At 32.3% G+C, this 68357-nt stretch overlaps 5 protein-coding genes across 6 annotated transcripts; 2 read left to right on the forward strand and 3 right to left on the reverse strand.

Moving 5' to 3' along the window:
- The first annotated feature begins 1102 nt into the window (after positions 1-1102).
- LOC8276921 (protein trichome birefringence-like 43) lies at positions 1103-10427 on the forward strand. Its single transcript, XM_048373711.1, has 5 exons — positions 1103-1491; positions 4537-4708; positions 8730-8905; positions 9514-9672; positions 9926-10427. The coding sequence occupies exons 1-5, from the start codon at positions 1223-1225 to the stop codon at positions 10233-10235; spliced, it is 1086 nt and encodes a 361-aa protein (XP_048229668.1). The 5' UTR covers positions 1103-1222; the 3' UTR covers positions 10236-10427.
- A 1696-nt stretch (positions 10428-12123) lies between these two features.
- Positions 12124-13457, reverse strand: LOC125369992. Its single transcript, XM_048373536.1, has 2 exons — positions 12935-13457; positions 12124-12686 (listed from the first exon to the last, which is right to left on the reverse strand). The coding sequence occupies exons 1-2, from the start codon at positions 13455-13457 to the stop codon at positions 12124-12126; spliced, it is 1086 nt and encodes a 361-aa protein (XP_048229493.1).
- Positions 13458-15681: 2224 nt separating this feature from the next.
- Positions 15682-16277, forward strand: LOC125370186. The gene is made up of 2 exons (XM_048374894.1): positions 15682-15910; positions 16127-16277. The coding sequence occupies exons 1-2, from the start codon at positions 15683-15685 to the stop codon at positions 16199-16201; spliced, it is 303 nt and encodes a 100-aa protein (XP_048230851.1). The 5' UTR covers position 15682; the 3' UTR covers positions 16202-16277.
- Positions 16278-23500: 7223 nt separating this feature from the next.
- LOC8276922 (probable LRR receptor-like serine/threonine-protein kinase At3g47570) lies at positions 23501-27142 on the reverse strand. The gene is made up of 2 exons (XM_015723405.3): positions 24362-27142; positions 23501-24093 (listed from the first exon to the last, which is right to left on the reverse strand). Exons 1-2 carry the CDS (start codon positions 27093-27095, stop codon positions 23729-23731), a joined length of 3099 nt encoding a protein of 1032 aa, XP_015578891.3. The 5' UTR covers positions 27096-27142; the 3' UTR covers positions 23501-23728.
- An 8815-nt stretch (positions 27143-35957) lies between these two features.
- LOC8276923 (actin-related protein 2/3 complex subunit 1A) lies at positions 35958-45695 on the reverse strand. 2 transcript variants are annotated; one of them, XM_015723418.2, is made up of 15 exons: positions 45515-45695; positions 45305-45393; positions 44383-44459; positions 44119-44213; positions 43246-43315; positions 41218-41287; positions 40944-41017; positions 40794-40836; positions 39505-39586; positions 39090-39178; positions 38907-38992; positions 38227-38290; positions 36658-36764; positions 36378-36436; positions 35958-36282 (listed from the first exon to the last, which is right to left on the reverse strand). In XM_015723418.2, the coding sequence occupies exons 1-15, from the start codon at positions 45582-45584 to the stop codon at positions 36218-36220; spliced, it is 1140 nt and encodes a 379-aa protein (XP_015578904.1). In that variant the 5' UTR covers positions 45585-45695; the 3' UTR covers positions 35958-36217. The 2 variants fall into 2 exon arrangements, 1 of the variants encoding a protein (XP_015578904.1); XR_001535694.2 differs by lacking the exon at positions 38227-38290.
- Positions 45696-68357: the final 22662 nt, after the last annotated feature.

Here is a 68357-nt window from a genome sequence, read left to right on the forward strand (position 1 = left end):
TTGATATATGCCAAATAGCTGAAATGTGATTTGCCTAATTAAAACTATACATGTAGACTCTAGACCCTAAGAATTGGATCCAACATGAGAATTGTAGTCCATTAGGTTAATTAAATGGTAATTGGATTAAATCTAAAACTAACATAGACCTAGCGGGCCTTGCTATGTTTTTAAATAGATTAATTGGGTCACATTAAAATTTAAGAATACATAATTGGATCTCAACAAAAAAAGTAGTCCATCTAAATTTAAAAGGCTGAAATTAAAGCATAATTTGCAACTGGGCTAGACTAGAAAAAATATTATACATAATTAATTAGTAATAAAGGTTAATAAATTAAATATGAGTTGGGCTTAATAAAATAGACTAGACTTAAGAGAACCTTACATGCTGTAATGAATACTTATAAATATATATACATTGATGTAATGAATACTTATAAATATAAACTATCGCATTTATAGGAAATAGCTTCTTAAATAATAAGATTAAAGACTAAAATACACAAATAAGGAAGTTGGCTTTCGGATCCATTTCTAAATGTGGCGAAATTTTATAATGGAATCTAGTACGCCATTCAAATTAGTAAAAATGTCTCGAAAAATTATTCGATGGTGACTCCATCTCTGCGCTAGTTTCTGTGACTAGTTAATGTGTTCCTGATTAGGTTGAAAAATCTTACGGTGCTATAGTCACTAGAGACATTTGGATGCACGCCCAAAGCCGCCGCCCACACTCATCCAATAAAATAATGATATTCAATTCCATTTTTATATATCAACCTTATTTCTAAGATTAACAAGACAATTAAAAACTTAATAAAATAATTATTTTTAAAAATAAGACTGATATAAAAAAAATTGAACCAATTCTCATAATTTTATTTGATGAATGTTTAGATTAGTATTTTAATAGCACGGCGGATCAAGTTCATATATAGCTTCTCACTGTCTTTTACAACTGAATAGCCTCCCAAAGTTACCATTTTCATCCATTGATTCTTTATTATCACAACTAGGAAAATCTCAAATTCTCAATATTTATCTATTTTGAGAAGATTATTATATATCACATTTAAAGGCAAACCTTATAAGACCAAAAAGCCACCTGTCTATATATCTATATATCTATATATCTATATATAATTCTCTTCTTTATGCAGCATCATACTCATATTTGAGTTCAGCAACTCTTCCCCATCTTCTCTTCTCTCTCTCTCAAATGGGTTCTTTTACTACTGGTGCAATATTACTATTCTTTCTTGTGCTTTCTCTAGTGCACCATAGTTATGGATTCCTGAAGGTAGAAGTAACAGGAAATAAAGGGTGTGATATATTTGAAGGAAGTTGGGTTCGTGATGAGTCATATCCTCTCTATGATTCCTCTCAATGTCCATTCATTGAAAAGGAGTTTGATTGTCTGAAAAATGGTCGACCAGATAAAGACTTTCTAAAATACAGATGGCAACCTACTTCCTGCACCTTCCCAAGGTAATACATATATATTTATATATTCTTTCATAATCTTTTGTCTAATACTAACTTGAGAACTTTAGAATGCTTAATGGGTCGTCGTCAACATTTGCATTAGCTATTAGCAGCTTCATGTGCATTTTCTGTTGAACTTTATGGTTAGTGGGTAATCTTCATGTGATATAGGATATTGGGCAATAGATTGTGTGGTATATACATGTATGAATGAATGGGCTTATTGAATTGATCCTTTTACTTCACGTGAGAGGGACAATAGTATGCAAATGGTGACATAGGAATAGACAACTTTTAATTATGGGAAGGAAGAAGAGTAAGACCATCTATAGGTTTTATTTTGTTTTCTAGAGGAAATTATGAGCAAAAGGCGAAAAAGGCAAATTCGTTTTTGCACTTTTTACTACCTAAACTTGTGGGATATGATGTCTCTATGACTATGATAATATATAGGATCTTACCTTAGTGTCTTTTGTATGTGTTTATAAGTATGTATATTTATTTGTGTTTCCTTTATAAAATATTACTAATTTTGGTTGTACTTTATTTTATATATATTAGTTATCATCTATTGTTTATTAATTTTATAAATTAAGCATCCTTCATTAGACATATTTTCTTTGACTAATTATAGCTTCAAAAACTAGAGATGAATAAGCCGAATCAGTTGAGTAAAAATTTTTAATTTTTAATTTTTAAATTAAATAATAGATTTTATATCTTTAAAATAATTATTTTAAGAAAAACCATGTTTTCAATATATAGCAAAAAATAATTTATCTAGACTATAATAAGTAAATAAGATAAAATTCTCTTTGATATTTTATAGGAAATTTAAATTTTGGTGAAAATATTATAATATTAGTTTTATAAAACTCTATCTTTTACTCAAAACTAAGCCAAATTAAACCGAATTAAACCAATCGATGATTCAATTCAGTCTTCTATTTTTTATAAGTTTTGCTTACCCTTAAAAAAAATTACATAACGAGTTCACTAGAGCGGTGTCATTGGCTATTGAATCCATGCATTCTTATATTTTGAAAACTTAATTTTTTATTTTTAAAGATTTATATTTTTTATATATACCATAATAAATATAAAAATGATATATGTGTATTATGAGTATTTTATATTTTAATCTTGAATGCTTAACGCATATTATATTATATAAAATTAATAAAAATATAATTATTATTTATTATTTTGATAAATAAATAGGGATATATATAAAAAATAAATAAATATTTTCTTAAAAATATAAAAGTTAGATAGAATGAGAAGTATATAGTTGTGAATTTGCTAGCAGAATCATTATTATTATTATTATATATTTTCCTTAATTATAATTAATGTATTACAGATAATGAATAATTATTTATTAGGGGGTCCAGATTGACAGTTAAGTTGTCAATTGTCTAAATTGTTCTTTCACTTACTCTAATCCATCTGGTGAAGGAATTATTATACTTATATGATTTACAAATAATAATCATAAAACGACACATAACCATTAAGTAAGTGGTCCTCTCTTTGAAAAGGCTGTGTGAACTAATTTGTATTTGCTTCAGGAAGTGATCAATGTAAAATGTGCACGATTTGTTTAAATGGGATTATAGTGAGTGACTTTTTTAAACTATGTACTCTAAAAAAAGTGTTCCAATTTGTGCCTTTTTAAAATTAATTTTTAAATAAATTCTATCTAACATCTCATATGCAAACAAAACATATATTATTATTTGTTAAGTGTTATGAGTTGAATTTTAATTATCATGATTATACATTAACTAATATAATTATGTCATTAATAAAAATGGATGCATGCCACTATATAGTTAGCTTCTTTTTTTTTCATTTAAATATAATGTAGTAGATAAAGCTTATTTATAAATTTCTTCTCTATATTTCTTTCATCTAATGTTATCCCTTTGTTTATTAAATTGTTAATTGCTAACTTTATTTTAATAAACATTTTGGTCTATGCTTAAAAAAAATAGTATTATAGTCAATATGATTCTAATAGCAGTTTTATAGTTTAGTCATTACTTATAAACATATACCATTTTTATTGTACTTTAGCCCTTAACATCAAAATTTTAACTAAATACCTACTCTTAATTCCTTAAATAAAAGAAATGATTTCCCTGATTTTTAATGTTTTAAAACACTTTAGTCCTTCAAAATCAGACACTTTAATTTTAAGCATTAATATATATTGTTATTATTATTATTATTTTGGGGTCCAAACGCAAATGGGTTCTCATTATTATTATTATTATTATTTTGAGAAGAAATGGGCTCTCATTAATTATTTCTATTGACTTAATGCAAAACCACTCATCTTATTTTAAGAAGATAACACATATGTTGTTCATATCCTTTCATCTATCTATACATATACCAACTATCATCTTTTTTCTATCTAAAAGCTTAACTCCATGATAGGTGTATATGTCAGATTCAATAAAGTTTTATATTCGAATTCTAAAAGAAAAAATTATCATTATTAGGAAATATCATTTAATACATACTTCTATATATTAGAAATAGTAAATGAGTTATTTGATATTACATAAAGTGATATAATCTAGTAAAAAAATAAAATACCAAAGAATTACTAAATTAAAGATTTAATGTAAAATTTATATTTTCAATATTTTGAAAATATAACTCTAAATACAATATTATAACAACAAAAATTAGCAATAAAAATTATAAAACCTGAACCAATTCTATTCAAACTTTTATTTATTTATTTATTAGAGTTAATTAGATTGGTGGACTACATAATATAAAGCAATTATTTTGTATATATTGCTCACTATAAATATGACAAACTCTTATCAGTATTAGTAATTAATAACTAGAGGGCGAATCAAACCTGAAACTTAAAAAATAAAAATTCCATTCAAAGAATACAAAATAACTATGTATGTTAATGAGATAACTAAGACAAAATTCGGATAAATTTTCTATGTGTTACTTAAGAGCAAAATTCGGATCAGTTTCAATAGGTCCATCAATCTTTTTGAAGAATTGATGATGCAGGTTTAACGGTGGAGATCTGTTATCAAAACTTGAAGGGAAAAGCATAATGTTTGTGGGAGATTCACTAAGTTTGAACCAATGGCAATCTCTCACATGTATGCTTCATGTAGCTGTGCCTAATGCTAAATACACCAATATCAGAACTGGTGGCCTCTCCATCTTCTCTTTTCCGGTCAGTATATACTTTCTTTTTCTTATTTACTTGCACCACTCCTAATAATACTTTTTATATACGTTCTTATAAAATTATAAATAATTTATTATTTGAATAAAAAATATGTGTTTTTAACAACACTTTCTATTTTATTTTCTAATCAATTTCTTATTAATAAAAAAAATAATACATAAAGAAAAAAATAAATTTAAAGATAGAAGTTTAAAAAAATAATAAAATATACTTAAGAATCATTTTTTCCTCTTAAATTTAAAAAGAAAAATATGACTTTTAAATTATTTTAGATAAAAAAATGATGAATTAGACTCCTAAATATATCTCTATAAAAGAGAAAAAGCATGATTATTGGAATGATATGAAGCTCCTTTGTTTAGCAAAAAATAATATTTTTTTGTATTTTAGTGCATAAATTTAATTTATGAAAAATACTTATTTTAATATGAAAAAGAAATAATTTATTTTAAAGAAAATTACTCTTTATTTTAAAAATTTACGTCTTAATTAAAAAATAACTTGCAACTTTAAAAAGAGAAATTATTTTCTTAAGTTTTATAAATTCTTACAAAGTTATAAAACTCAAAGAGATTTATGTATAAATATTAAGTCAATTGATACAAAAATTATAAACAATCCCTTCTCATAAATCTTGACGACTACAATCGACAACAGACCATCATCAGAAATTTTTAACTTGGCTATTTTAGAAAAATATTTTTATGTTTAAATATAAATTTAAGATTTATAATTTTTATAAATTTTAAATACTGTATTATTTTATTGAGAAGAAAGTAATATTATCTATTCAGTTTAAATTCTAGAATATAATTTTTCTTTCTAATATTCTCTGTGTTACTAAACGACATAAAATAAATTTCTGACAGTCTTTCCAAGAAATGTTTTTGTAAAGTCATTTCCGCTTTTAATCTTCTTTTATGGGAAACAATAATAGTTCCATACCACTTGGGCATTAGGTCCAATGTGAATAGGATCACTTAGCCACAGGTAAATTTGGTTAAATTCTTTTTGCGCTGTATCCACGAAAATCTCATTTTTTCGATGGATAAGGCGATTTTTTTTCTATTTCTACAAAAAAATATTCATACAATAGAATATGGGATTAATTTGAATTCTTTCTGATACTTCTTCAGAAACTACCCAATAGAAGTTCAAATTTTTGCTCCAAGGCAATATTTAATTTGTAGCTTTATTAATATAGATAATATTTTAACAGTTATTATACTTATTTTTGAAATATAAAATTATTAATTAAATTCTTATATTTAAATTAAAAAAATAAAACTTTTTAATTGATTATACAACTAAGTTATTTCGTTCTTTTTAATATACTTAAATACAAATAAAATTATTAATTTAAATTTTATAACTTTTTCCAGTTAAAACTACCGTAATAAAAATAACTAATCATATTCTATAAATTATCTATAAATTTTGAAAAATTATGTCTTTTATATAAAATTTAATATTTCAATTGATGTTTTTATCTTTTACTTATAATTGTCTTTTGTAATTTTTTATTTTAAAAATAAATATAAATTATCAATATCCGAAAGCACTTCATATTTAAGAAAGATTACAAACATTTTTTCTTCAAATCATCATTTATAAAATAATTTTAATTTAGATAATAATATAATTAATATTTATTCTTTTCAGTTTAAATATTTTTAACAAGTTACTAACTAGATTATTGTTGTTAATTATTACTGTATACATTAAGTGTATTTAGAATTTTAACAAAATCAGAAGTATATAAAATTAACAATTTCAGAGTCAAAACTCAATCTTTTGATGCCACACGTTTCGAATATTTTACTATTTTTAGATTTTCCTTTTGGTTTTTCTTCCTTTTATGTGTTAGGATTACAAAGTATGATCTATTTTCGATTCGTTCGATAACGAGTTCAGTTTCTTCCCACTACACTAATTTAGTATATAATTTAATTTTCCAAGAGCCATTAATTTTCACCATATTATTCATAATCACTTTTAATGAATTTTATTAGTAAATTGAAGTATTAGTTTTCATTTTTCTTTTAAATCTTGCTGCATCAATTGAAGTATTTATATAAAATAAAATACTTTAGTTAAAAAATATCATTATATTGTCATTTTTTATTATATATTAAAGTTAAATTATATTAAATATAAAGATTAAGTTAAATAGTCATGTTTTAATATAATGAAATAATTTAGATTCCAATTAGTTTCATAAAAAAAAAAATCAAAATTGACAAGTTCATTGTCAATGAACAAGATCATATGATAATTTTGTAAGTTAAAATTGAAGCTTTTTATCCACTATTCAAATAAAATTAATACGAGTAAAATTTTTATTTTTAATATAGCTAATTTTAGCGTCTAATAAAAAAATAATTTTTATCTATTTATTTTATTTAGAAATTTAAAACTAAATTATATAGTGATTTATAACATTAAAAAAATATAAGTATTTTTAATATGTTTAAATTTTTTAGAATTAAATTATGCTAAAAATAAAAGAAACAAACAAGTAAAAAATATTAAATTTATTATTTTAATTAGATGTTAAAACTAACATTCGCTAAAAAGAAGATTTTATTCTAATTTGATAATAAATCCAATGATCAAATTATAATATTAAATTATCAGGTTAGTCTTTGATTGAAATGAAAAGAGAATGATAGTTAGTTTTATTAAAATTTAAAAAAGAATTTATTTAATAAAAGAAACACATGGAACTTGTGTATTAGACCAAATATTAGGAGGTAAATAGTATTTAACCTATAAAGAAAATAGGAAAAATTACTATTACCATCCTGAACTTTGTCAAAATTTATAAGTTCAACTATGCATTTTTAAAAGTGAATCTATATCCCACTGGATGTTTGTTTCCATCAACTGTTATCTTTTTCGGTCTATTTTTTCTATTAGTCAATTGATCAAAGAGTTTAATTAATTAAAAAAATTCAATTTAATTCTTGAACTTATTTTCAAATATCATACTCGTTTAAGATTAAGTTATTATTAGATTTCAATGAAAGATTCCTTTTGTCTTAGAATAATTTAATATTATATTTTGAAAACTAATATTTTTTAATTGATACAACTCATTATTTTTTATATTACAAATTTTATCAATATGTGTAACATTCCAAAATTTTCTAAATTTGAATAACCTAAAATTTTATCCATAACTTAATACTTTCATGGGACATATAATTCTCTAATTTGATTTAATATAATATAAGTTGAATTTATTCATTAGAATTTAATAGTTACTATGAAGAATAAAAATAAGTATTTAATTATTTTGGAAAACTAAAAAAACTACATATTCTCCATTATTTCTTTATGCTTAATTATAAATTCAAAGTTTGATTTCATGTTAGATGTCTTTGTATGCTTAAATTATCCAATTTGATTATTACTAGTATTTTTAAGTAATTAAATCTCAATATAAATGTGCTCTAAATTATTATATGTCAATTAGAACTTCGAGACTAATTTTATTATGTTCATTTGATTACTTAGTATGCTTGAATCACATAGTCTAACATGACCTATTATGTTCAAAGGATAGATCATATATTAAAATTTCATATTTTTATCTTTAAAGAAATTTTGTTAAGAAATTAGAGTTATAAATATTAGACTAAAAATAAAATTATATTATTCTAGATGAACTTGATACTTAGATTATTCTAAAAAAATAATTTTAAATATTAATTTAATAAAAATTAAATTTTGAACAAGTTTGATACTTGATAATAAATTTAAGGACAAAAATTGAACTTTCTTTTAGTCGATTAAACCTTTTGATCAGTTAACTAACAGAAAAAATAGACGAAAGTGGATAACAGTTAACGAAAACAAACGTCAAAAGGAGTACTAATTCACTTTTACAAATGCAGGATTGGACTTGTAAAATTTTAGCATATCTCAAAGGGGTAATAATTATTTTTCCAAGAAACTATGTATGTGGTTAGAGGCATTATATACAATTTTTTTTTGTTTGCAGGAATATAAAGCAAAAGTAATGTTCTCCCGCAATGCATTTCTAGTTGACATTGTTAATACAAGCATTGGCGCTGTTCTGAAACTCAACTCCATTGAAGGTGGAAAGTTGTGGAAAGATATTGATTTATTGATCTTCAACTCATGGCATTGGTGGCTTCATACCGGAAGGAAACAACCGTATGTCACACTTATTTTTTCTTCTAATTATATTGGTAGATCCTGGAATTTATAGTCATTACATATCTTTAAATGAGCCTGCATGAAGATGAATCAACATCAAATCCTTCTATTCATATAAAAATGGAAATATATACATATATATATTATTAAATTTACAATTTTTTTATTTTTTACTATGTTAAAAAATAAAAAAATACAATTTTAACATTTTCTTAAATTCACGGTTTTAGTTGATTTTTATTTTTTTCAATAATTTCTTAATAAGAAAATCAAACAAGAATTAAAAAATAATTAAAAAATATTACAGTGTAAATTTAAAAAATTTAAAAAAACTGTATTATTTAAAAATAAATGTTTAGATAGTAAAAATAAAACTTTTTGTTAATTTTGGTATATTTTAAAAAAATTTACTATAGAAACTGACTTTTACACACTGGTTAATCTTTAATAATAATAAGTTTTACCTGATGATTAGTAAGTACCTCACTTCCAGGTAGTGGCATTACATTACACCTATCTTTTGTATTCCTTTGTTCTTGGTAAAATTCCTTTGATTCATAAAAGAGACAACTTGTGATTTCTTGTCTTGTTTTTATTTTTTATAGATGGAAATTTATTCAGGAGGGGAACAGCATTTACCAAGACATGGATCGATTGGTAGCATATGAGAAAGCATTGAGTACATGGGCTGAATGGGTTGACACCAATGTCAATCCCACAAAAACCATTGTCTTCTTTCAGGGTGTTTCACCAGATCATAATAAGTAAGTTGATGGATGCTCAAGTTTTACCCTAAACCTTTTCTATATCTTTAAAGCCAATCTTGAATTTTCTCAGCACATGATTATTTTTTTCATATAATTTACAAGAATCAGATTGTATGAGTTGATTTGCTAATGATTCTAATTTTATATTTCATATAAACATGTCCTGTTTTTATATTTCTCCCCGTTATATATTCTAAATAATATTAAGATGAAGTTAATGTTTCTCTCCAAATCTCAAATCTATGAATAGTGGAACTGACTGGGGAGAGCCAATGGCAAAATACTGTGAGGGACAAAACCAACCAGTGTTTGGTTCAAAGTATCCAGCAGGTGAGCATCCAGCAGAGGTGGTTGTGGAGAAAGTAATAAGTGGCATGTCAAACCCAGTCCATTTGCTTAATGTCACAGCACTTTCACAGCTAAGAAAAGATGGACACCCATCAGTCTATGGCCATGGTGGCCATAATGATATGGACTGCAGCCATTGGTGTCTTGCTGGTGTTCCTGATACTTGGAATCAACTTTTCTATGCACTTCTGCTTCAAAATTTTATTAATTAAGTAATTCATTTTTCTATTTATCAATAATAATAATTCTTATTTCTTTGCAAAAAGACGAAGGGCATTATAGTAGTTCAAATTAAGATTATGAATAAGCTTTTAGAAACTGTGAAATTTGATGTTGAGCATGTCATCATGTATGTAGATATACGACCTTTATAATTAATGCGTATTAAATAACTTTTTTAATCAGATTTTTTTATGAATTTCTAAACTTTTTTATCATAATTTGTTTAGATCCTTAAAAGACATCGAAAAAACTAATTGAATAATAATAATAAATGATCGCTAAATAACTGGTATTTAATTTGTTGGAAAATTGTATATACATTGAATGTTTAGAAGGAACATAAATACAAAAAAAATGTCTCAGTAATAATTGGCTTGAAAAACTAAAGCTTTGAAATGTGTTTGTTGGAAATTTGTATAGTGGAGTGTAGTTATTATTGTACAAGCCTATTCTTGGTGATGCCTTGCTCTTTTCATAGAGATTCCCATGTTTCAGTTTACTTGGAGATTTTTTTCCACTTTATGTGCCAAGAGCCCCATTATCTCCTTGTTCTTGGGGATTGGAAATAACCGTCTTGCCTATCTTCTTTCTACTACTCTTCTTTACGTTACCCTCAATTATTAACCAACCAAGCTAGTTAATTTAAATATATTTAACTGGTTAAATTAATAATTATAGGCTTTTAATCTTTTGGACTTTTTCTTTTATACCTTGGGCCCATATTATTCGTAGGCTCAACAATTGCCCCCTCATACATATATATGCTTGGTCAATTCTTTTTTCTAATCTCCATTCTTCTCATCCTTGCCCAATCCAATGTCAAAGATTTTAGACCTAAAGTCTAATATCACTCTTATGACATGTGGTATTGAGAAACCAAAGCAAAAGAGTCTGTCACCACCTCGTTGGGAGTTGCTGAATCTTTACCTTTTTTTATTCTTTGACCAAGAGATTCATCCAGCGTCTTGATATTTGAGGCTGCCATGATTCATTGGTTAATCCTTGGTGGTTTCATTGTATTGCCTCATATTCGGATGCTTTGTTTGATATGAGGACAAAGCTTTTTTATGCTTTTACCACTAGCTGTTTATTAGTTATTAGTGGTTCTCTTTGCTTCACCAATGCTCCTTCTGCTACTCTTCCATGATTTGTGAGATATTTGCCTTGTTTATGGAATAAACAGTTAGGATTTTATTAGGTGATTCCTTGTGTTGACTTTTCTACTCTCTCTATCCCTGACCATGTAACTATTGATATTGTTCGAGATTTAGTAGGATGACAATGTTCTCTTTCTTGCTCCATTATTCTAGTCACTAGAGTAGAGACTTATGCTTTCGAGATTTGGTGGCCTTTGCTTTATTCCAGTCTTGCTCCTAATACTCTTGAGTTGATGCTGGCAAGTGCATATTTCTCTAGTGTATATATATATATATATATATATATATATATATATATATATATATTCTATCTTTTGATTTTTTCTTCCTTTCTTTTTTAAGGGTTATCTCCTGCTCCTTGGTCTAAAAAGAAATTGAAGACTATAGCTACCCTTGCTACTCAAAAGATGTCTAACAAAAGAGCAATTGCTCCTTCCTCAATCAGACCTCTTTCTTCGCTAAAGACAAAGGTGTCCAAGCCAAAACCTCCTCCTAAAGCTGCTGCTAAAGCTTCTTCTGCTTCTAAGACAGTAAGGCGTTCAAGACGAATTAAACAAAGGAGTGCTTTCTCCAATACTTCTGCGAACCCATTGAGCCTTTTCGATTCTTCTTCCGACCAAAGTGAGGATAAGTCCTCTTCCTCTTCCTCTCAGGTGAAATGCTTTTATTTTCCTATCTTTGGTAAATAGAGCTCTATTTGTAAATGTCTTAAACATTTACTTTACTTTTTCTTATAGTACATGACCTTTTTGTAGCATTCATCGACATAGTCATCAATATTCTGCCTCAACCAATGAATACTGAAAATTGCATGAATGCAAGAAATTCCAATTAGTTGCCAAGCTTTGCATGTGCAACTCCTGTCTGGCAGAGACATCACAAACTGTTCATCAAATACTTTAACCTGAAATTTGTCATTCAAAGCTGGCTTTGGTATACAGAATTTGGTTTCCCACTTTAATTTCTCAATCTTCTTTCTAATCCTTGGGCACAATACATCCACACTATTTTTCATTATGTCAGACTTGATTTTAATCATTTCTATCAAAGCACATCTAATCTCTTCCAACATGTCAATAATATGTAGCAACTTTGCTTTGCATATCCATCCATTAAAAGTCTCAGCAATGTTGTTGTCAATATTGTCACACTTAGGTAGAGTGGATTTGTATGCTTTACAGAACACTCTTGGATCCTTGGAAATAAATCCATCTTCTGCCTCAGGATCAACTTCTCTAAATACCTTCAGATTAGCCATAAATTGTGCTTCATATATACTGTATACTATTTTCCAAAAGAGCTGTTTGAGTTCAATTCCATTATGCAATTTCTTCTAATTTTCATAAATATGTATTGAACAATTTCTTATTTCAGCATGTGGGACCAACTCTTGTAATACTTTAATAAGACCCTATAAGCATCAACAAAACAAATTAGGTGTAAGTAATTTAACTATTAACTTATTCAAGTAAAAGAAAAAATAGGCAATAAACAAACATTTTATTGGACACTTATGAAGGCCCATCCTATGCCTGTGTCAATGAACAAGTCATTGAAGAATCTAGTTAGGAACCATCTCCAAGTGCTTTCGTTCTCAGCCAACATTGCTGCCCAAGCAATAGGGTACATTTGGTTGTTATCATCACGACCAATTTTACTTAAAATTGCATCCCCAAGTATATTCTTCAAGAATGCACCATCTGGAGATATGATAGGTCTACATCCCTGCATAAAACCCTTCCTTAATCCACAAAAATATATGTATAACCCTTGAAAAATAGAATTATCCTCTTCCATATTGTATTCTAGATCAAAACATCCTTTTCTATCAACTTTCTTCAATTCATGCATATAGGATCTCAATTTGGCATAATGAACCTCTATTGATCCTCTAAGCTTCACTAAAGCTAGCTTTTTTGCCTTATAACATGAGCATATTGAGACTTTCATTACATATTTTATCATCAAATCATAGTCCATTTCAGCTACAGAATAATTTGGTTTCTTCCTAAATTCATTTAATAACTCATCAGCCAGCCACTTTGTAGTTGCCATATTATTTTTTTGCACCCTAGCATAGTTATAGTTAGGTCTAATAGTCCTAACCATGAATGTCCTCTCATTTAGAACTTTTGAAGTATAGATTCTTCAAATGCAGTTTTCTTTACATTGTGCTTCTATCCTATCTACCCCAGTCCTTTTTCACCACACATCAATACCCATTTGCAATTGCATAATTCTATACTACTCCTCTAAATTGTTCTACATTTGTGAATTTCATTCATGGTACAAACTTTAACTTTTGATGATTACATTTAGAATTATAAATTATTTTTTTCTCCCTCTTTTTTTTCCTAAAACCCTAGTCATCCTCATCACTTGAAACAAGAGTTTCAATCTCAACATCACTGTGAGGGTACTCAGAATCGTACTTACTACTATCACTCATATTGTCATCCACTCTAGTATTGCTACTAGCCCCACAAACCCACTGTCATCTCTCTCTTGGTCCCTATCTAATCCCAACCCAAATCTATTATCAACTAAAGTCTTGCTAAAGTCCTTCAGATTCTGTTTTGCAATAAGATATTCCTCATCTACATCTGAATCAGAAACATCAAAGGATAGGCTATCCTCATCATCACATTCATCATTTTCAGGGGTATAATCTTCATCCTCACTAGATTCTTCATTCTCAATAACATTGTTCACACATTCAGGTTCTACTTTATTTTTCCCTTTATTTACAAAACTTTCAGGTTCAATTTCATTTTGATTTGTATTTTCAAATGCAACTACAGTCAATGGTTCATCTACACTGTCATTATGATATTGATTCTCATTTTCAGTTATTGTTTGCCCATAATTTGGAGTCATTGTTACAGCTTTAGCATTAACTTTTAAAAATCATAATTTAAATCTTCTACAAATGTCTTTTTGCACTCTTCCTCAGTCTCAACAAAAACTAAGTGTAGATCCTTCCCTATAGGGTTCCATTTCCTAAGGGGTTCATAGGCAACATTCAAGAAATGTGTATATCCCAATATTTTCACTATCTCCCCAATATCATCCATACTGAAACTAGAAATACCACTGAGATTTACACTACACCCACCAATATACTTCACTATAGGATTACTAAACAATGCCCCACCATGATGAAATTCAATAGAAATACTGCATAAATATACACACAGCAATTAAATTAGTAATGCGGCAATATAATAATAAATTACAGCCACTTTGTAGTAATACCAAATACAAATGCCTGTTTTACTGCTATACCAAATGCATATACGAAATGGACAATATCTTTAACAAAAATCCCTAAATTTTTTGTTTATGGCTTATTTTTTTCACCAAATGCATATTCCCTACACTATTATACCCACGAGAATAACACTCCTCACTTGCATTGCCTTACCCATTGACTGTATTAACAAATGCATACCTTCGTTGTTATTTTCTAGAAGGAGCCATCTTCCGGGGGACCATGGCCACAAGCTTCAAGAATAGTGGACCACAGAGGGGACAAAGACACCAAAATAATTATTTAACAAAGAGCAAAATGAGACAAAAGTATGAAAAACTGTATATTCAGGGAGTGATAGAGTAGTTATTTTAGTTGTATTGTAATTGTAAAACCCTAGAAATTAGAATTGGGGAAAAAATTAGGGAAATTGAAGGGAAGAAACAGTGAGTTTTGAGGTTTTTCAAGTCTTGAGCCATGTAGGCAAACATTTCTAACCACGTGTGGACGCTATGTTATAAGTGGCACAAGCCAAAACACTTGTGGGTAGATATGATATAATAGGCAAATATGGTGGACCAAATTGATAAGTTTTAAAGGTGAGAGTAGATTCGTGAAAATGCTCAAAGGTCGGGATATCTCGGATCGTTTTCTCAAATATAAAAAAGAGCACAATCAAGACTTATGTTCAACAAGTAAAATCCATATTTAATTATATTGCAATAAATATAGAATCAATAAGAAGAATAAATAATTAGCTGTAATAAACATTGAAAAAAATGTTAAGATTTTGAGTTGTTAGGGTTGTTAGGATATGATAAGTATTTATGTTTTAAATTTAGAGTATAGCTATTAAGAGGTTGTTATTTAGTTTCTATCAAAGTCTTACATATAAGTATAAATATAAGGCTGATGTATCTCTTTTTGATATTAGAATATAATAATGAAAACCTAATTCTTAGGTTATTTCTTTCAAGTTGGTATCAGAGCCTACAAAAAAAAAAAAGGCTTTGAAACACTTAAAAACAATATGAGTGGTAGAGATGGTGAACCATCTGGATCGAAACCTATTATCATTCAATTTGAAGGAGCATTCAATGCAGGAATTACGCTTACAGAATCGAATTATGACGTATGGTCTCAACTAATGGAAATGCATATTGCTGAAAGAGAAAAGCTTTCCTATATTCGGGGAAAAATAAAACCACCTGCTGAATCAGAGGATGGGTATGAAAAGTGGTATGCTGAAAACCAAAAGGTGAAGAGATGGCTGCTAATGTCTATGAGTCCAGAGATCATGAAGCGATATTTACGCTTATCCACTGCCCATGAGATCTGGACTGCTTTATCAAAAGCTTTTTATGATGGCAGTAATGAGTTGCAGCTCTTCGCCTTAAACCAGAAAGCATTTGCAGCCAAACAGAATAGAAGATCCCTCTCTGAATATTATGAAGAACTAACTGCAATTTTTCAGGAATTGGATCACAAAGACAAAGTGGTCATGAAGGATCCTGATGATGTGGTTGCGTACCAAAAATCTATTGAATGACTACGGGTGCATATATTTTTAGCTGGACTGGATGATCACTTTGAGCAGGTTCGCGGAGAAATCCTACGTCAGGAGTCTACTTGAGCCTGAGAAAGCTATGCCCTGATTTGACGAGAGGAGAACCGCCGTGTAACATTAAAAAGAGACTATGGAGACTCCGATGCTGCTGCTATGGTGATTCGCAACAAGTCAAAGACATCTATTGGTATTAGAAAGTCCACACAAAAATGTACTCATTGTAATAAGTTAGGCCACATGAAAGATCGTTGCTTTGAGCTTGTAGGCTATCCAGATTAGTGGGATCAGAATCGAGGATCACAAAGAAGGAAAGCTAAGAATTTCCTGATTTCCATTGTTGCTGAAACCAAAACAAGTGAGGACAATGTTGAATCAACTTCAACATTAGTAGCAACCACAAGCAAGGAAGGTAAGGTGTTTAATATTTCTACATCTGTTTGTGATAATACATGGATAATTGATTCTGGTGCTTCAAATCATATGACCTTTGATTCTGGACAGGTTAAGAAACTTAGACCATCCTTACAAAAATCTGTTTCGATAGCAAATGGTAATGAGGTTCCAATTATTAGAGAGGGATCTATTACTGCCACCAATTCTTTAAATTTAGACTCAGTTTTAATTGTTCCATCATTAAATTACAGCCTTTTATCTGTTTCCCAAATAACATCAGTTTTGTCTTGTATTATTATTTTTTGGCCCAATTTCTGTTGTTTTAAGGATATCCAAACGAAGTAGACGATTGGCTGTGGTATTATGCAAGGGAATTTGTACTACTTGGACATGCAATCAAATACTTCTTCCAAGTTGCATCATGCGTTTGCAATGGATGGTCCAAAGAAGGAAAAAAAATGAAGCAGAAATCTGGTTACAACATGGACGACTAGGGCATGCTTCTTTTGGCTACTTAAAAAAGTTATTTCCTAGTTTGTTTAACAACATTGATGTTTCTATTTTTCGTTGTGATGTTTGTGAACTTGCCAAGAGTCATCAAAGCTCTTTTTCATCAAGTTTTAATAGAGGTAATTTACCTTTTATGATTGTTCATTCTGATGTTTGGGCTCGTTGGTTTGTTACTTTTATTGATGATTGCACAAGGATGACTTGGGTGTGCTTAATGAAATCTAAGAGTGATGTGAGTGCATTATTTCAGAAATTTCATACACATGTTAAGACTCAATATAATGCACAAATTCAAGTGCTTCGCAGCGATAATGGTGGTGAATACCATAACTCTGAATTGAAGCATTATTTGGAAGAAAATGGAATTGTCAATCAAAGTACATGTGTTTATACACCCCAACAAAATGGGGTAGCTTAAAGGAAGAATAGGCATTTACTAGAAGTTGTTCATGCATCATTGCTTCATGCAAAAATGCCATTATCATATTGGAGAGAAGCTCTTTCTTCTGCTGCATATTTAATTAACCGAAGTCCTTCACGGACTCTTGATTTTCAGACACCTTTTCAGGTTCTTAATGATACTATAGTTGCTTCATCAACATCAAACCTACTTCCTCGTGTCTTCGGCTGTGTAGTATTTGTATATATTCATAAACATCACCGCCATAAGCTTGCTCCTCGAGCAATAAGATGTGTGTTTCTTGGATATGCAATAAATAAAAAGGGGTACAGGTATGTTCATATCCATAGATGTAGTCTTTCATGAAGATGTGATGTATTTTGAGTCTGAATTTCTGGAGGAGAGACAAGAAGAAATTCAGACATTAGATTATCATTTTCAGGAGGAGTATGAAGTGGTTGATAATGATGTTGGTGATCACTCAGAAAATCATTGGATACGTATTGAGCAAGAAGATCTAACTCCATCGATTGAAGAAGAGTTCTCAAGTGAAGAAGACCCTAAATCCCAGGCTGAAATACCACGCCAATCACCTGCTGAAGATATTCCTATTCTTGAACCCGATCCACCGAGAAAACAATTACCAGAACGATCCACCAGAGGTATTCCTAAACGTAGTTATGAGCCTGAAATTTCTGGTAAAGTTAAATACCCAATGAGTCATTATGTGTCGAATCATAACCTGTCAGAATCAAATAGGTCACTGTCAAATCAATTATCTCATATCTATTCCTAACGTTAATGCGGGAAGCTTTATCCGATCTAAAATGGAAAGCTGCAATGAACGATGAAATGAAAGCCTTGCAAAAGAATGAAACATGGGAGCTTGTTGATTGTCCAACAGGAAAGAAACCAGTAGGGTGTCGTTGGGTCTACACCATAAAGTATAAAGCAGATGGCATAATCGAGCGATTCAAAGCAAGATTGGTAGCAAAAGGATACACTCAAATCTATGGGATTGATTACACTGAAACCTTCTCTCCTGTAGCTAAAATCAGTACTGTGAGAGTGTTATTATCCTTGGCTGCAAATTTGGGTTGGTCATTACAGCAGTTTGATATTAAGAATGCTTTTTTACATGGTGAATTATCCAAAGAAATCTATATGGAGCTTCCACCTGGATGTATGTCAACAATGCAGAATAGGAAAGTTTGCAAGTTGAAGAAATCATTGTATGGACTGAAACAATCTCCACAGGCATGGTTTGGGAGATTTTCAAAGTCTATGAAAGCTTTTGGATATCATCAGAGTAATTGAGACCATACCTTATTCATAAAGAAGGCAAATAGGAAGATCACAGCTCTCATTATCTATGTGGATGACATGGTAGTTACAGGAAATGATCCAGAAGAGAGGAAGGCATTACAAGAATACTTGTCCAAAGAGTTTGAAATGAAAGACCTGGGTTGCTTGAAATATTTTCTTGGGATTGAAGTTTCAAGATCAAAGAAAGGAATTTTTCTGTCCCAAAGGAAGTATGCATTGGATTTATTGCATGAAACTGGAATGTCAGCATGTCAACCAGTTGATACACCAGTTGAGGAAGGCCTGAAGTTGTGCATTGAGGTAGACCAAGTACCCATTGATAAAGGAAAATATCAGAGACTTGTAGGAAGATTAATGTGTTTAGCTCACATAAGACCTGATCTTGCATATGCTTTGAGTATTGTTAGACAATTCATGCATAATCCTGGAGAAAGACATATGAATGCTGTCATAAGAATCTTACGGTATTTGAAGTCTGTACCTAGAAAAGGAATTTTGTTCACTCAACATATGGATTGGCAAAACATAGAGGTTTACACTGATGGTGATTGGGCTGGATCAATCGATGATAGACGATCAATTGCAGGATATTTTTCATTTGTGGGTGGAAATCTTGTGACATGGAGAAGCAAGAAGCAAAATGTTATTGCCCGGTCTAGTGCAGAGGCTGAGTTCAGAGGAATGGCTGTTGGTGTGTGTGAAGCCTTATGGTTAAAACAAATTTTGGAAGATTTAGGTTACGCACTGAGGCAGCCAGTTAGATTGTATTGTGACAATAAAGCAGCACGTGATATAGCTTATAATCCAGTACAGCATGATCGGACAAAGCATGTAGAGGTTGACAGATTTTTTATCAAAGAGAAGTTGGATGAGAATATCATAGAATTACCTAAAGTATGTTCTGAAGATTAGTTGGCTGATATCCTTACCAAAGCAGTCTCGAGTCACATATTCTTTAAGTGTCTAGGCAAGTTGAGCATGTATGATATTTATGCACCAACTTGAGGAGGAGTGTTGAGATTTTGAGTTGTTAGGGTTGTTAGGATATGATAAGTATTTATCTTTTAAATTTAGAGTCTAGCTATTAAGAGGTTGTTATTTAGTTTCTATCAAAGTCTTACATATAAGTATAAATATAAGGCTGATGTATCTCTTTTTGATATCAGAATACAGTAATGAAAACCTAATTCTTAGGTTATTTCTTTTAAGTAAATATTAATGAACATTGAACAAAGTATTAATAAACATGAAAGAGAATACTAATAAATATGCAGAATTGAACATGCAAGATAGTATTGATCAATATTTTAAAATGATGTAAAATCAAGACGACCATTTTTATTAAATGAAAAAGCACTGTACGTGTTATGAATTGTTCCGTGATTCTACATATGGATTGGGGTCCAAAATATAAGCATTGAGGCATGAAGACTGGATTGCATGGGTGTAGACTTATTTGGCCAAAGAATTTATCCTCATATGCAGCTAATTTGTTTTTAAAGAAAAACTCGGATTATAATGGTCGAATTGCAAGCATGCAAGGTCTGTTTTAAGCTTCAACAATTTAGATAAAAACTTCGATTAAGAACTGGACGAATATGCTCTCAAAATGTTTCTTGACCTTCCGGGGGGGGTGGGGTGGGGCGGGCGGGCGTAGGGTCATTATTGACTCTCGAATAAATTACTATCTTTATAAAATTGATTATTATTCTTAAAATGACCTATTTTATGATTTTTAAGTATTTTTTATACTTTAGTTAGTAGATAATATATTAGAGAATAAGATCTCTTCTTATTTAAGAAGATAATTATTAATTATTTAATGATAATTAGGATATTATTTTTATCTTGTTAGTGTTAATTAGGACAATATCTATTATTTATTTGTGATAATTAAGAGAATTATCTATGATCTTTTAAATTTAGCCAATTAGATTTTTAAATACTATAAATAGCCATGTACAATCTTATTTAATAGACATCTCTAAATTTATATCAAATCAATATAATTATCTTTGTTTCTTTTTTTAGCTCTCTACAAGTATTCAGTCCTCACTGATTGGTAATCCCTTGATTATACAAGATTTCCTTATGAAATCGAAGGCTCTAGTTCGGACTTACTTTCCTAGAGTGGTTAGACAACTTATCTCCGTGATTCATCTTCCATCAGTCGAGATAGTTATCTTTAAAAATTGTTACTATTATTTACTTGTATTTTGATTATTGTAGCTAGTTGTAGAACTTGCTTTCAAAATTTATTTGAGATATTCTCTGGTCGAATGTCATTGATTTTTGGCTGTGAACAAATATTAAGAGTAATATTCAATACATGAGTTTCATTTCTAGAGCTTAAAAGTAGATTAAGAGCAATATTCAGTACATCAAGTGTTTATAGAGCTTGAAATTACTATATAATACTGAACTATCACTATTGCCACCGCATGTTTCACAAGTCCACCTATTGCTCCTTTGTAGTTGCACCTTCAAAAGAACCAATCAGAATAATACTTATACTTTTTTTATTTGAAATTCATACAACAATTTATCTCACTTACAAAATGGATTTTATTTAAGCTGTGTTTAGTTGAAATCTATTAAGACCATAACCAAATCAAACTTTTTGTGAATTACTCAAAGCTTAATTTGATAAATGCTTGCTCGAGGTTGATAATAGATGCTCGTTAATGTTAACAAATTAAACTCAAATTTAGTAATACTTGGTTTATTTATAGACTCATGATTCCATCCATTCATAAACTAACTTTTTAATGGACTTGTTATTAGTTTGCAAGCTAGTACAAAATTCTGCTCTCATTGATTTGTTTACAACCCTAAAATTTATTGATAAATTTATTTTATTTGCGATTAAATTTTTAAGTTCAATGTGTTAAATAATAAATTATAATTTATTGTAATAAACATAAATATCCTGTTGAAAATAATTTATAATAAGAAAAACTTGTAGAGGACATAAGAGAAAGTAAGATGAAATGATAAAGGTGAAAGTGATTTTCTAATCTTATAAAATATATTGATTTACTAAAATAAAATTTATTTAAAATTCTATTTATTCTTTTAGAATTTAGTTTTGTTACAACCAAATTTACAAATTTAATTATATAAAATTTAAAATAAATTCTTATTTCAGTCAAACACATATACTTTAGATTTGTAAATAAATCCTATAAAATTTTATGGCGTTCAACCAAATATAACATGTGTGTTTGGTTAAAATGAAAGTTCATTTATAATTTTAATATAATTAAGTTTGTGAAATTGGTTATAACTAAAATAAATTTTAACAAAATAGGAAGAATTTTCAAATGAATTTCATATTAGTAAGTCGATATATTTCATAAGATTGAAATTATACTTTCAGCGTCACCATTTCATTTTACTTTATCCTTTACGACTTCTCTTTCTATAAAAATTTTCCTAATTGTAGTTTGTTTTCACGATAATATTCATTTTATTGAAAATGAGATTCATACTTACTATTTAACAAATCAAGTATAAAAATTCATTAACAAATGAATTTTTAACAATTCTTTACCAATGAATTTTATAAAAGAATTTATGAGGCAATTTCATGCATAGAATTTATGGTTATTTTGAAGCTAAATTATCCTAATTTTACGTGTAGTAATTATACACTTGAATTCATTTATATTATTTTAGGTGAGTTGGAGTGATTTAGATTAATTTGAGCTCAATCGGAGAATTTGAACTCAATTGGAAGCAAGAACAAACGTTTTGGAGTTTAATTATAAGTTACCAAAAGAAGTACCAACATACATGAGTTTCGGCCATTTGTCACACTCACGACACTCGATCTTCTCAACCATTGCGAAGTTTGTGCTTATTTTTCCTATTTGTACATGAACTTGTTGCCTATATAAAGGAGGCATTTTGAGGGTTTGGAAATGATTTTTGATACTTTAAAAGACTTAAAACTCAAGAGACAAAAATCATTAGGAAGATATTTAAAAGCAAAGATTCAAAGATTTTCTTTAGAGATTAAGAGTTGGAGCCATCCTTTTAAGATTTTCAAAGTTTTTCTTTTCTCTTTGTATTTGTTTTTAATTTTTTTATGTTGTTGAACTCTTGTGGAATTGCTTAGTTCAATATGAATAGCGAATTTCTTTTATCTGGAGATTTGGTGAAAACTCTCTAATTTCTTTATAATTTAATTAACGGGCTTTCTTTAATTTTCAATTCATTATTGTTTTGATTTAGTATTCTTGAATTGATTATGCTGTAAATATAAAGACCTAATATTTGAAAAAATCTAAGGTATTAAATAATGGAGCGAGAGTGGAAGCTTAATGCTAGTTCATGGAATTACTAAAGATGAGCTATTAAGACTACGAAAGTAGGCATATGCTCTTGAGAAATTTATTAATTTACTATAATTCTTAATGGGTTTAGATTGATAGAATCAATCACAAGAGTAATTAAGGAACTAATATAGAGTAGAGAGAGTATATTTACTAGTTTAGGATAAACTTTCTTAAAGAAAAGTGAATTAAGTTAGAATAATCAATTTATTTAGTTTTTGTTTAAGAATTTTTAGAATCAAATCAAGTCAATTTCTGATTTACTTAGTATACAGCTATGATAACCTTTGGTGCTAAATAGGACAATTCTTCATGGGACGATAATCCACAATAGTAATTATATAAAACTTAGTGAACATGTACACTTGCATCATAATAATTTTATAGAACTCATTTCAACCAAATGATCACATTACATCCATTGATTTTATCTTAAAAGACTAAATGATTGAAACTCAACCAACTCAATAAAACCATTTAGCATAGATTAGAAACATATAATATAATTGGCTATGATCAAAGTGGACTCTCAGCTTTTCTCCATTAATGCACTCGAGACTTAAGAAGTTTGTTCTTCACAGACCTGAGTCGAGAAGCAGCATCACTGATGTTCATGCGCTGATGTGGTTGCTCAGCAGAACAAGAGATTCCAATTTCGAATATCGAAATCAGGCACTCAAGAATTATGTTATTCTGCATTGTTCTGTCAATAGATCTTCCTTCAAGAAGAATTGGATCTACAAGGTTTCCTACTTGTTCAGGCAACGCCATCTTAACATAATTATGGAGGTTCAAACCTTCAATAAATATGTTATCAGTAGGCCTCTTCCCGGTGAACATCTCCAATAAAAGTATGCCATAACTATATATATCACCATACGTTGACACTTCACTTCCCGCAGCATACTCTACACAAAATAATTCAATTTGTTAGGAAGTACTTATGAACTTCTTCTATTTTATATATGGAATCTAATGAAATTGAGCTTACTTGTACTGGAAGTTTCTTCGGGAGTGTAAAAGAATTTCTAATGCATTTTTAACCATTAAACTTTTGTATTTGAAAAAGTCATATCATAAATTAACTCTTATATACTCTTTATAAGAGTCAAACTAGTCTTGTTTGATTTAGTCACACTGTATAGTAAAAAGCATAGAATGATAATATAAATTTACCTGGAGGAGCATAACCAATTGTTCCTCTTAGTCCCACAGAACTAGACTCGTTTGCTGAAGAATGGAAGGTCTCTTCAAAAAAGAACTTGGCTAACCCAAAGTCACTTACACGTCCAGTCATATCATCATCAAGAAGGATGTTACTTGGCTTGAGATCACAATGAATTATTGGTCTCTCACATTGAAGATGAAGATACTCAATTGCATAAGCAATATCAGTTGCGATGTCTATACGTTGAAGAAGATTTAAAGTTGTTGGTTCTTCATCTGGTGTGGGAGTAGGATGCACCCACTTCTCCAAGCTTCCATTGCTCATGAACTCATAAACCAAAGCCTTGAAATCATCACCCTGATGGTCAATGCTTGAGCATGCTGTCAATACCTTGACAAGATTTCTATGTCGGATGCTCCTCAATGCCTCACATTCAACCATGAAACTCTTGGAAGATCCTCGACGATCCAAGTTAAATACCTTGACAGCAATTACAAGAAGCCTTCCTTCTTCTTCCTGGTCAAGAATCCCTTTATAAACAGATCCAAAGCTACCTGTACCAATCAGATTCGCTGAAGAGAACCCATCCGTTGCTTTCAAGAGGCTATGATAAGACACCTGAATTAACTTATTGTCATAAGAGCTTGATGCATTTTCTTCTCTTTTCCTTCTTGATCGATAAAGAAATAAACAAAAAAATGCTATTGTTACACCAAGAACCACAGAAGTTATTGAAATGATCAATGCCTTCTTTGTTCCTTTCTTTGGCTTATCGAAATTGCATCTTGGCAGCTGAAGTTCTGGGATTCCACCACAAAGCTTGTTGTTTCCTTCAACAGATGTTGCATTTGCATTCTTGAAAACTCCTTTTGTCGGTACTTCCCCTTCAAAACTATTGTACGACAGATTTAACTTTTGCAACTTAAGGTCTTGCAGAAACTCCGCAATTTTTCCTGACAGATTGTTACGAGAAAGATCTAACGTTTGAAGACCCTTTAATGAAATTAAAGAGGAGGGGATGGAACCACTGAAAAAATTTCCATCCAAGATTAGAATTTCTAAACTTGCACAACTTCCAAGACTCTCAGGAATCTGACCTGACAACATGTTATTAGAAACATCCAAAATGCCTAAATTTGTTAACCTTTCAACTTCTTTTGGAAGATTACCATTCAAATGGTAATTATTAGACAGGTCAAGCATTCGTGATAAGGAGGAGAGACTCATAATTTCTGAGGGTATAGTGCCGCTAAGATTGTTGTAGGAAAGTTCCATTGCTAATAGGCTCTGGCACTGCCCTATGCTGGAAGGGATAATGCCATGAAGATTATTTTCCATCAAACTAAAAAGAATTAAATTTGTCAAGTTTCCTAGAGACGATGGAATTTCTCCTGAGAAATAGTTGGTAAAAAGATACAATACGCGCAGGTTTCTAAGCTTTCCAATGCTAGAAGGAATGTTTCCTGAAAGTTTGTTGTTCGTAACTTGAAAAATTTCCAAGTTGACGAGGTTGTCAATTCCGTTTGGAATGTTTCCATAGATTTGATTATAATCAAAAAACAAACCTCTGAGATTCCTTGACAAGTTGCAGATTTTTTCAGGGAACTTCCCTCCAAAACTGTTGTTTGCTATACCCAAGTACTGTAAAGTTGTGACATTGGTCAAAGAAGAGAGAAAATTCAAGTCGCCATCTTCTCCAATACCTAGATGGTTGCCGGTTACATCGAACCCTTCAAGTTTACGTAAAGTTTCTAAGGAAGGAACTTTTCCACTAAGCTTATTTCCACCAAGTTGAATTTTGAGTATATTTGAAAAATTGGAGATTGAGTTAGGAATGGATCCAGAAAACTGGTTCAAGGAGATTGAAAAGAATTTGATATTTGGAAAATTGTTGCCCAACTCTAAGGGAAGGTAACCTGTGAACCGGTTAGACCGTATATCGAAAGCTAAAATTGAAGAGAGATTGAAAATGGATGCTGGGATGATACCTGAAAACTCATTATTAGAAAGTTGTAATAGCATAAGATTCTCTAACTGGCCTAGAGTAGGAGGCAGACTCCCAGAAAAGTTATTGTCAGAGGCATATAAAGCTTTAAGAGATGACAAGTTCCCTAAAGATGGAGGGATAGAGCCTGTTAGATGGTTGTTCCCGAAAGAAATGTTTTGAACCTTCGACAAGAAGCCAATCTCCATTGGAATTGATCCTTCCAGCTGGTTTACTTGAACTTGGATCCTAACAAGGTTAGAGCAACCAGATATGTTTGGAGGGATTTCGCCGCGAAGCGAATTGGTGTTCAAGAATAACTCTTGCAGGCGGCGCAAGCGGCCGATTTGTGGAGGAATTGACTGGCTGAAGCTGTTGTTTTGGAGGTATAGTTCCCTCAGGAAGCTCAGATTACCAACATGCGGTGATATGGAACCTGAAAGCCTGAGGGCCTGCAGGTCGAGCTTGGTGACTCTCTGGTGCCTACGACCACAAGTGACACCACGCCACTCGCAAAACTGTAGGGTATCATTCCATGAGTTGAAAACCCCAAGTGGGTCGCCATTGATTTTGGCCCTAAATTCGAGCAAGGCTAGTCGATCAGTTTCATTGCCAGTAGTTGCAGAACTGGCCATGATAAAGTTGCAGACGAGAAGAGCAACAACATGGAAGCAAAACGAAGAGAAGGACACCTTCGGACTTGTGTAAGAAAGCCTTGGAAGCATTTTGCAAGTGAAGGATTTGGTGGGAGTGTACATCAGGATGGAAAAGTGGTATATGAGAAAGACTCGTTCAGTACTGGTTCAGATTATCAGTGGAGAAACAGATTTATAGAATGAGATGTGGGCAACAGTAATTAATTTCAAAAATAGAGGGCTTATATTTTAATAACTTAAGAGTAAAAAGCCATTTATTTCCTAATCATCTCTAGAAATATAAAGTAGGAATCTAAGTGGGAGAGTCCAATTAAAAATTTAATCATTTGTAACTAATTCACCAAAAATATATGAACAACGGTATACATGTGTTAGTAAATATTTCATATTTTCTGACGTTTGAACATCTTATTGTGTATTATATAATTACTTTTTACATACTATTGTATAAGTTGTACGTATATTAGCTAAGTATATTGTAATAAATAAGCAAATAATATATATAAATATATATTTTATATTTTAATATTAAAAAATTAATATATAATTATTTAAAAATAACAAATATATATTACTTATTTATCAATTTGGTAGAGTGAGTTATCAATAAAGATTTTCAAAGGCTGATCTTAATTTTCAGAGTACTTGCAAGAATGATTAAAAAGCGTCAGACAAAATTGTCCGGCCACTTACTCCGATGATGAAATCAGTAAATTTGTATAAGGATGGCTAAAGTGTATGAGTTTGTAAGATTATATTTACCTGCAAGTGTAGTGCCCCCATTCTTTATATAGACGTCAAAAGTCTTCCAGTCTATTTATAAGAGAAACTCCACATCTGTAGGTCATCTTAATCATATTAGGATTTATACTCTTATTTGTTAGCAGAGTTCTAGGTTAGGCCGGACTCTATGACTAGAGTCCTCTTAATACACGATTTCTTATAGCCCTAGTTATAGTGGAAAATAATATTTGGTCAACCCCGCCTTTCTCGGGCAAGACAAGTTAGCTTTATGATACTCAGTTATCATTAATTCCCCTCTCTTTGTCACAGAGTATTTATGCTTGACACTCCTCATTTTTCAAGTGCTTAGTAACTCATACATGGTAGCAAGCTTGGCGCTTTTAAAGCATTAGTCTGACATATTGTGTTTAATTATGAGGTAAGCTCGGCTATGCTATTTGAATTTCAAATGTCCGTGACTTCTGATATGCCCATTGACGTTTCATTCGTCGCACCTTTCATAATGACAACCGTTTATCATTTATGTTTGCCGAAGGACGATTATATCCCCGGTTTTTGGAATGTTCCATCATAACAACGAGGAATATTTGGGTCCTCTAGCATCTTTTATGGATTACTAAAATTTTCACTGTTTCTTTCATTTCTTCCTCTGCTATCGACTTGCTACATCTTTTTCCTATTTTCTTGATTTATCATTGTGGTTTTCTACGGAAAACTCACGAGTAAGTCCTTTGTATTTTGTGATTTTGCTTTTATTTATTTGTGCCTTTCTTCCTCTTCTTCTTCTTCTTCTATTTTCTTTCTCTGGTTGCCATTTTATTTTACTAGATGGAATCCCTAGAAAATGCTAGTCCTAGGAACACTAGAGAGATGTCTGACCAAACTCTCTTTCAAAATTCCGCCGATAATTTTGTCGGTAGAGAGGCGCCCTCCTCTAATCAGGGGGAGGATAAAACATCCAGACAATAGAGAGCTGAGCAAGGTTACAACTCTTCAGGTATACCTACTCAGCCCTTTGTTTGTTCGGCTGTTTCTAATTCTAATTATTTTTTCTTTTACAGTGATTGATTTGTAGGAGCTAAAGAAGATCAAACTTAACAAGGGCAGAAGGTCTGCTACCTCGTCCTCGGCCTTACCTACTTCTCCACCTGCCCTAGTTCAACACGATACTCCTGAGGGTAGCACGACTACTCCAGACCTGAGCTCAGAGGTGCCAGTTGAAGAACAAGCTTTAGTGAAATGTCCTTCTTTGTCCTCTGAAAATCGTGGAAAGCGTCCTGGCTGATAGATGAGGATGACTGCATGGAGGTTGGCGTTCCCGCCACTAATCGCTTCCCTGATCCTCGGCCTTTCTTAGAGAAAAAATGTAGGGTGGATTTGACGGTTCAAAAGCCTTCTTTGGTTGAAGAGCTTACTAACCTGATTAACTTCAAAGCTGATTTTAAGGAGCTTGAGAATATCCACCCTTCCGAGTTTTATGCTCTTCAAATGTCTCTCATCCTTCAGGTAACTTTACCTCTTATCAAATATCTTTCTCTCCTTTTTTATATTAATACATATTTGACCCTTGAAGCTATGACATTGGGTAATGCTCGAAAAAATTATGAGAAGCAGCTAAGTTAGCAAGCCTCTCATGATCGTGTTAAAGCAGAACTTCGAGCATATCCTTCAAAAACAATATGAAGAATTTGCTGCTCGGGCGAAAGTGGGAAGGTGAGTTGAAGCTGCTAATGCCCAGGCTGAAAATGCTACTACTCAGCTTAGCTCGATCGTGGTCAAGAAAAGAATTACCGGTCTATGCATTGCCGAGTTAGAACTGGAGTGTGCGTAGCTTACCTCCAAGCTCGCTGATCAGACTTCAGTTAATGAGAAGCTGGAGGCTGAGAAGGACGGCTTCTATTCGGAGATGTCATTTCTACTATCCAGTTATGAAGAAGCTGTTAAAGAGAATGTGAAGGCTAAGTTTTTAGATGCTGATCTATCCTTCTTGAAGGAATTGGACATCGAGGACATCGGCAATAAGTCCTGGGAGCAAGCTGCTGAAGGAGTTGAGGATGGAGAGCAAATGAGAGCTGAGATCGCTAATATAGTTCCTCTTTCGCAAGAGCGCTTGGAAAGCACGAAGGCGCTTTTTATGTCTTTAGGAAACTTTTTACCTAGTCATCAAATTTGCATTTAATGAGCCTTGGACCAATTGTAACATCTCTAAGAGATAGGTATGAGTATAAATACCCTTCATAAAGACTTAGAAAAAAAGAAGTGACCTTGTCTTGTCCAAACTCTTGTAAATTTATTTCTCAACTTTCTACACTCAATATCTTTTTTTGTAAAGTGTATTAAGTTGAATCTCATTGTTCAATTAAAACTCTAAAGGGTTTTTGTGTGAGCCTAGGTATAAAAAACACATGAAATTGGTGGTTGAGTAACTATTAATACTCAAGGGTTAAGGGACTTAGTTAGAGATTAGTTCACTAAGGGAAGATGTTTAGTGTTAGCCTTGGAAAACACCAAGTTGTTGGGTGAACTTGTAAAATACAAAGGTTGTAATTTTAAAGATTATAGTGGAATACTCAAGTATGATCTTGAGGACTGGATGTAGGGAGGATTGTTTCTAAACCACTATAAACCTTTGTGTTAATCTTTTCAATCCTAATTCTCTTCCAATTCTCTTTACTCTTTGTTTAATCCTTGTATGTGACCTAAAATTATTCAATTCCACAATTCAATCTCCCCTTCTTGGTTTCAAGGAATAATAGGTACAAAACAAGTTAAGTTCAAGAAGATCCAATTATTGGTGACAAAATATGAGCTCTTCAAAATGAAGCCAAATAAGAGCATCAGTGACAAGACTAACTGGATTCTCACCTCATTAACAACTTAAGGTAGTTAGGTAAGCATTATGAACTTGTTGACATTAATAACAAGATGCTCAAAGCTCTACTAATAAAGGACTATGGTTTAAAGAGTAGCATATATTGAAGAAGAAAATAAGGACTTAGGAAAAGTGTCAACGAATGAGTTTATCAGCGAGCTATTTAACCATGACATGGATTTTAAGAAACAGAAAGAGCAAGAAAAGGAAAGAGAAGCAAAGAGAAAGCCCTTGGCTCTCAAAAGCTCCATATGATAACAACAAGAAAATAAGAGCTTTAGTACATCCTGAATCAAGTGAAGATGGGGATGAAGAATTGATTATGCTCTCAGGGAGAGTCAATGAGATCTTGAAGAATAGGAAGAAAGAAAATAGGCCCTTAAAGAAGTCATCCTCCAACTCAAATTACAAAGATAATAAGGAGAAGAATAGTGATCTTACTTGCTATAGTTGTGGGAAGTAAGAGCATATCAAAGTTGATTGCTTTAAGAGTAAAAGCAAGAAGAAGCTTGAGAATGAGAAGGAGAAAAAGAAAATTCAAGGCAACATATGATGACTCTTCGTCAAGTGATGATGAAGAAGAAGAAGTGGCCAACCTATACTTCATGGCACTTGAGAAAAGGTGACTCAAATAAAGTATGCTCCACATCCCACTCTTGTGATGAAGTTGATTATGAAAATAATGTACATTGTGTGGATGATGATGAGCTTCTTGAATCCATGAATTTAAAGTGAAAAAAATTGTTTGAAAATGAATATTTACAAAGACAAATGCTCATCTTAAACTTAAAGAAATCTTTAACTAAGCTCTCTTCTCAAACTTCAACTTTCAAATCTCTTTCAAAAGAAAATGGTACTTTAAAAATGGAAGTTGATGAGTTAAGAGCCTCAATTTCAAAATTTGATAAAGGAAAAAAAAGCCTTGGATACATTAATTGTATCTCAAAGATCTTCCTTGATTAAACATGGTTTGGGCTTCAATGGTGCATCATCATCTTTAACCTCATCCCCAAATGGCTAAATTTATCAAGGCCTCAACAATACAAACCTTTTCAATTGAGGGTATTGACAAAAAGTCCAAAATACATACCAAAGCTCCAAACCCTAAGAAAAAAAAAGAGCTCCACTAGTTTCAAATGCTAAGTCTAAAAGAACTAATCATGCATTCATGTACAAGAAACATATTCTTAAACATACTCATAAAACATGTTCTTGTATGCGTGATAAAGAAAGGAATATGTTGAGATTAAATTTCAAGCAAAGGGGCAATGTGAAGAAAAGGAAATATAAGCCTAATGTTCAATGCTACTATTGCATGAAATTTAGGTACATTAATATATTTTGTTATATTAGGAAGGCACACCTCTAACTAAGAGATCCTTCCATGGCCAACTCCTAAGGACCCAAAATAGTTTGGGTACCTAAAAGAAATGACACTTAATTATTAACATCATCAGGTAAACTTCAACTATAACTGTCCATTTCATTAAAATTTGGGCATGAAGGCTCAGCTTATTCTACTACTTGTTATATAAATCCGCCCTTATTATATTCGACAAACCGCAACCTCAGGATTTACTAGCAGTGTGATGGATAATTGCAATGTCTTCTTCCTCTTAAATTTGATATTTTATAAATATCAAATTCCCACCATAGTTAAAAATTGGTGCCTTAAATAAAGTTCTAGTAATTTGTGCATTTCAAGTAAGTTACAAAGCAATTTCTATCTTGTATAGCAGGATGAAAAAATTTAGTTCTTCATCCATCGTCACCATTTTTTAATATAATTCACAAAGTATACACTCATTTGAGTATAAATAAGCAACGATGATATAATGAGCATCATTTCTGTCATGTAAATTTTCATAAATATAACTAGGTTTTAAAAATATGCTTAATATTACAAGTATACTAACTTTAAATATATGATGTAAATAACTCAAAATATAAAATTTATTAACATGAACATATTTTTTATAAATTCATCATATATGGATATGAATTGATTTTTCTAGTCTTTCCTTATATTTTTCGGGTAACTCATAATTCAACTTTAGCAATATAGGATATCGTGATATATTTTGCTTACCAATTGAATAACTATATGTTTTCTTATTACCTAATTCATATTCTCTTTAATAAATATAAGTTCCTCTATCTTTATAGCTATTCCATAGAGAATCAATGATACATTTTGGATAAGATAAACATGTTCTAAGAGCTTGATATTTTTCACTGCAGTCCTTAAACCACCTTGCCAAACAGCGTTTTGTATGCAATTATTAATTTTTATAATATAATTAACTAAATAGGCCAACTAACCATTCTATTTTCAGGGTCCATTTTAATATTTTCTAACATGCATACTAATTCTCGCATTTTTCTTCATTGTTCACTAGTTTGTATAACCATAAGAATTCGAGCGAATACTAACATAATTTTTTATATAAATATATAAATATAATTAATGACAATTACAATGTAAATAAGTAAAATAATTACTAATCAATTGCAACAAATAAAAACTTCAATATACACATAATTCTAATAAGATTTATGGTAGGATGATTTGTTTTAATAGAATTTTCTTATTTCTAATTTTACCTAAGAAATATTTGCTATACAATTTTCAATCACAAATTAACCACTCATTCAATACAAATATAAAACTATCAAATATAACAATATAGTATCTAAAAATATATATAAATTTTTCAAGTAAAAATTCATATATTATATGATGATTTCTTTTAGAACTAATAAAGACCTATAAATATTATAAATATCATTATATAATATTATACAAAAAAAAATATTCAAAAATTTTTTTAAATATAATTTAGTTACATAATTTCTTACTCATTCATATCTAAAAATTATTACATAGTAACGCACTAAAAAATAATAAAAGGATTTCTTCACAAATTATAAATATCATCATACTTACTCATTCATTACAAAAGATAATAAATTTAAATTTGACTACAAAAATTATACATTTCATCATACTTACAAAATATTTTACTCATTCATCTCTAAATATCATTATATAATATTATAAAAGAAATAATGCAAAAGTAATTATCACTACAAAATTGTAAATGTCGTACTCACAAAATTTTCTAGTCATACATATTTTTTTCTCATTTATATTAAAAAATGCACAAAATATTTTTTACAAATATTAAAAATATCATCATAGTCTACAAAATTTAACTCCACCATAAATAGAAAAAATTATAAAACTCCAATAAAATGTAAAAAAATAAATATTATTATATAATAATGCACATAAAAATAAACATAATAAATAATAAAATAAAATAAAGGATGGTGTTGTTCACTTAGAGGACTGGCGGATAGGGTGGCAAACAACACTGTCTCTTTTTTTATTATTATTTATACGATTAGACTACCCTTAATCAAGAATTTTGATAAAATTTATTCTAAAGTGAGAATTATATTTTTCAAACACCTTCTAAATAAATAAAAAATCATTTAAAATAGATTACCAATTGAACAGGTTACTAATTATCTCATTTAATAATTAAAATTAAAAATGACTGATGTAATTAAAAAGTACTAAATCTAACAATAATTACTGAATATTTAGCCTCGTCCTGGTTCCAATTTCCATACTTATGCAATTTGAGAAATTATTGTAGACTTTAGTTCTAGTCTTGATTTTCTAAGAGATGTCGTGTTTCCATTCCATATTAATTATCACGTACGAGTCCTTGACGATTTTCTTACTCAGTCTATTCTACCAAGAAAAGAGACTTTGGTATAATTGGTCGATTCCCTACCAATGTAAACACAAACTACTGTTAAGTGCCACAACCATTTCAATTTGACGTTAAAGCAGCTATTCCAATACTTCACTTTCAGTCTCCTCAGAAGTAGTTCCATTTGAATGTTCCGTTCTCTTCCAATATCTCATTTTCTTTGTTATAATCTAAAAAGAAAACATTTTTGAGATCCAACAATAGACTCTTAATTCTATAGAATTGATCTAAGCATAGTTTAACAGACACATATGGAGAAAAATAATAAGCAAGGAACGATAGAAGAAATAAATATTATATTTTTTAAAATTTAACTTTTTAATATATTTTAAAATTATTTCTTTTTATACACTAAATTAATAAATAATTGACATATATTTATTAATTTTAAATAATAAAATATATATTAATTATTTAATATTAAAATATAAAATATTTATAATTTGTATAATTTTAAAAAATATATATATTTTATGTGTGAGCAGTTTTAAGAGTGCCGTGCATTCTTCCATGTAGATCCGGTCTTTTCCACGTGGGCTCCATCTATTGGAATTTAAATTTCGAAGTAATTTATACGAGGATCAAAACCCAAATTGGTTTTGCAAATTTTCTAATTCCTTATAGAAAGGTAACGAGTCAATGGCAAGTCATATGTGAAAAATGGAGTCTTGGTTCAATCTTCATAATCACACTTGTGGCACAAAGTCATAGAGACATCAAATGAGTGATAGAAGATGTGGGTAACTTTATTCCATTCTCGTCGTTGGTTGGAAAGCTTTATAGCAATAAGAGAACTTTATGGCTCTTATGATAGGGGGGATGTTTCTACCAACCGTGTTCGAGTCTGGGTTGAGAGTTTGGGACCAATAGTGGCCGTGGTAGTGGGGTTGTTGATTATGATGGTTTAATTAGGTTGCCTTTTGTTTGGTATACCAATAAAATCTTGAAGAATTTTTATGGTGCATCATTTCTTTTTTTAAAAAAAGTAATGTTTTTTGTAAAAAAAATTATTTATAGTCTTTTTTAAATTTTTTCAGAAAAAAGACACTAAAAATATATTTAAAAGATGTTTGAGAAATATTTTTTTAAAAAAAATTATATTATTGTTTCTTCAAATTTTTTTATCTTTTTTTTAAATTTCATTAAAAAAATACTAAAAATATATTTATAAAATACATAAAAGATATTTTTTTATTTGTATTGTTGTAATTTATTTTAAATTTTTTTATTTTTCAAAAATTTCATCAGAAAAAATATCAATAGTATGTCTAAAAAATATTAATTATTTATTTTATCTTGTATTATTATAAATTTACCTTTTAAAATTTCATCTCAAAAAAATATTAAAAATATTTATATAAAATATCAATAAGATATAAATTTAACTTGTATTGTTGTGAAATCAACTAAATAAAATAAATTTATTATTTTTATTTTATTTTTATATTTCACATTCATGAATTGAATAATTAACATTCTCCACTATTGCTAGTCAAATAATTTAATCAAAACCATAAAGAATTTCACGATAGGTCCATATTTTAATACAATGACATCCTTATCTTTCTAACCAGTAATCTTTTTGCAGTAATATGAATGGAATACATACATTAGGCGCAGTAATTGAGAGAGTATATTTTTCAAGCACTTCAGACCCGGTTGTTCTAAACGATAACCACCTGAACTCGGGTCCACTTACACTAGGCTACCATGAAAAGACTTGTCAATATACGCCCGGTTAATATACAGGCATGTTTCCAGCATCCAACACTTCCTCAAAGATATTGTACTATATCAAAGATACAAGAGAAAAAATATCATCTTTACAAATATTCGGAGAGATCTTCCTGCTTCCCCAGATCCCAAATAACTACTCTTCCATCTAATCCTGTAAGGTAAAATTGTGCGATTGATGAATTTACAAGCAAATAGGTAACTAGGGTTTCTCACAAGGAAGCGCATATCTATTGCATTCAAACTGACCTGAAGTGCTGAAGCGCAGTGTTCTGGAACTACCTTGCTCCCGGAGAGGCGCAATACAGCTACAGTTCCAACAAATGCAGTATCAGGCATTAATCTAAAAATCTAAATATGGAGGTCACCCAAATCACACTGCTTTCCACACCATATTAGCAAATGCACAAGCATATGGGGCAGCATAGACAAGTAATCATTGAAGTGGATTTGGGCTACCCAAACAAAAGATTGAAGGACAAGAACAAATAATTATTAATTTATTCCATAGAAGTTCATTGATATGTACTTTATGCAGTTATCATGGATGCCTCCATGTGACCTTGTAGAGTCGATGGCATCATTGCTCCCTCCAATCTTCGATTGGCCATAAAATTTACCAAATGCCTCAGAAAACTGGTAAAGAGTCAATAAACAAATCTATGGTTAAAACCATCTGCCCTCCAAAAGCCTTCAAAGTCCAAGAAAAGAGAAATATAATAGCAAAATGTAAACCCACTGTTTCTATACCAATCTATAACAGTGATAAGCATTGAGATAGCAAGTGCAGCTTCACTCTCAATAATGGCTAAAGTATTTTAACTTTGTTATGCAATCAGAAAAGCGGAGGTTATTGCAAAATGAGACAATGACCAAAAGCACTTGAACCTTCAAGTACTTTGATTTTAATTATTAGCAGACAAGTGGACGAACAACAAAATTTTCTAATCAAGTGCGTTTTTTCATTTACTCTCACCAAATAGTAATGCGGACATAAAAACTCCTACTGGCAATAAGTTGGCAAAAAATATTACCAAACGAACAGGACCAACAGATATACTCACTGCAACTGGCAATACCTTTTTGTATTAGTTATACCTATTCAATCAGAATCCTCTTTCCCAACTTTGTATTAATCTCAGAGAAAAATGTAACCTAACGTTGGAACCAGTTCCTAGTATGGGTAACCCGAATTACTTCATATTAAAATACATAAAAGTATCTTGTGGTTTCATCATTTTATAATTTTTAGTATGTGGTTTTTTTTTTCAGACAAAAAAAAGCATGGGGTTATAGATAGTGACAAAAAAAAAAATATTTTATCGTTAAGAAGTCTTGATTTACAAGAATTTAGCCATCTTCACTCCGATCACCCATCATTATCATATTTCTCGTATTTGATAAAATATCATTTTTTTTAATCATTAAATCAATATCATTAGCTTAATGACTTCTTCAAATGAACAAATATTGGAATTATGAGTTGTTAAGCTCCAAACTTGCGTTATCAAACACGGACAACATGATAATGATGGCTGATCGGCATAGAGGTGGCTGGAAATCCTTGCAAATCGAGATTTTTTAACGGTGATATACCTTTTTTTGTCACGATTTGTAATCACATGTCTCTTTTTATCTGAAAAAAAAAAACCACATGCTAAAAGTTGTACAATGATGACACCACAGGATATTTTTATGTACTTATCCCTAAAAATTAAGACATTGTTGAAATTTGTAAACTTGATCCACAGAAAATATAAGAATTCCCTCTCCACACACCCCTCACCCAATTGAATGCCTAGCTCAACCACTAGGAATATCTATTCCGCTTCAAGTTCCAAACTAGTAACACAATTAAGAGAAAGATCTCGAAATCTCTAGATTTTCCACAAAATGGAACTTGCAATCTTCTAATACAGATTTGAGAATCTCTATTTCCCACCTTGCTATAGACAATGTTTACAAATTTATGATCTAAAGATTTTAGAAGTGCCAAGATTTTTATCTTGTTTATACCTTCTACCACATAGTAATGCATTTCACAAATTAAAATAAATAATAAGAATCAACTGTCCAGACTAATATTAATCCAGCATACCTGCGAACCATATTTTGAACCTGGAAGTGATGATTTTCTTTCCCCGAGAAATCTGATAAAGCTCCTAAAAAAAATAAAATGAAGGAACAAAACAAAGATATTATTCACTACTCGGAAATAGTAGCTAGCACATTGAGAGTCACTAGGCGCATTAGAGACGATGTGACATTTTTCACCCTCTTCAAAATGAACAAGTATGGGTACGGAAAAGAAGTTACTCAAGCTGCTAAATGATTGTCAACTTCTGACAACCAATCTATGCCTGCAACAACTAATTCTCTCCACCATCCAACATGTAAATCTATTTCAGAAATATATAAAATTTGTTCCTTACAAGAAAACCACTGGTTATCCTACATCAACACCAAATGAACTAGCACAAGAATCTGCAATTGTTGAAAGACAACATCTCAAAGGAAAGACAAATTACAAATTACGTACACATTGAAAAGTGACTATAAAGTATAAACCTGTCGCTTTAATATATCTAAAAAGAATCATCACGAATATTAACTTGGTCAACACCAATGGTTTGTTAATTATGCTGCCAAACAAGTCCAAGTGCATAAAATTAAGAATATTAAGAGAAGGCTACAAATATAGGTTTCGCTTCAAGCAACCAACCCCTCCAAAACACATACTTCGGAATTAATAATTTATCGTTCTTAAATTTAACGTACCATATTCCTCTTTCATCTGCTACAAAAACCATAGGGTTGCAATCAAATCCCCCACCTATAACCATTTTCTCAGATACAAATATGACCTGAAAACAAGCAACAAAAGATCCAGTTTAATTATTAACATGAAGTTAGAAAATGACTGAAATCTCAAAAGGTTAACAAGAATGGATGCTGACCCACATCACGAAGAGGTAAATCACGATATGCAACATTTTGGGCCAAAGGAGAAGGACCAACATCATCAACAAAGTAAATCATAGAATTATGACCTGTAAAATAGTAGAATGGCAGATACATGAGGAATGGCCAGCTTAAATCAGTTCCAACATATTTGACTGCCAAAATTTATATACTTAAAAACTTAAAGTAGACGAAAATGAATTAATTTAAACTGGGTAGAAGTGAAGTTCTCATTGATTTCATGCAATGACTGCTCTGTAAAAGCCAACAAACAAAGCACAAATAACAAATTTTCTTAAGTGATGTTGCAAATGCAAGAGTAGATAAAACGTAAAACCCAAAGACCAGTAATAATGCATGCTGTACCAAGAGCTTTATCATTGTACATGACATACAGCAAAGAAATATTTCTGACCTACATAAGCTAGGGTATTGCCACTTGGTGACCATTTCACACCAAATGCCCAGGAAAATGAGAGATCAAGCTGAATAATTTGCTGTTTCAACAGAAAATGAGACAAAAAATGTATCAACAAAATGCAGGATGAATAAAAATGAGAAAAGCCTAAAACTTTAATTTTGTAAAAAAAGAAGCACCTCATCATCTACCAAAATATAAAAATATAGCTATTCATGTTACAATCTAATCAAAGATCTAACTTTTCAGATGAAGGATATATTATAATGAAAGGTTAGAGTACATAACAGCACTTCTGGTTGATATTATGTAGATTCAAATTAAATCTTTATAGCCTCTATAGTTTTCCTACACCATTATGTTTTGTTCCCTTTAAAGAAGACCATAAAGGTGGAGAACTGAAGTTGTGATTCTCTCCTAGCAATATTCAGAATTTTGTCAAAAGGTCTAGAAGTAATTTTATGCCACATTAACAAGTATACAGAATTTTCCTTATAAATGAATGAACAACTAAGTTCAAGATATCACTTCTCTCTACCTTTATTCTCTCACAAAACCTTTACCATAGTTCACATAAAATTCATGCACTATTTGCACTGCTCAAAATCTAGTACTAACAAGGATGCAAAGACAACGCCATCCTCACAGCATATTTGAACAAGCGCTGCTTTTAAAACACGAACATGGACCCTTGAGGTTGCATGCTAAAGAAATTTCCAATTAGACCAAATTATATTCTCAAAACTTATGTTAACTCGAAATCAGAAGAGCTCAAACTTCAAAGATTCTGTTGACAAAGAACCTTGAACAAGTACCAACTAGTGTTATACCTTATTTTGTTACTTATCTCTAGTTTCTGAATTCCATAGAACAGAAACACGAAAACAATTAAGAAAAACTGGCAGACAACTCTGTACCAAGCTGGCATACAGCCTACCTAAAGTCTTCTTCCCATCATAATCAACAACTGCCCATAATTCTAAGGCCAGTACCATCTTGTTTCTGCTACTACATCAACCTTAATCCCATTCCAAGTTAGCCCTAATTCCAAATTAGCCCTTTCGAGCACCTCTATAGACAATAGAGCAGCCCCAAGTCTTAAACTAAGGGATGGTCTATATAATCACAGATCTCATAAAAATATTTACCAGTACTTTAAAGATTTAGAAAGAAAAGAGTTTGATTTGGATATGTCAAGAGAAAGTCTTCAAAAAAAAATTCAGTTCAAAAAAGATAGTTTCCTATACATGAGGAAAAAAGATGAAAAGAAAGATAAAAAATCAAACCTCTCCAAATTTGGAGTCGGAAGAAGAACCTGCCTTTGAGTCCCTGGTCATGGTCATAGGGGAGAAATAAACAGTCAAGTACTTAGATCAGTATTAGATAAAAGGAGTAGAATGTTCAAATAAAATTATTCCAAAACTGTGTAAACACACCTCGTATCAACACCTTTTATGAAAGTGGAAAACACTCGACATTTCCCATCAGTAGATGTTGTAGCGAGAAGAATCTGAAGTATGGGCACAATTATATCAATGTATCTAAGTACCATGAAATATAAAAGAGAAAGAACGAACTTCTGTTCATACAGAAGTTTGGTTAATGTTAAAAAACCTACTACTTTAATTCTTGTCTCAAATACAAGATCTAATATATGAACCAACTTCTTTAGAGCTTTACAACAATAAAACAAGCAGGGAGAATACTAACATTATTAGGGTGCCAAGCAACACTTGTCACAGAAGAATCATGTCTTTTCCTGATAAGTTTACTAACCCACCTGTAGAAGTGGCAATAACGTAAACATCGATCAACCAAAATCAGAATAGGTTCTTCTCAAAGATGATCTTGATGATGTAAGTAGGTACATCCAAAATTTAAACAAAATACAATGAGAAGGTACAACCAACAAAATACAATGAGAAGGTACAACCAAAATGAGAAGAAGTTTTTCTCGTCAGTTAAAGCTTATCAAGAACTTAAGAGTTTGTCGACCATCTAATGTAAGTCTTTGATTACAACAAATAATATGCTAAGACATGGTCACATAATAAAATTTGGCATGAAGAAAAAGAAATATAGGACAGCATGGTAGCATGTATAAAAGATACTTTAATTACTCTGAAAAAAGAATGAAGATAAATAAAAAAACACCCCAAATGGAACACACACACGTCAATACTATCAATAACATAGCACAAATAAACAAGAGCCTTGAAGCAAGCTGTTCATCAACAGACAAAATACCTAGCTTCTACCAGACATGACAAAATATGAGGAAGACAGTCATTTATGGGCCACCAACCAAAAACAGTAAAAGCTACTGCCATTAAGCAAGAATGGATGGATAAATGAACAAGTGTATCAAACAGCCAACTTGAGGAGCGAATATGTGGAGGTAGAAATCCACATCAAACACACATTTTGCACAATCCTTTCTAATATATAAAAGATGCATCCTATATAAAAATAAGTTCCTTATAAATGTCAAAGCACATTGCTCGGCAATCTCCAATACCCATATTATAAATCAGTCCCAAATTCTCCATCCTTGACATGACAATGCTTCAATCTCATTTCCAATCATAGCAGCACCAGTTTCCTAGCAACAAAAGAAGTTAATACAGGTCCAGTAATTTGCCTATTACCTGCTTCAATCTCACCACCAAGACTATATATTGGATTATAGCTGCTCCACACAAGACTAATGTAATGAAGACTTTTGGCTATAAAAATTCATGCTAGTGACAATATATGCGGCAGCTTGGCAGTTTGTCCGCAGATATAGGGGAAGAACTGTATACAAAATATTTGAAGGGAATGAATGCCCTACGTGTATTTTCATGGGGGTTTTAATGCCAACCTCTTACTTTGGCCTTTTACTTAACAGTGGGATTTCTCTATTGAAAGCCTAAATCTAGATTATCTTTGTTGACTAGAAAAATACATGCTATGCTAAAAAGAAAAAGGATCTACTATCAAAACTTCAATGTCAATATAGTTATTAATTAATGCTCCACAATCTAACTGATTCTCATATAATGAGACAGAAATGTCTTTATGAAACCTATTCTGTCCTAGCATTCTACCATATTGAAATTCAAAACAAGCAATATCTTCCACCTGAAGTTTATGACCTGCCACCATTCATTTAAAAAAACTAGAAGTGCTTGGAATTAATTTCAACTTTCAAAACCAAAATTAATGATATACACCAATTACAATATCTGAAAAAAAGGCACATGCACACCACATAAGGACTTAAGGTCGTCCGGGAAAACACAAAAGGAGGAAATAAAATCATAAAATAAAATAGTCTATGGCAATATGATGCCCAAAACAACTGGACATTTTTGGAGTTCAAAAGTTATACATAAAATGGATGGCTCTCTTAACATGAGACAAATGCATGGTGAAGACACACCACTGAAATTACTTTAGCAATGTATTTTGTCACCAACATCTTACCACAAAAACAAAGACTTTAGCCTAACTCAAGCTGTGTACCAGCAAAATTGCTAATCTCTTCTACCAGATCCAAAATGTCAAGACCATAGCCTAAAATATTATCCTGGACATTGCATTGAGCTAAGAACCCAATTTTCATCTAAGAGAAGACAACTATACAGGTAAGACGCAACTTTCTTTCCAGTAGAATTCAAACAAATACATGAGTGATAACAGTCAAACCATATAATCCAAAATGAACAAGAGAAATTGCAAATAATAGGTAATTACCAGTTGTTGTCTTGCTCATAGTAGCATATACAGACAGTTTTAGCCCCACTTCCAACAGCAAACTTATTCTCTGAGGACAGGACAAGGAAATGATAGATTATCCTTCAAAGCAGATTACTTTTTGCAGTTACAAGGCAAGAAGAAATTCATTAGTTCCAATAATAACACAAAAAAAGGAAACTGTATAAACAATAATGGTGTAGCTAGTCTTACAATTTGACATGGGCAACAGATACTGCAAAGGCAACTGTGAAGACCTAGATTAGAAACCTCCAGTACAAGACCATTGGCAAGTGTGTGCAACTTATACATCCCTCCAATATATAGTGAACACCATGAGAATTGGATCATGACTCATGAAATCAAGAAAGGTACCCATAATGTCTGTAACTTTTTTGCAAATGAATAAAGCCAACACGTAGGAATCACCAAAAGCTTAAAAGTTACATATCTAGTTTTTTTCATACTGGTGTTCTTATATGTGTTTTTATAAGATATTCACTCGCATGAGTAATCATATAGATCACTAAAAGGGACCAAGAGACTGCAATCCAAGTACAAAAGAAGATTCAATAATATAAACAAATGACATATCGGTTTTATGGTTAGTCGTAGTAGATATAATTATAAATGCTACCAAAATTTCATCTAAAAATGAGAATACAATTTAGGCAGTCAACTCTCATCAAGATCATGAATTTTAGCAGCATGTCTTCACTGAGTGACATAAAGCATTCACATGAAGATACCACAATTATTGCGCCTTTTAGGAAAGGTCAATAACTTACATGAGGATATATTGATCACAATCACATATTAGGCCAGTTGGGCACTAAATGAAAACCTAGATTAAGAAAATTGTTGCTCCAATACCTTTTGGGCTCCACTGAACACAAAGTGCCGCACGGTTGAGCCTGAGGATAACAAGGGTTGGTACCCATTCAGCGCCTTCTCGGTTCCAGACATATCTTGAAAAGAAACAATACATTCAGTCAACAGGGCAACAAAAAAGTATAAGAAAAATAAATGATCAGAAATGCACATGCAATCTTGTAAGTGCAGGCACACATATGTAGGAAAAAACAGCCAGAAAGAGAAAATATCACTATAAGGAAATAAAAAAAGTTAGGCACTCACGAATTCCGATCATGAGAAGCAGTAACGATTCTGTTGCATCTCACACTCCAATCTATCCCAGAGACAATTTGATCATGCTGGGACAAAAAAAAGAAAAGAAAAAAGGTTAGAATTATATTTTGAAGCTAAAGTCTGATAAGACCTATTCTTTCAAAGATACAACAAAGCAAGAAAATCAATCACTAAACTTGAATCATAGTCGCACACCAGAAGAGTACAAGGAATAATACTTACATTGCAGTCAGGAAAAATTAATACAAAATTGAAATAAAATATTCAAACTAATGAATTACGAATCAAGAAGAGGTAAAGAAAGCTCTAATTGACTGGTTCATAAGTTAAGAGAAAAAGGATCAGAAAACATATAACTTTCAGACCATCCAGATGTATCTATAAAACAGAACAAATTGAAATAAGAAACTGCAGTAAAGGCCACACAAGTGTGTTCTAGTGACACTATAAGGCTGTTTCAGTGAAAATCATATACTTAGAAACGCATTAAAACAAAAAGAAAATGCATTATACAAATCACATCCTCAAACTAAGAGATCAAGTGAAAAATCACCTTCTCTAATTTTTTTAAGCAGCCATCAGGCAGGCCTTGTTTGGAATAAATGAATTCAATTCAATTTGAATTCTTGCAAAATCAGATCACTTGTAGCATGATTTTATTACTTGCAAAATGCCTTGTTCTTTGAATTTAAGAGAATTGAATTCTAGCAACTACCAATGGGGTATCCAAAAATGAAAATTGACAAAATAGAATTCAATTGTTATAAATTCTTGCATTTCTAGACTTCCCAAACATGCTATAATCTAAGGAAATTTATCTGATGATTCAATATACATCACTATACAACATAGGAAAATTATTATTTAATAAATGAATGTACATAATACATATGACAAAAGCAAAAGGTACCTTTTGGAGGACATGTACCCTCTCCCACTTATCTTCAGGCGATGATTTATAGATGTGAACTTCATTATTATTTGGGCATAGTGCAATCACTGAACATGAATTATTTAAAATCAGTGCTAAAGAAATTTTTGTCATTACCAAACAGAGCTCTCAAGACATTTAACTAACAGAAACAACTTAATAATTGAAAAAGAAAAGGTAGCGAATTACTAGAGTGATCGGGACTCCAAGCGTGGCAAGTTATGCACTGCGCGAATTGGTGAACTGAGATTGCAGCCATTTCTTTTCTTCTATTGACTGCAGAAGCAAGAGCGAGAGAGAGATCTAACCTGACTTCCAATTTTCCAGATCCAAATGCAACTAAGGTAAGACACAGAGCGTTAAGTATTAGTGTTGTCGTTTCGTTTGCTTTAAGCAATGGCCTTAATTTATTAATTAATTATTATTATTATTATTTTAAAAGGATTATTATTATCATTATTATTATTATTATTATTATTATTATTATTATTATTATTATTTTGAAAGGATCGGTCAAAATCCTTGTGTTATTTTAGGAAAGTTAATTGAACCTTTATCCTTTATTTTGTTTCAATTTTATCCTTAATTCATTCAAAAAGATCTAATTAATTTTAAAGCAACAGAGGCAACGCTTTTGTTATAGCATCTATAGTGATTTACACTTTAAAAGTGAAATCTACATGTCATGTCATAAACTATTACTATAGATTACATTTTAACAGCTCGATTGATTCACGAGTTAATTAATTTATATTTTATTTGGTACAGAATTATTAATCCATATTATTAATTAATTTATTATTATAATTCTATGTTTGTTTGGATTGTTTAACCAAATAAATAAATTATTAGACTAATCAAATTATTTAAACACCTTTTACTATGCATATAAAACTTGTATTTTCAGTTTTTTTTTATGTTCTCTTAAAATGTCTTTTAATTTTTGCATTTAGTCTATGTCAGCCTTGGCTTGAATTATTATTTTTAATTCGTATACTAATTCATTTTACAATGTTAATCTTCTTTGTGTTAATTCATATGATTACTTTTATTAGATATCATTAAAATATTTTAACTTTTTAAATTAGGGTTTGTCCTGTTGAACCAAAATTTTATTATTATTAAATTTTTAAGTAAATTTTTATAATTATTTTTATTAGAATTTTTCTTAAAATTATAATTAGTACATATTGATACATTGTAAACTAAAATATATTTCTTTTGACAATAATTTGATGGGTGTGGCTTGGTGAAGAAGAGTTTGTGACCAGTAGATTGATTTTATATCATCTTATTTGTTATATTTTTCTTTGCTTGGGTTTTCAACCCAACTTTATTTTATTAAAGGATTTATATCCAAAAAATAATAGTAGTTGAAATTAAATTGACAAAAATGACAAGGAAGAGTATAAATAAAAATGAGTTACTATACAAAATTACTTTCGTTTAAGATTTGGTGTAAAATTCTCGTGTTCAATATCTTTAGTCTTTGGAAAATGGTTTTTGCATCAAAAAGTAAAAAGAGAGAAGAAAGTGGACTGAATTTAAAAGTATTATTAAGGGGTTTATTTATTTATAGAAAACTATGTGAGTTTTCTAAAATGCTTTTTAAATGAGAATAAAAAATAAAACTTTGTGTTTATTTGTACTATTTTTTAATTTTTTATGATTTCAAAATTATAACTAAACTTTGAAAAAAATTTAAAAATGAGTTTAACATATTTTTTATGTTTTTATTTTTTATATAAAAAGTCACTTGTTTTCAAATGTAAACAAAAAATTTTTACTTCATTTATTTCAAGTTTATTCTTTATACTTAAAATATTATTTAAATAGAAATTTAAAATTTTTAAGTAGACATGTTTTACAAATTTCACAAATTTTATATGAAAATGAGAAGCTTTAATTTTTTTTAAAGCTAGAAAATGAAAATGAAAAAAATATTCTCTACAAGTAAACAGGCTTTAAATGTTCATAATTATAGAAAATATACTGGCAAAAATGAGTTAGAACTAGATTAATTGCAAGTTGTAAATGATTTGCTTAAAGTATTTTTAGCCAACTCAGGTATTAAGGCATGATTTCATATAGAATCTTGTAAAAGATCTCTTAAAAACTTATCAATGATCTGGCCATCAACATAGATTAGTTTGTTTGATCTGAGCTTTGGAGTTCCTGGAACAAAAGTTTGAAAGCGTCGGACATAGTTATCCGGCCACTCACTCTGATGGCTAAGCTAGTAAAAGTATAAGATGGTAAATAGTGTATTGATTGTAAAAGATTGTATCTACATGGCTTGTTGTAGCCAATGCCTTATCTAGGGTTAGAGGTCTTTTAATCCTATTTGGAGTATGACTATGTTAATGTGAGGTACTTTAATCCCTGTAGGATTGGTCTTTTTAGTCGTACAACAATATTCTAAGTCGGGTTGAATTACTTAATTAGAGTTCAACTATGACTTGATCTTCAAGACTTTAAGTTGTACTAGTTTTGGACTTAGTCAATCCCTTGTTTCTCAGCTATGTTTACTCGACATATGATGCTCGATTATCATTAGTCTCCCCTTCTTGCCTGATTTTATACTCAGTATTTCCTACTTATTCAATATCAAACATTGAGTTTTTTGACGAGCTTCAAACATCTCAAGGAGTTGCATCAAGGGACACTCCTAAGCTTGATTGAGACACGAGCTAGAGGTATGCTCGGCTGAAATTTTGAATTTTAAATGCCTAGTAACCGAAATGATTGATATGCACTTTGAAGTTTCATACAATGCATCAGTCATAACGGGAGTAATTCCCCATTTTTACTTTACCCAATGATCATGACATCCTTATTCTCTAAAATATTAATTTGTTAACTTTAAAGGACATTTTTGTTATAAAGAAATACCTTATAAATTTCTCATTTTTCCTCTTCCCACCATTTTTGACATTTATTCGATATTGCCTTTCATGTCTCTACTTTTCTGTCTTTTTCTTTCTGTGTTTCTTTGCTTTCACCCTTATCCTGCTTAAGGTTATCAACATCTGTTATTAGTAAGTTTCTTTTGCTCATTATACTGCCTTCTAGGCATTTCTCCTATTCTTTTTTCTTTCTCTTCTTCTTTTCCATCTTCTGTGGTTATGTAATCTTCTTAAGTAACTTCCCAAGACCCTACCATTGAGTTTGTAAATTTGGAAGAGTCTTCTTCTCATCAGGAGGAGGTTGAAATCCCTAGCTCTTCGCTTAAGAATAGTGAAAATGACTACAATCTCTACCCATCTAGGATGAACCTTAGTAGCCTTAATCACATCCGAAGTTGATATGGCATGGCATCCGAGTTTACTCTTAATGAGTGCCTTGAGCACTTTTTAGGTAATAGTGTCCCTGGATCTAGCCATATTATGATCTATGAGGATCATTTATTTTGCTTACCTCTAAATGGCTTTCTAAAAGCTCTCACATTATATTCCATAGCTCAACTATATCCTAATTCCATACGCTTTCTTGTAGCCTATAAATAACTCTATAAGAATTTTAGGACCGAATCAACACCTTTGTTATCATGGAAAATTCAGAAACTAGAGTTATATAAAATATGATAATGAGAAGGGTTAAATGGTTATAAATTGAAAAAAAAGGGAACTATGCTCCAAAACCCTAGGGAGATTGCCACGGGGGAAGAAAATATAGAAAAAGAAAGAAAATACAAAGGACCCTTCTTCTCAAGCTTGACCTCACGAGAGTTTAAGGCGACCTCACGTGGGTTCAACTTGAGCTCATGCAAGTCCACTATAATTATCTTATTCAAGTAAAAGCACAAGAAATTAAAAGTGCACTTGCCCTGCGTTTTCGCGCTGCAGTGCATCGACGGGGCCGAGATTGGGGTCTCGTCCAGTCACGAAGAAATTGACGATCACACTCTAATCCCATCACAATTGGCTCTCCTAGGATCACCATTGGATGCTTGTACAACCTCAGTTGTTGTCAGTTCAAGTCTTGACCCATTGGAAGTTGGTTAGCATATTGAGCTCTACTCGCCATTTCTTTTGAAAATCTTTACAAAGTAAGTACCTAAGAAAGTATTTAAAACTGAGAGAAAAGGAAATGCTAAAAGCAAAGTGAATGTGACATATGATGGTGATGTCAAACCTTTATATAGGCTGATAGGGCCCTCCTCACTTCCCGTGAGGACAAGCTTAAGCTGGTGCGAGCTTAAACTTGAGCACGCGCGAGGACATGATTGAACTCCTGTGAGGATAACTTTAACCCCTCGTGAGCTTACTCCCGGCTTAGCCTAACAAGTTAGTCAAAATGCCTTGGGTTATTTTCTTAGGAGACCCAACGGTCTTTCCTCCTCTTACCCCGCTTAGGGCTCATCCTGATGCCGCTTCTCTTTTAGGTACCTTCTACGCATGCTTCCTCGGTTGCACATTGCTTCGCTTTGGTCCATCTTTACCCCTCATGGAAGTAAGGGGGTAGGATGCAATCTCATCCCACCAATAAAAATATTTCTCTTCTAAAATGCATGGGGTAAACGTGCACACCTCCAAGAAGACGTCGGTGTCGCATTAACACACCCTTAAAAAGACAACAGTATCACACTAACGAACCCTAAAGAAGACACTAGTATAGCACTAGCGCACCCTCAAGATGATGATAGTATCAATGCATCCTTAAGAAGACACCAGTATCTCACCAACGCACCCTCGAGAAAACGATGGTATCGCACCTACACACCCTTTAGAAGACGCTGGTATCTCACCAATGCACCCTCAAGAAGATGACGGTATCGCATTGACGCACCCTTTTGAAAAGACAATATCACATCGACGTGTTGTAGTAATTAAGGTATGAACTTTGAAAGCTCCTAATCATTTACTTTGAGCGAAATCACGCTTTATAAAATTGCTTTTCCATAAAAGTCAAAAGATTTAAAGTTAAAGATGTTTTTCTAAGCGTTCCTCCTCCAAAGCAGGGGGCAAACTGTTATCATAAAATTTTTTAAAACTAGAGTTATATAAAGCTCGATGATGAGAAGTGTTAAATGGCTATAATCAAAAGAAAAAAGGTAATTGTGGCCCCAAAACCCTAGAGAGATTGCCTAGAAGAAAAGAAAAGAGAGATAAAGAAAGAAAATATAAAGGACCCTTGGCCTTAAGCTTGACCCCGCATAAGTTTAAGGTGACCTCACCCGGGTTCAACCTGAGCTCACGCAAGTCCATATAGACAACGCACGATTCATGACCTCGCGCGTTTCTAATATGAACTTGTGTGTTTCCAGGTTGAGCTCGCGCAACTTAACCAAGCCCTCATGTGTGGAGAAGTGTGGACCCGGGGGAAAGGCCCTTGAACTATGCTCGTGCTAACTCACCTTGAGTGCACATGTTCGTGTTAAGCTCGCGTGAGGACTCACTCTGACCTCACAAGCTCAATCTGGACAAGTAGAATAGAATTTCTCCTCGTGGGGTCAACTCAAGGGTGACATGTTGAGTATCCATTAGATGGATTTTTAAGTGAGATTTTCCCTCCAATAAGGCAAAAACACTTTTCCAAATTCCCTATAGATTATTGACTTCTTTATTGAGATAGGGGTGGGCTAGTTAATAGTTGGAAAATTCATTATTTTGTGACGATTGTTAAAAAAATATTTTCAAAAAAAATTAGAGATATTTTTTTGGGCAATCAACCTAGTGTTTTTAGAAGTCATGTTTTCCTTTCATCTTTTTAAAAAATATTCTTCAATTTGTTCTTGATAGAAAATCACAAAGGTAGCCACTTGAGGGCCAAATCTATTCTTAATTTTTTTTTGCATTTCCCTCATATTTATTACATTTGCCATAATTTGATTTTTGTCTACTTATTTTTTTTATTTTATTTACTACAATATTTATTTTTTGCATATTTTATTTATTTATTTATTATTTTAAATACTTTCTAGGTTGGTTGAACTCGTGTAAGTTGACCCTATTCTCGCACGAGGTCAGCCTCTTTCCTATAGACTTCTGTCATTTTAAATATAACATTTTGCATTTTAATTAAAATAGTGTCATTTAAGGCCATAAGGACTTGGACTAGTAAGCTCGCATGAGGCTACCTTCTACGTGTGAAGAGGGTAGTCAAGGAGCATGAGGCCTTAACTCAATGTCATTTAGCTCTAAACGTTGTGTTTGGTTTATTCCAGGCCCTAAAACCCTAAGCTCGTGCGAGGTCACTATGGGCAGCAGTTTCGGGTATGCACCCAAGTATCTTTGGTGACTATAGCACTGCAAGGCTTTTCAACCTAATTGAGAATATGCTAACTAGTCACAAAGACTAGCACAAAGATGAGAGTCGCCACCCGGGTAACCGAGACACTTTTATTAATGTGTGACATTTATTGATTCCATAAGAAAGCTTACGTCACAAATTCAGAGATAGATTCGGAAGCCAACATACTTATTTGTGTATATTTATCTTTAATTTTATTACTTAACAGGTTATTCCTTATAAATGCAACATAAATATTTTTACACATCAAGCACTACAGCATGCGAGGCCCACCTAAGTCTAGCCTGTTTTATTGAAGCTCAATCCATACAATTAAATTTATTAGCCTACCTTACTAATTAATTATATACAAGGCCCTATCTAGTCTAGCCCAATTACGGATTATGCTTTAACTTTTCAGTTTTTAAGCCTAATTGACTACTTTTTATAAAGAGGCTCAATTCAGTGATCCTAAATCTAATATGGCCTAATTTAACCTAATTAAGCATGACAAAGGCCATTAAGTTTATATGGATTTTAAGTTAAAGCGTAATTACTATCTTAATTAAGCTAAAGAACTATAGTTTTCATGCCACTATCTAACTAGTTTTAATTAGGCAATCATAAAGCATATATTTGGCATCCATCACAAATAAAGAAAAGATAAAGAATAGAAAATAAATCTAGCTATTTCAACCCACCTGCAATTAAGAAGAACGTAAAGAAAACCCTAAAACTAAGTTACAATGCTAGAAATTGCCAAAATACCTAATAATATACACAACCAATTGGCTTAAGGTGAAGAGCCGATCGGCACAACGTACATACATTGAGCCTAAATCTAGAATACGTATAATTAATAAGAGAATGGAAAATAACCTAATTATATCTATTATTAACCAATCAAATTTAAAATCCTAATTAAATCAGATTTTGAAACCCTAGGTGTTCTTATTATCATATTCAAAATTCAGTAAAATCAACATACTAAACAAAATGGAATTCTAATCTAATCATGTGAATTATGTAGAATAAACATAAAAAGAATGTTCTTAATATGTTTTTATAAATAAAAATAAAAACTAGAAGCAAGAAACGATGAAATGTTGATGATGTTAAGGTAGGGAACCCTTAGGTTGTCACCATTAGTTGTCGTTCTGTGAGTCTCAAAAGATGAGGAAGCTGTTGAATCAAAGTGGGGATGAGAATCCAATTCTGCCTTTTTTAGGTTTTCAGAAAAATCTTTATCGTTCTTTAAGAGGTTTTTTAATTTGGGAGTTCTTTCTTCGTGGCTTACTATGGGTTTCCTCTCTGTATATCAATGCAACTTTTTTTTGCTCTAGTTTTTTTAGCTTTATTGCTTAAATGAAGTATTGCTAACCCTAAATCTAGGGCATATTATTCTATTTATAGGAGTAAGGTTAGGAAACCTTAGGAGATGTTGATAATCATTTAATTATTAAAAAAATATTTTAACTATCCCTCCACTTTATTAGATTAATATTAAATAAAAATAAATTTATTTTTTAATTTCAAACAATTACCATTAACAAATATTAAAAGAATCCCAATAATTATCATAAATACCTTTTAGAAACTTATTTGTACCAATTTTTGGCATTTTACAGTCGGCTCTATGTAGAGCTTATTCGGTTGTGCACAGAGCCGATTGGCTCTAAGGAGCAAAATCTTGAGAATTTTGTAATTTAGTCTAAATTTATGAAAATTATCATTTTACCCTCAAATTTTATTTTTTCTGTCAATTAGGTCCAAATTAATTCTAGAAAAGTAATTTCAAGTCTAATTAATCCTATCATTCTCTTAGATTCACCCCTTCTTAATCTTCGAGACTTGAGAAAAATAGTAACTTTTATCATTAGATTTTCTATAATTCCCTCGATATCTAAATCTGGAAAATGGGTACCGATAGTTGCCCCCGTTTTATCGAGATTTATAAGCATATATGCATTTCAATAAATTGAGACCAATCATAATATCAAGGACACATAAGAAACAATACCTTGATGAGTTATAGAAGCCACACCCTCTAAGCTCGAAAAGGATTTCAATTTGATGTGGGGACTACACCTGCTTGAGTTTTGAGGACTATGCCTGCTTAAATTTTGAAACCATGCCCGTCAATTTGGGGATTACGCCCGTTAATTTAGGAACCACGCTCATTAATATGGAAACCGCACTTATTGATTTGGGAACTACACCCGTCGAAATAAGAGCCACGGTTGATTTCCATAATTTTACCACTTTGGGCCAATTTGGTAATTTTTTTATTTTGGGTGCCTTTGATTAGAAATTCCCCCCCTCCCCGAGTGCAATCTGACTCAATTGACATCCTTTAGAAGCTATATCGGTATTTAGCTCGCTCAGGACTAAAACGTAATTTTATATGGGTTAAGGATCAAATTGATAATTTTTGCCTCGGGATGCAAACTAGCCCTCCAATGCCTCTTGGGAGCTCGTGTTGGATTTTAGTTTATTTAGGAACTAAAATGTAATTTCTAATGGCTAGGGCCCTAAAATGACACTTTTACCCTCTTTAAGGCTTATATATACCCTCATTCTTATTCATACATCAACTTATCCCATTTTTCCTTTTACTTTCTCTCAAACCTTCTTTTGCTTTTTCTTTGATTTTTAGCCAATTCATAGTTGAATCTTATGATACTGGTCTCAAAATGGCGGCCTCAACTTTTAAATTCTTCTGGCATACTCTGATCGCACCCAACTAGGAGTTCTCACCATCATTTCTCGCCAAAATGACTTAAGGCTTGTAAAAGGAGAGGAAATTCCTCTCTTTATGAAATTGAACACTCATCGAACGTTTTCAGCCGTTAGAGATATATTTTTTCGGCTTTGAACTTTGTTCCCTATCACTTATATATCAGATACATGCGTTATTTGCTTAAAATGCACGATGAATTTATGAATAAGTTGAAAAATTGTGTGCCTTAACCTATAAAGCCAATCGAGTCTCATGCAATACTGCGGTGCCAATTTGGCTTTGTACAGTCTAAATCGACCGTGCATGGGCATAAACTATAATTTTAGTGCATTTTAACATAAAATATCAATAGATAAATGCTATACTTACCTATTTGGAGTCCTTTTGATGCGTGAATTGTATTTGACACTTGTGTCTGTGCTTTTCCAAACTGATGTTGTATTAATTCGATTCATCATAAATTTGTATGGGGCCTTGAGTGGTTTGACAAGCTCCCCAGTTTTGTCCAAGCTAGGATCAGCGACACCGGCTTTCTTCAGTCAGTGGCTACACTTCCATCCGTTATTAGGAGGACAGATCATACTTCTGTATACGTGTTGCTCAAGATGTGGATGGACACCACTTAGACCTTCCACATACCGGTTGATGAGTTGACATTGTCTCCTCTCTCTTTTACTGCTATCACAGGGATAGACTTCTTGAGTATCCATATCCCCTTTGATGATTCCATTCACGATCAGCGCTTCAATGTCCAGGAGCGCTATATCACAAACTTACCCGGGTTGTTGTCGACATGTAAGAACACCTATTGCATTGCTAGAGCATTCCTTTCCACTACAAAGACTTTGTGCCTCAAAATGCTCGAGAGGTGGATCAGATGGCTCAGGCCTTTATAGTATATCTTTTCAGGACCACCTTGTTCAGTGACTCGGGCTATTCACTAAACTTTCATTACTTGGACCCTCTGCGTGATCTAGACTAGGTCTCCTCCTACAATTGGCGGTTAGGTGCTCTTACTTATATGTACCACTAGATGGACATCACTGTCCATTGGACTAAGAGGATATGTGGCTTCTAGAACGTCGTACATGTAAGTTTTACTCTATCTTTTTCATTTCTGCCCTTTCCTTTTTATTTGTATTACAACTACTAATTTTTGTTTAGCAAGTCTAGGCTTTAGAGATCAGCCTTCTGGTAGGTTCATAACCCATTTGTACATCATAGGCCTCCTCTCGATTGAGTCATTAGGGCTCGAGCATGAGTGTTCCCTAGAGTGGGCACATGTCCATGTGCATCTTATGTGCATCAATTCCCTAACCTGGGACAAGTTAAACAAGAATTTATTAGTCATATTTATAATCTACAAAAATTTACCTTTCCAGTTTACAAATCCAAAGCGATTGGCTAGGGGAGCACCGTCAGTGGGATCCCTACATGCTCTCCACTGCTGACCTCGAGCATAGGAGGATTTTATTAACTGGGCCTACCTATCTGGCATGGTATTTAGGCGAGGGAATTTATGGGTGGGAGCGAGGCCCTAATAGATGCAGTGTCCCCTTACTTCCAACTCTCTCTATGTCAACACTATGTCATTCATATGAGGCCCATAAACTCCTTTGTGCATTTCTTTCATCACTACTTGCGCTTCTATCTTAGTAATATATCGAAGCTGGACACCTGAAGCCACTTTGTACAACACTCCTTCATGGCTGACGTAACTTCTAGCTTGTATCCGCAGTGCATATTTTTCCTTTATAGTTACTTCCTCTGGATACACCCTATCTTCTATAAATCTCTTCCGGTCGTAGAACCATGGCTTTTCTTCTAATCCTATATGTACTTGTATGACCCAGCTTCCTTGATAATGGGGTACTCCTAACTTCATATTGATCGCCAACAGCTTCAGTAGAAGTTGTGAGAGATTGTCCCACATTAACGATAAGGTAACTAGTGCATCTGCCATCTAATTCTCATCTCTGGCAAGTGTATAAACAACATTTAGAAAAATTGCAAACCAAAATCTTGAGATAATTAACATATGGTTTCAATCTTTCCTCTTTCACGTCCTATTCTTCAATGGCTTGTTAGATCACTAGCATGGAATGCCTAAAGACCATTAATTACCTCGCTCTTGCTATTACAACGGCTTCTAATCCAAATAAATACGTTTTATACTATGCCATGTTATTAGTCACTTTGAAATCTAATCTATTAGCCATTAATAGCATTTCTCCTTGTATTGTATTCATAACTACCCCTAGCCTTGCACCTCTTATGTTTCTAGCTCCATTGAAGTACATTTTCCACTCTTGAATCTCAATTACCCTCAGATTTTCATTAGGGAATTCTAGATCCCAAGGGTCATTTCCTTCAATCGCGTTCTGAGCTAAAAACTCCGCTACAGCCCTACTCTTGACTACCTTTTTGGTGATGTACTTGATATTGAATTCTGTCAAGAATACTCACCATCTAGCCAGCTTTTTCATAAAAAATGAAACTTCAAACAAGCATTTAATCGGGTTTATTTTCAATATTGTTTGCACCCTATAAAATTAGAAATAAAGTCTCAACTTCCTTGTAGCTTATATCATAGTTAGACACGTCTTTTCTACGAGGTTATACTTTGACTCATTAGGCAGCAACTTATTACTGAGATAATAAACCGCATGCTTCACGTCGTTGGGTCCACATTGCACTACCATCCCACCTATTGCTTCCTCTTCCAAGGCTAAGTATAGAATCAACGGTTTTTTATCCTTCAACGACTTTAGTACTAGAGGCTTCATTAGATACTTTTCAATCTTGTCAAAGGCTTTCTGATAGTTTTCATCCTATACAATGGGTTGGTCTTTTCTTAAAAGCTTGAATATAGAATCACAAACGATTGTGAACCTGCTGATGTATTATAGACATCCCAAAAATCCTTTAATCTTTTTCTCTGTTTTTGGCGCTGTCATCTCTTGAATAGCCCTCACCTTGTTTGGATCAATTTCTATTACCCGTTGACTAACTACATGCGCCAACAGCTTTCCTGATGTTACCCTGAATACGCTCTTTTTCAGATTGAGTCTAAGGTTATACCTTTCCATTCAAGCTAAGAACTTATAAAGAGCCTAGAAGTGTCATTTCCTTGTTTCAGACTTTACCATCATATCATCTACATACACTTCCACCTCATTGTGCATCATGACATGAAACAAGGTAGTAGCTGCTCTCTGATAAGTTGCCCCCACATTCTTTAATCCAAAAGGCATAACCTTATAGCAATAGGTCCCCCATCCGGTGATAAATGATGTCTTTAGCTTGTCTACTACTACCATCATGATGTGGTTGTATAAAAAAAAACATCAGTGAAAGAGTACATAGCATTTAAAGCTGTGCTATCAACTATGTTGTCTATTGAGGAAGAGAAAAATCACCCTTAGGGCATACCTTGCTTAGATCTCGATAATCCACTCACATTCTTACTATACCATCCTTCTTTAGAAGCCGGACAATGTTTGCCAACCATTCGGGATAGTCAACTACATCGAGGAATTAGCTTTCACTTGCTTAGTAACTTCTTTCTGAATCTTCTCTACCCATTCCGGCCTTAGCCTCCTCATTTTCTGCTTGATTAGCTTGATGTGCGGATAGATTAGGATATGGTGCTATGCTATCTTTCTATCTAACCTTGGCATGTTGTTGTAGGACCAAGTAAATACATCTTTCCTTTTTTTTCCATTATTTTATATGGTTCTCTCCTTTCCTTATTAGTTATATTATGAGCTATCATAATGTTCCTTGGATTTTCATCTGTGCCTAAATTAAATTAATCAATCTGTATGGAATTGATGTCAAATATGTACATATTATGATTATCAAAATGCACACTACCATCAAGAAAAACATCTCAAAAGTAATCAATATTATCATTCATATCATTGATCTTTGAAAGAAAAAAACATCGTCCTTATAAAGATTAGACATTATTACATCGTCATAAAATACATTAATGATTTGCCCCTTTAATAGGACTGCTAGCTCTTCTAGCTTCAGCTCCTCAGCCTTAATAGTGATCTTCTCATGGACTTCCCTAATACTTAACTCAATCATCCTATCGATAATCAAATTCTTGATATCTCAAATTCTGGCACCTCAGTCCTAGCTATTGTAATAGGTTCGGGCTTCCAAAGTAAGTCCTATACTCCTAAATAATTACGTCTTTTATAATCTTACCCTTTAGTTTTTCCTCGTCTTCATCCTCACAGTAAACTGATCCCTGTCGAGTTTTCTAACCTTTAAAATCTTGCAGTTCTGCAATACCCTACTGGTTCTTTCCTAGCCTTATTCCAGGCATGAAATCCATCTCTTTGAACGTACTGACCATTTTAAGATCCATGTAGTCCTCGTAAAGAACAACAACTTGGAATCCAGTAAGGGCTTCCAGCTCCTTCGCAGCTTCTTGAATGGCCGAGACAACCTTATCACCTTCAGCATTAATCTTCACTATTTCACCTTCGTCAGGGAACTTCACCTCTTGATGTATAGCGAAAGGCACTCCTCCTAGGGTATAAAACCATGGCCTACCCAACAACAGTGCAAAAGTTACTAGGATGACCAAGATAGTGATTCCACCCAATATTCGATAGGACCCGTCTTCACCAGTGCTAAGGATATTTTTTTAATGTCTCTCTTTGTCTCATCACAGGCTCTTATCTTCATATATAATGGCTTTAGATCTTTCATAGCTATCGCTAGCTTAGGGAGTATGCGAGAATGGCACACATTGATGGCTGATCCATCATCTACCATCACATATGGGGTCCTTTTCTCCTTAACTTTTGCTGCTATATAGAAAGCCTTATTATGGTCTCTTCTCTCAAGCGGTAAGTCTTCATCTGAGAAAGTGATCATCTTGGTGGTTTTGTCAGTTACCGTTTTAATAATTTCCTTAGGGGTAGCCGACGTACTAATTCTTATATTAGACAAGGTCCGGATTAGAGACTTTCTATGATATGATGAGTGAGCAGCTCCCAGATGTCGGTTATCTTCTTTTCATGCTTCAGCTACTCTAGTAACCCGTTATCCCCTTTAGGAGCTTTCTCAACCTGCTTCAGTTTTTGAATCCTTGTGTCTTTGCTCTTACCCATTAACTCGCTTCTTTATCAAAGTTGTTATCTACCAAGATGTCCTTTGGACCTCACACTCATCCCCAAAGTTATACCAAATGTCAATAGCCATGACCGACTTCTTTTCTCCTTCCTTCTAAACCTCTAAAAGGCAAGTCCTATAGGTTGCTTCATCATATGATCCTCAGCCACTTTGCACAATGTTCTCAAGTCGGATGACAGCCGAAGGAGGCTTTAAATATCAGACTTTAAAATCAAATTTGCTCGAGGGTTGTTCTAATAGATCGTGACATTCAGACTGGGGAAGTTGCTCAACCTGCTATTCTCCACAATTAATTAAGTCTTGGATCTCGTGCTTAAGACGGTTGCACTGGTCTGTCATATGCCCAAAAGCCTGGTGATACTCACAATACTAACCATTATGAGTTTTAGTATTATTTTTAGGCAATTGGGATTTAAGTTTTCCGTTCTATTTTAGGTGATGGAACACCAGAGATAGTGATGCCCCCAGCTCGGTGAAGGTTCTTTGTGGGCTAGCTAGTTTGCTTTCTGGTTCTAGCTTGGCTCGGGGTATATCCTCGAAGGAATTCATGACCTCATCTTCACTAAAGTTAGGGGTGATCATGGACACTTGGTTTGGTGGCAGTGCATTGTTGTAGTTTGGTTGGGGAATTCTTCTCGTACTGGGCTAGTGTGGGGGCAGTTTCGGGCATGCACCCAAGGCTTTTCAACCTAATCAGGAACACGCTAACTAGTCTCTAAGACTAGCACGGAGATGGATTAACCAATCAAGTTCAAAATCCTAATTAAATCATATTTTAAAACCTAAATGTTCTTATTATTAGATTCAAAATCCAATAAAATTATCATACTAAACATAATGGAATTCTAATATAATCATGTGAATTATATAGAATAAACATAAAAGAAATGTTCCTAATATATTTTATAAATAAAAATAATAATTAGAAGCAAGGAAAGAAGAGATGTTGATGTAGGAAACCCTCAATCTGTCATTGTTAGTTGTCGTTCTGTGAGTCTCAAGAGATGAGGAAGTTGTTGAATCAAAGAGAGAATGAGAATCTGGTTCTACCTTTTTGGGGTTTTCAAAAAAATCTATATCGTTCTTCAAGGGGTTTCCTAATTCAGTAGTTCTTTCTCAGTGGTTTGCTGTGGGTTTCCTCTCTGTATGTCGATGCAACTTTTTTTTCCGGTCTAGTTTTTGAGCTCTGTTGCTTAAATGAAGTGTTGCTAATCCTAGACCTAGGGCATACTATTCTATTTATAAGAGTAGGGTTAGAAAACCCTAAGAGATATTGATAATCATTTAATTATTAAAAAAAGACTATAATTATCCCTCCCTTTTATTAGATTAATATAAAATAAAAAGAGATTTATCTTTTAATTTCAAATAATTATCTTTAACAAATATTAAAAATTCCCAATAATTATCATTAATCCTTCTAAAAACTTATTTTTTTTACAATTTGTAGCATTTTAGGTCGAAAATACACATAAAACGGCATGAAAATTCAAAATATAGCCAATCAGGCCGTATAGAGTCAGCCAGCTTTGTACATAGCTAAATCGGCTCTATGTTACCCTTTCCAATTTTCCTTCCTCCCTTACTCCCCCTTTTTCAATAAAGAAGCCTCGGGCCTCTCTCAAATAAGGAAGGAAACAAAATAATCTCAATTTACGAAAAATCTGGTCTGATGGCTGTTCTCCATGATTTTGTGTGTTCTTTCAATATTTTTGTGCATATATTTTCTATTGAGTTTTTTTATTACTTCCAAGTAATATTGTCGAAGATGGGGTTCTTTCTGGCCACTTGAGCCATATCTAATTTTTTCAAAAGTCTAGGATGCTCAGCTAAGCTTGTATTTACAGCTAGGATAGTGGCATTCCTTTCTGTCGAGGACTCATCCCTTTTTTCCAATTCCATGATGCCCCATCCGGGGCAGGCGATGAGCAACCTTTCATAAAGGCACCCAGCCCAGGGGTACTACATGCGGTATTCGAAGTGCCAGCTACTTCGGTGCTGGTTCTTCCTGCCAATGATGCTCCATCGATACCTCCACCGATTGAAATACCCCTGATTCTAGCCCCCGAAGCAGAGCCGATTGTGATACCCCAATTGCCCCACCATCTTATCCTCGAGGATGCCCGAAGGCACATCCTTCATTGGAGGAATTCAATCAAGAATTGAGGGATTGAAGTTAACCCGAAATAGATGGAGTCCATTCTTAGGGCTCAACTCATAGTTGAGCGGAGAGTGGAGGCGGCATTGGTTGCAGATTGGTTTGCGCCCAACTTTGTACTGAAAAAGTATAGAGATATTCGAGGTTATCTCTACTACCCATAAGGGGGAGTTATGACTGAGGGGATGTATCGGCTCTGTGAAGAGCCAATTCGGCTGTTGCACAAAGCCGATTGGCTCTTAGGAGCAAAATTTCTAAATGTTTTTATAATTTAGTCCCTAAACTTGTGAAAACTGTCATTTTGCCCCTCAAACTTTATTTTTCTTGTCAATTGGTCCAAATTGATTCTAGAAAAGCAATTCTAAGTCCAATTAATCATGTTCTTCTCTCAGATTTGCCCCTTCTTAATATCTAAGACTCGATGAAGGCAGTAACTTTTATCATCGAGTTTTTTATAATTCCTTTAATATCTAGATCTGAAAAATTGGTGTTGACAATCACCCTTTGCTTTTTCTGGTCTAGGTGCCACATGAACCTAAGCAATGGTCTTTTGAGCAAAATGAGATTGAGCAGCCTATAGCTTAGGTTTTGGGAGCTAAACTTGCGCAAGATGACCTTGTGCTCGCGCGAGTTCAGTCTCTCTTTTCCAGAAGATAAAGGTTAGCGTCCAAATGACGTCGTGAGCCCCTTGTGTCCTAAGAGGACTAACCTCGCACGAGTTCATTTTGTACTCGTGCAAGGTCAACTTTTATGACGAAAAAATAGAAAAACACTTTTATTTATTTCCTTTTAAGCATTATTTAATCCCTTATTTTAATTTTGTCACCATTTTAAATTTGTTTTCCTATTGCATACTTTAGTTCATCATGTGTTTTTCTATTATTATTACTTATTTCATACTGAACTACTAACCCGAGATGCATAATAGATAGTTTTCAGAGATCCGAACCCGATGAGGATCAATTTTTTATTTTATTTTATTATCATGTGTTAATTTGTATTAAGGCCACTAGGACCATTTGCATGTGTAAATTCTCCCTAATTAATTTTGGTTTTCCTTAATCCTTTTTCGATTTTATTCTCCTCCTTCTTTCTATATATATTTAATTATTGCTTAGAATATCACCTCATATGTAAAAATGGATAAAATTGGACTTAGCATTTATCTTGATCACCCCGCATGCAAAGACAAAAAAACTGAAGCTTACCAAAGTAAGCTCTCATGCTTCACAAGTATTCACCTCAAATGCTAAGGCTAACATAAATCTAAGACCTAGATTAGAACTAATAAAATTACAAATAATGTGGACAACACAACATACCAAGAAAAAACCTAAAGCACCAAAGTGCCTCCCAACTAGGATTAGCAAAGGCACTAATGTGCCTTCCATGTAAGATTAGTTAAGGTACAAAAGTACCTCCTCCTTAGGCTAGTGTTTTGGTTTCTCACCACATATGCTAAAAAAGATAGAAAAAGGTTGGTGAGTAAAATGAATATAGGGTAAAAATAGGCTAAGGCAATATTATAATGATAGGCAAAGGCTTGCCTGCTCTAGTGAAGGCTAAGTTTCACCGCCTAGGTGGATATGGGTGCTTTCGTAAACCTTTCCTATTCGTATCTAACTTTTTAAACCTAAAATCTTTGATTTTAGGGAGGGGGAAACTTTCAAAACTATCCCGATCTCATTGGATGGCGACTCCTTCTTTGATTGATCTTAAGGCTATTTCGTAATTCCTTAAGGCCCTTGATTGAATGCTTCATTTTTGAAACGAGCTTAGTACGAACAGCAGTGCCTAGACACATGATAGAAATCGCTCATTGCTTGAGGGCAAGCCTTTAAAAATACGCGCTCACAACCTTATTTCTTTTTTAACTTTTACCTCATTGCTCTAGCTTTTGAGTATTATTTTATTTATTTTAGAGCTTGATTTGGCCACGAGATCTTGGATAGTCTTGTTTCTTTTATTCACAACTAGCGTGATCAGTATTTTTTTATCACTTATCCTACCGACTTCACCAACCTTCCTCGGAGGTGACATGTCCCTCCCCTTCGAAAAGCAATTAAGCTAACCTTAAGGGAAGACATCATAAATAAGAAAATTTTGAAAGAGATGAGGAAGAAAGGGTTACTCTTCATATTTCTCCCTTACTCAATTCTTAGATGAGCTAGATGCTCCCGAACAAGGGGCTAAGCTAGGTGTTAGCTCCTCAAGTATACCTTCTCAACCCTTCTTATTTTGTAAGCTTTCTTTCTCTAATGTTTTTCATTTTATCTAACTTTTATTTTTCTTTATATAATGATCAACTTGAAGCAACTCAAAAGAACCAAGCCCAATAAGAATAAAAGGTTCATTAAGTCTTTGTCTGCTTAAACATTACCAAAGCTCACGATGCTACTCTAAGGGATAGGTTGGTGCCTCTACCAAACCCATCCTTGGATGCTCCTCAGGCCCCTAAGTAGGCTTTTGGTTTACCTTCTTTTCCTCCCAAATCAACTCAGAAACATCCTTGGCTCTAGGACAAGGATGATTGCGTGGAAGTTGAAGTTTCTTAGCCTCCCACTAGATGTTTTAATCCTCACTCCTTTCTAGAGAAGAAGTACATGGGAGCTCTGACTATTCAGACGCTTCCTTTGGTTAAAGAGTTGGCGAGCTGGTTCAGTTTAAACATGATCTAAAGGAGTTGGTAAGCCTTCATCCTTGGGACTTTCATGCTCATGAAATGTCCTTGATCATATATGTTTATCCTTAAAATATGGATCTTTTCTTACTATTGGTTTTTTGTAGTTATTTTTTTATCATGCAGGTCGTGACTGTTGGGAATGCTTATGAACAACCAATCGGCTGTACATAGAGTCGATTGGCTCTGTGACAATCAATCAGTTGTTCGTCTATTAATCGACCATTTTGTTGATCTTTGAGATTTTTTTGCATATTTTTGTTAAATTTGAGTCAATTAGTTGTATGATGGTTGAGATAGCTTATTTTTTCTTGCTTCCCTTTATTTTTTTTCTTTGTGATCTATGATGGACAAATGCATGCTTGTTTGATACCTAAAAATGATCCATATAGTCTTAGAGCTTATAATTAGACTTTGGCATATAATTTGTAGCCCATTAGATTAATAAGATGGTAGTTGGGCATAATTATAAAATTTAATTAGACTTAGGTGGGCTTTTTCATGTTAAATAATAAATTGGCCCATTCTATATTAAATAAATAAACTGACCCATTTAGACTTAGGGAATTAAAACAGTCTCGTGTATGTAAAAAATAGCCCATTTAGGATTAAAAATTAGTAAAGTTTGACTTCTTAATAAATTAGACTACATTAAATAGGCTTTGATGCATATAATTGAGTAGCTTATTAGAGTAAATAATAAATAAGTATTGGGCTAGGCTTAAATGAAATTGAGCTAGAACTAGTTGGACCCTTGCCATATTGTATTTATTATGTATAGAAATATTTTGTCGCATTTATAGGGACTGGATTATTGACTAATAAAATTAAAGATAGGAATACACAATTAAGGAAGTTGGTTTCCGTATCTATCTCTTAATGTGATGATGCTTCTTTATGAAATCTAATTATGCCACATAACTAGTAAAAGTGTCATGGTGATTTACCCAAGTGCCGACTCCCTTTCTCCGCACTAGTTTCTGTGATTAGTTAGCACATTCCCAATTAGGTTAAAAAGCCTTGTAGTGTTGTAGTCACTAAGGACACTTGGGTGCGCACCCAAAGCTATCACCCATACTAATACTTCGATGGCTAGAGTCCAAGGAATCCTTAATTTGATACCAACTGTAATGGCCCCGCCCAAACTAGGCCTAACTATCTTATATTCTATTTTCTCTTTGTCACGACTGAATCTGTAGGCCCGTGACCGACGCTAAGGAATGGGTAGGCGTAGGGCCACCGAAACCTATAGCAAGCCTAACTAATCAATAACTTAAATAAAATATTTTTTTATCCAACATGCCAATATTTTACTTAATTATGTTTATCATATATGCTACTCCACATTTCCATAATTATACTAGTTCATCAACATAATGAGTTAATACATCTTCAAATGGTTTATCATGCCAAATAGAAATAATAAGTCTTAGGATAATTACTGCGGAGTATCTAGCAATTTAAATAATAAAAAATATAATAAATGTTGATTACGTTGAGCCTGAGGAAGGAGAAAGTCGGATTGCCAAAAGAGAGAAATTGCAGAAGACCTAACTGTCACCTAAAAAATTAAATTTGAGACTGTCAATATCAAGAGTGAGTTAAATTCATACAATTTAAAAATAAATACAACCATCAAAATGAAATAATTATTTAAATAAATATAAACTACTATAGAATATATAAAACACGTGTCATATGTCATTAACTTGAAATAATTTAATTTTAATATATACAAGACGAGAATATTAGCAGAGATCTAGTCTCTAATTCTATTAGCCAATAGGCTCTCTTAACTAATAAGACTAGTGCCTAGCTCGACTAGGGTCCTTAAATCCAGTATAAACACTTGATTACCAATACAACGGTGCCCAAAGAGCTATGCTCGACTAGGGGATCTTTTCTCCAGCAAATCTGAATTCCATAAGCCTAGAGAGATTTGCTTAATCAGGACACATTACATGATTATACATTTGTTACACGTCTTTGATTTATACTGGTGCACACACGATCTTGAGGTAACCTATCAAGTGGCATGTTCTACTATTGCCCTCATGTCAAATTATATTATGATTATAACAACAATAATAAATATAATATGAATCATAGTACTAAGTGCTTAAATCATGATATTATTTAATTTAATACTAAATGTTGAAATTAAATAACATATGCTAAAACAAGCATATAACTCAAAATGTAGTACGTATAATAATAATGATAATAATAGTTATAAAATAGTAGCAATTACGATAATAAAAATAATATTAATAATGATAGTAATAATAATAATTATTATTATTAATTAAATAACATCGCATTTAAACAGTGATATGACACATGCACTATAGATTGTATGATTTTAACTCACAGTTCTACTGAATCCTCTAGCTACTCCTACACCTCTAGCGGAGCTGGCTGAACTTTCGAATTATCTATTCATGAAAGTAATTCAATTAATGAAGTATTTCATAATTAATCATAGGCTTAGACTTCTAGAATTAGACCGCCTAAGAATTCCAACTATCCTCAACTTGAAAATTCTACCAAAATTTCGACAGAACCTCCACTAAAATACAAACATTTACTCTCCCATAGAACAAGTCTAAAACCTGCTAATAACATTTCTAATATTCATTAAAAATTTAACAAGATTCGGGTCACCCACACCTACATTATTTTACCGGCTCCGCCACACTTTAACCTTTTCGGAACTAGCAGAATACTGGGTACATATGATGAGAAAGGCCACTGAGAGAGGGCAAGATGGTCTTGGAGTATGTCCGATGGTGGGCATCAACTGACGTTTTCTTACTTCTCGCAAGGAATCAACAAGCTTTTAATCCTTGCTGGATTGGTAAACAGTTACTCTTTAGTAAGAAACTCAATTGAACAAATAATAATAATAATTTAACTGATTTAAATATCCCAATAACAATTTTCTCATAACAATTCTAGACATATAATTAAAGTGTTTGTAACCAATTATCTATCACAATACCGAAATTTAATTTCAAAAGAAATTTATACATAAAGATCCATCTTTTAGAGATGTATTGAATTAATGATCATTATATATATGAGTAAAGCTATTAATTTAGCAAACAAAACATAATTAAGCATTAAGAATTATATGTGTTTGATAAAATGATTAAAAGAGAAATTTTTGGAGAAGTTTTAATTTTCAAATCTAGATATGATTGTTGTTATTGTATTATATACTCTTAATGTATATGATTATGTTAAATATCAAATTCTTTTAGTTTGGTATTTCAAATTTCAGCTAGTTGAATCCTCTAATTTTATATTTTTTTAGTGATCTCGATCGTTTGGTGTCTACTTCTTTATGAGAAAATAAAAAGGGCTCCTCTCAAGCCATAATAAAATCTATTCTTTGTTGTGATAACCTTAGTTTTTTATAATATTTTGCTCTGGAATGTACTACAAATGTTGCGAAATGTAAAGCATTTACATTAGAATGTACAATACTTTGAATTACCCTTTTATTATTGGTCATTTGCATTTGAACCTCTAGGTGTTATTATGTCCAACTATCTACATTCAAGGGATAACACCTAGTTTCCCTGTTTAAAAGTGATTGAAAATTACTTTTTCTTACTCAAACAAAAACAAATAACACAGAGTTTAATAATTATTCAAAAACTAAAAAAGGATAGAATTTTGGTAATGGTATTAAGTGATTTAGTGGCCCAATTGGTGGTGGAATTGTCCTTTGGGTGTAGATGTATGGGGCAACGAGTAAATAGGGTAGGGGGGGAAAAGAAGAGTGGTGAAAAGAAAAGCCATATATCATAGGGCGTGACAAATATCTCATAGGCCATGAGGGAGGACAACGCCTTACATTTACTTACACTACACATGTCACATGACATTAGAAAATCCTCACGGGGCGTGAGGAATTCATATAGCTCCAACTTTCAATCTTGGCACTTCCCTAAGGATGTGAGGAAATCCTTGTAGGCAATGATGTTTTACAGAAGCTCCATGCCTCAGGCTTAGCACTTCTCCCAAGTCATGAGAAAATCCTTATGGGCCGTGACGTTACAAC

This window comes from Ricinus communis, chromosome 5 (genome assembly GCF_019578655.1).
Source record: "Ricinus communis isolate WT05 ecotype wild-type chromosome 5, ASM1957865v1, whole genome shotgun sequence".
In the NCBI taxonomy this organism is placed as follows: Eukaryota; Viridiplantae; Streptophyta; class Magnoliopsida; order Malpighiales; family Euphorbiaceae; genus Ricinus; species Ricinus communis.

What these genes read in the sequence shown, in the direction of transcription:
- LOC125370186 (XM_048374894.1), top strand. Translation starts at nt 15,683, where the DNA reads ATGAGTGGTAGAGATGGTGAACCATCTGGATCGAAACCTATTATCATT. An exon ending in GGTATGCTGAAAACCAAAAG is followed by an intron (nt 15,911 to 16,126) that starts GTGAAGAGATGG and finishes GCAATTTTTCAG; the next exon opens with GAATTGGATCACAAAGACAA.
- LOC8276922 (XM_015723405.3), bottom strand. Translation starts at nt 27,095, where the DNA reads ATGTACACTCCCACCAAATCCTTCACTTGCAAAATGCTTCCAAGGCTT. An exon ending in AATTGGTTATGCTCCTCCAG is followed by an intron (nt 24,094 to 24,361) that starts GTAAATTTATAT and finishes TATTTTGTGTAG; the next exon opens with AGTATGCTGCGGGAAGTGAA.
- LOC125369992 (XM_048373536.1), bottom strand. Translation starts at nt 13,457, where the DNA reads ATGGCAACTACAAAGTGGCTGGCTGATGAGTTATTAAATGAATTTAGG. An exon ending in TGACTTGTTCATTGACACAG is followed by an intron (nt 12,687 to 12,934) that starts GCATAGGATGGG and finishes TTTGGAAAATAG; the next exon opens with TATACAGTATATATGAAGCA.
- LOC8276921 (XM_048373711.1), top strand. Translation starts at nt 1,223, where the DNA reads ATGGGTTCTTTTACTACTGGTGCAATATTACTATTCTTTCTTGTGCTT. An exon ending in ACTTCCTGCACCTTCCCAAG is followed by an intron (nt 1,492 to 4,536) that starts GTAATACATATA and finishes TTGATGATGCAG; the next exon opens with GTTTAACGGTGGAGATCTGT. An exon ending in TCTCCATCTTCTCTTTTCCG is followed by an intron (nt 4,709 to 8,729) that starts GTCAGTATATAC and finishes TTTTGTTTGCAG; the next exon opens with GAATATAAAGCAAAAGTAAT.
- LOC8276923 (XM_015723418.2), bottom strand. Translation starts at nt 45,584, where the DNA reads ATGGCTGCAATCTCAGTTCACCAATTCGCGCAGTGCATAACTTGCCAC. An exon ending in TGTTCAGTGGAGCCCAAAAG is followed by an intron (nt 43,316 to 44,118) that starts GTATTGGAGCAA and finishes TCCTGTCCTCAG; the next exon opens with AGAATAAGTTTGCTGTTGGA. An exon ending in CCGACTCCAAATTTGGAGAG is followed by an intron (nt 39,587 to 40,793) that starts GTTTGATTTTTT and finishes CTGTTGAAACAG; the next exon opens with CAAATTATTCAGCTTGATCT.